Source organism: Lactuca serriola, chromosome 3 (assembly GCF_051521515.1).
Source record: "Lactuca serriola cultivar US96UC23 chromosome 3, Lser_US96UC23_V15, whole genome shotgun sequence".
NCBI classification, from domain to species: domain Eukaryota; kingdom Viridiplantae; phylum Streptophyta; class Magnoliopsida; order Asterales; family Asteraceae; genus Lactuca; species Lactuca serriola.
In genome coordinates, this window is record NC_136410.1 from 28,647,093 (window position 1) to 28,719,181 (window position 72,089).

At 36.7% G+C, this 72,089-nt stretch overlaps 1 protein-coding gene and 1 long non-coding RNA gene across 2 annotated transcripts; both read right to left on the reverse strand.

Annotated features, from left to right (window-relative positions):
- Positions 1–4,576: 4,576 nt before the first annotated feature.
- On the reverse strand, positions 4,577–4,900 carry LOC145094320 (uncharacterized). The gene is made up of 3 exons (XR_013703285.1): positions 4,812–4,900; positions 4,692–4,730; positions 4,577–4,627 (listed from the first exon to the last, which is right to left on the reverse strand). It is a non-coding gene; the product is annotated as an uncharacterized LOC145094320 (long non-coding RNA).
- A 14,922-nt stretch (positions 4,901–19,822) lies between these two features.
- On the reverse strand, positions 19,823–21,841 carry PRR1 (pinoresinol reductase 1). The gene is made up of 4 exons (XM_079029548.1): positions 21,448–21,841; positions 21,013–21,253; positions 20,744–20,947; positions 19,823–20,225 (listed from the first exon to the last, which is right to left on the reverse strand). Exons 1-4 carry the CDS (start codon positions 21,775–21,777, stop codon positions 20,062–20,064), a joined length of 939 nt encoding a protein of 312 aa, XP_078885674.1. The 5' UTR covers positions 21,778–21,841; the 3' UTR covers positions 19,823–20,061.
- Between the last annotated feature and the right edge of the window lie 50,248 nt (positions 21,842–72,089).

Consider the following 72,089-nt stretch of genomic DNA (forward strand, 5'->3'; position numbering starts at 1 on the left):
GTTATATCATCAAGAATGTAACATTTTGTAATGTAGACCATGTGATTTAGTAGTCATGTATGTGTGTGTTTCAGAAAGCAACACAACCCTTAATAAATAACCAAATATACTAAAAAATTGTAATCCAAAAACACAATAGAAGAAAGTTATACATAGTTCAAAGAGAATTTCCTTAGATATCCAAAAATTATTATTTATCAATTCATAAGTCAACACAAGAAAAATAAACCACACATGAAAAAATTCACCACAATATGTCTAACATAAATGTTGATCAACAATAAAAGCAACACACTCGCAAAAGTTGTCAAAACTTCAAAAAAAAAAAAAAACACCACCAAATGTCTCACACGGAATTAAAAATTCTTCTAGGCATATTTATGATGTTAAATACTTCCGGCATCCGCGGTTGGAACTCTCCGTTGCTTAGTTTGGTTTTATATCAAAATGTTCACTGAAAATAAGATAAAAACTATTAAAATGTATTGATTTAGTTATTTTAATATCACTACAAGTATTATGATTTTTTAGAAAAAACTTACTTGAATCCAAACGAACCAATTTCACCCGAGAAACAAATATTATATACTTTCTCTTTATTGCATAGATAGTCCTCACAATCTGATGGCGTGTTCAGTCGGTTATATGTAGTTTCATCTTTATTATACTCCCCCTATTTATAATGAAATATTTCCAAAGTCACCTAATTTTGCTTTAGTGTAATAATAATAATAATAAACACTTACGGACCATCTTGGAGATATAAAGTGAAAGAAGTTAACGTCAATAAACCAGAGTAACGGGAATAGTTTCGCTTGCATCTGATGATTTTTCCAAAAATATCTAAAAATAGCGATAATTAAAAGGACAACTTGTTATTATTTTAAAAACTTTAGAATGCTAAAAATATATATAATTTATTAAATTTATCGATCATCATTTTTCTTTCTGTCCGATCCTCTACTAAACTTTTTATTGAGGGAACCAATGGGAAAACCGGAAACCATGATATGATAGCATCGGCCAAACGATTAAACCGTGTGTTATTGCTGATCTTAATCATCAAATCGCCACGTAACAAACTGTATTCTTGATATCTCGGATACTCAGCATATGTTGGTTCGATTTGGAAATGGTTTAAAGAAAACACACCACCCAATAGATTCCCTCCATAAATAAAACGCATCATATGTTGTGGAACAACTGCTAACAATTTTTCTCTCTGATAAAAAATATAATATTTTTATAAACAAAATACTTATGATAAATTGTGAAAATGAAAATAAGATATAAATAGTTTTTTAAACATACATTTTGATTAATGAGAACCATGAAGAGTTTGTTTGCTATTGAGTCCCTCCAAATGAAATCAACACGAACGAGTGTCAAAACATACCACAAATGGTAGTTTAGTAGCAATGAAAATGCATCAACGTAAATATGACCACTCATGATTCTACAAAACGAAAGTCAGATGTGATTGATGTAGAATTGATTTACATCATTATTTATATTAAAAACTATGTCAATTTTATTACATGATTTATTTATTAAATATTACAGAAAACCTAAAGCATATATTAATAACAAATATTAATAAGATTTATTTGATCTGAATTGTAAGATTTAAAAAGTTTAATAACAAATATTTAAGTAAATAATGAATTCTGTTCGCAAATAAACCGAGAGAAAAAGGACCACTTATTTTTAATAAGGCCCAATATTGTTTATACTTTTGAGCCATGAGAATGTTATATGACTTATAAAGACATTAAAATAAAGCCCAATTCATAGTACACTTATTTTTAATAAGGCCCAATATGTTTAGAATCAAGACTGATATCATGTTTTTTGCTCTATCGCTCTAAAATCTAAATAAATATATAGCACACAAGTCAAATTAGTTTTAAAGCCATCTAAAAAGCAAGATACGCTAAGGTAAAATTAGATGTATATACAAGTTATGATAAGGAAATAACATATAATAATTTAAAGAATACGCTGTGAGGACATTGATGAATCAAATATATAAAAAAAACTTTTAGCCCACGACTGTTCATCTTCTTCAAAGCTGTTAAATTTTAAGAAAAAGACAACTCCTTTTGTCTCATTAAAAATGGAAGATTTCTATTTTAAGATATTTTTATAAAAACAACTTTTAATATTTTTTTTTGGACTGAAAACTTTCTACACCCACTTATAAAAAAATTACCTTATGGTTGAAACAGTATAATATTGTAACTATACGTGATTTGTTAATTATTTACTATCAAAAGAAAAAATTACTGATAAACTCGAATCAAGTCAAATTGACCAATTATTAAATCCTTATGAATATATTATATTACTATTAATTAATAACAAATTTTGTGTTACTTATACATTATAATGATAAAGTTTTTTGTTGTATAAAGATCTAACAAATACATTAAGATGATTATACTATTACATGAACATGAACAAAGCAAAATAGAGACAAAATTACATTAAGATGATTATACTATTACAGGAACAAAGCAACACAGAGACAAAAATACATTAAGATGATTATACTAATACATGAACAGGAACAAAGCAACACATGGACAAAAATACATTAAGATGATTATACTATTACAGGAACAGGAACAAAGCAACACAAGGACAAATGTGATACAAAGGAAAACTCAATTCAAATGGTTACACCAAATTCAATCTAGTAAAGTAGAAGAAGTAAAGAAGACAGAAGACAGAAGACAGAGGAAGATTCATCAAATAGATAGAAGAAATAAAGAAAACCTGAATTCGTGTCACGAACTGTAATCCAATGCAATTAAGTAATCTTCTAATTCCCGATTCCTTGTTGGTGAATTGTGTTGTGAAAGTAAAAAATAAGAACATAATATATTAGATTTATAGACAAAATAATGTATCATGTGATGTATTTTCGGATATTACTAATCACTCAAAAGTCATACCAAAAATATTTTAAATCATAACATAAATACTAAATGTCAAAAATCATACCAAAAATATTTTAAATCATACCATAAATAATAGCTATCAAAAGTCATACCAAAAATACTTTAAATCATACCATAAATACTAACTGTCAAAAATCATACCAAATTTAATCATATTATTATCATATTTTCATTAAAATAATATCATACTAAAAATAAAATATATATTAGAAGCTGAAATTATTGTAAATGTAAGTAACATTTAATTAATATCATGAAATATTAAAAAAATTTAAATAAAAAAGGGTTATATTACAATTTTCATTCCAATCCAGGACGGAATGAAAATTAACAAAATGGAAGGAATCATAATTCAAATGCCTTTGGGAATGCTCAATTCCATTCCATTCTTCTGATTCCATCATACCAAACAAAACAAAATAATTATTAATGTAAAAAATAACTCGATAATAAATGAAATAAAAAAAAGATATTACCAGGACTTCAAAACTAAGTTTATTAGATAAATAAATAAATAAACAAGAAGGGTATAAATGGCAAAGGAGAAAAGTAAGCTACCCTTCTTTTTGGCCAAAGCCTGAACCAGGGACAGTGGAAATGCCAGTGGCTTCCAAGAGCTTGAGGCAATAGAAAACATCAAGAACTTTTCCAGCACTTTTTGCAGCTTTAATTGCTTTTTGGGGTAGTTTGGGAATGAATACCTGGCATCTGATTTCAAATTTAAATAAATAAGAAAGAATTAATATCAAGAAATATGAGGTCAGAGAACAGTTTTATCGGAAAATGGCTAACCTTTTGTGAAATTACAAACAACACTTTTGCAACTGTTGAATCCATCTGTCATTATGTTTGCTCTCTTCCTTAGTGCTTCAAGGATACCCTTGCTACATTTGCTTACCAAGAGAATTGTCTAAAATACCCATCCATAATAACAATACTTTGAAAACAAGTAATTTTATCTTTAAACTACTCTAATCATCTAATTATGATACCCTTCAGTGATGACAAAATAAGTGAAATTTTACCTATCTCTAAGAAACAACTCATACGAGATATCACCTCCGAGTGTAAGTTCTTGAGCTGAAGTACTAACTTCCAACATCCAGGTAGCAGGGTTATATCCGTCTTTTATCTTACTTATGCCATCAACAGCCTGTTTTATCAAAACATTCACTAAGGTTAAATCTCAATATCTCATTTCATCTCTATATGACTAATAACCCAAAAGATTTCATTTGTGTTTTAGGATCATAGTAACATTTGCAACATTTACAAATAAAAATAATTCCTTCTAGTTATATTACAACTTTTGGTTTATAAGGTTTACCTCTAAGATAATTTGAGATTCTAAGAGACCTTTTGAGATGGAAAAGTCTGTTTGTGAGTGCCATGAAATGTTGAAACAATGTTCTCTGCAGGAATCACCTGAAAAAACATAAGTGATAACAAAATAAGTAAGGATAACTCTTAAGATCTTTAAGCTTCCATATAGACCAGTTATACTAATATATGTTCGTATAAAGTTAGGAAAGGGGCATCTTTGGTGGTGTCGATGGTAGTGTGTTTAGGGATTCCTTGTATTAGGGTGTAGTATATGATCTGTGTATCATTCCCTTCACACAACGATCTCCAAATCCACCAGGAACCAAAACACATGCCGCACTCTGAACATATTAACAATTACATTCCCTTTCACCAAATCATAACAAATATTCATCAAACTCTTACCCTCAATGTCTCCCAGGCCTTTGCATGTGCTTCTGGTGTCTGCACACAAACACATATGACATATGTAAATACTTCAATATGATATTATTATTAGTATCTAGGGTCCATAGCCATACATACCAGTCTGGCACTTTCATCTTCTAAATCAGAAGCTGCAATCCATTCAATGGAGGGTTTCAACGAACATGCAATGCATGCATGGAGAAGGGACTGCACTTGATTTCAAGTTCAAGTTCAAGTTTAGTAAAACTAAAACAAATATACTGTAATGTTATTGCAAAACTATAACTCTAATTGTACCTTAACAACAGACAAATAGGAGTCTGTTAGGCCAACATATTTCCCAACCATTGCAATCTTCACCTGCAACACGAAAATTAATCCTCTTTCAGACAGACAAGTAGGAACTGAACTGCAGTAATATGTAGTAAGGGAGGAAAATGATACTAACAGAATTGGTGAGGTTGTCAAAAGTTTCTGCCCTGTTCAAAAAGATAATACTGAAAGGTTCACCAAGTATTTTGTTTATTTATTATATTGATTATGAATCTACTTAAGGTAGGAACGACATAATGCCAGATCACAGTCAAATCATTATGATTCTTATATATATATATATATATATATATATATATATATATATATATATATATATATGGGCTTGCTTCAAAATTCTAGACAATTGTAATATGCCCACAATAGCCATTCTTAGGCACACATTAGAAGACAAAATGTTACATGCACCGATGCACTCACAAGGACAGTTAGGTAATTTACATGTATCTCAATAATCACTTCTCTGCTTATCCAATTTTGCTCTATCTTCATCCTAAATGATTAGAAATTCATATTCTTGAAGTGATTTTCTTCATCTTTGAGGTTCCAAGTCATAAAAAACCTTCTAGTTTTTGTGTAACCAACCTACTTGATATCTAATTAATTATATGTCAAATAATCAGTTGGATTATGATTAAAGGGCATTCCTTAGATAACCAAACTACTCTGAGCATTGTTTTCTACATCACCTTCGATTACATCTCTTCATTAGACAACTTTTTCAAAAGCACATCCAAACACCCCTTTACCAAAAAAACCCTAAACTGCAATCATGATATCATTGCGATACACATCCAAATACCCACTTAAATCTCTTATAGGAAATATCAATTTGTGATATAGACAGTATACTGGAAGAGCCTAACAGTTTACCATACGATTCGGTGGAAATATATAAAAATTAATGAATAATGGTAAGAATACCTTGGGAGATACTGATTCGAGATTTGAGACACGGGACTCCAAAGAATCAAACTGTTGCTTCAACTGCAATAGCACAAGATCAAAAATTAACAAAAAAAGACATAAAATGGAAAATTTATTGGAAAAAAAGTACCTGGAGAGAAAGAGAGTGACGATCGAGCAAGAGATCTTTGTAGACAAACTGAGACATTCAATTGCAATCGGACAAGATCAAAAATTAACAAAAAAAGACATAAAATGGAAAATTTATTCGAAAAAAGTACCTAGAGAGAAAGAGAGTGACGATCGAGCAATAGATATTTGTAGACAAACTGAGACATTAAATTGCAATCGGACAAGATCAAAAATTAAGAAAAAAAGACATAAAATGGAAAATTTATTGGAAAAAAGTACCTGGAGAGAAAGAGAGTGATGATCGAGCAATAGATCTTTGTAGACAAACTGAGACATGATATCAGTTGTTGAAGCGAAACCAAACGTAAACCATACCAACCTCGTTCTCAACATATTTGCTTCTTTGATTTACAGGAATTCAATAATGGAATAGGATTAGGGCTTTATTTTGTAAATTGTTCTCCTCTTGTTTAATTCTATTTTCGTTAGACCCGCAAACGTCTCTAGGGTTAGGGATTGCAGTTAATAGTGTCCGATGGTGGCAGCGAGATAGAGTTAGGGTTTCTAGGTAGAAGCGGGGTTGCAGACGACGAATGAAGGTAACGACAAGAATCGAATGGGGGCTTTTTCTTGTTTATGGTGTGCGATGTCCGGTGGCGATGGAGGGGACAACGTCGGCAGGGTGGCGATAGCGACGACTATAGGAGGGTGGTTGTAATGGAAGCCTATCGAAGATTGAAGAAAGTGAGGAGGTAGACGGAATAGATTTGGAAGAAGTTTTTGGAAGAAACGATGCTGATAGTGTCCAGAGGGTATTAGGGTTTTCACGAGAATACGTATACAATGATACGTGCGTGTATACGTATACATTGTAAGCTTAATAGATTGTACATGATGTTATAAAATGTATACCTCTTAATTTTCAAGACATGGGCAATATGTTCAATAATATAGTTAATATATATATATATATATATATATATATATATATATATATATATATATATATATATATATATATATATATTTCAATTTAACCCAAAAAATGGTAAATATTTGTAAAATAAAAATCATTGTTCCCGATTAATACTGGTTTTCAGAGGTTTTCTAAAAATTTTAAAGATTTTTCTGAAAATAAACAATAATAGATCTTTTTTTGTTAATAGGGTTAAAGTTTATTTTTTTTTTAAAAAAATTTTCTTTTTATATTTACTAAACTAATGAAAAAAACTCATATAGATAGTATCTTAATGAATGTAGTTATCATATAGTATAATTTAAAAGGACTTTACTGATTTGTCGTATGAAACGTGTTTTTAGACTATATGTTACCTTCATTGTTGCATATTCAGGTCTTGGTGTAAAAAATAAGTGACTTATGTGTAAAAATGATAATGAGAGGAGTTTCTATTTTTTTAGAATTAACCAAATTAAATTTACGTTGTTCTAAAACAAAAACCTTAAAAGCTAATATGGTTAAATAGTTGCAAAGAACGTTATAGAAACTATAAAGTTATAAAACACATGTTAACCATTCGCAGAACCAACATATTGGTAGGGGTAGCATGTGCTGCCCCTCATTTTCTTCTCATAAGTATTACAAATATTTGACTTTTATTCGTCCATGTGGTAAGCACAAAGGAAACTATTCTTTCGTCTTTTACTAAGAAAAATGGTTAAATAGTTACAAAGAATGTTATAGAAACAATAATAACTATAAAACACATATTAACTACTGGCTGAACCAACATGTTGGTAGGGGTAACGTAACCCTCATTTTCTTCCCATAAGTATTACAAATATTTGACTTTTAGCTGACCAGATGCCACACACAATTCAATAAGGTTTACGATTATAACTTTAAATTAAAAAATGTGCAAGTTACAATTAATTATATATCTACATAAAAAAAATTCTATTATTTTAAGACAAAAATTCACAAATGACAATGTTTTGAAAATAACATTTTCAAGACTTTTTTAAAAAAAAAACGTTACACTGGAAGTTCTTATGGTTTCACGGATAATATTTTTAGCTAACTCCATTAAAAATAAAGATCAAGTATATATAAATTACCTATTTGTCCCTCTTTATTTCTTTTGTCTTTTTTAACAAGGTCCCCACACATTCCCCCTCTCTTCTCTCTTCTCTTTCTTTTTCTCTACCGCATAATCATCCTACGCCACTCTCACAGTAGGGCATCCACAATTCATTCAACTTCATATAATTCAATGGATTGTCACGTCATATTTTTACAATCCATACAACTCTATCATTTTTTTCCTACAATGCATTGAACTCAAAAAAGTTCAATAAAATATTACAAAAGGTAATTTATAGTATATATTTAAGAACTAAAAACTTTCATTTTTTCCATTGAAGAGTTCAATGACCATTGAACTTCAAATCCATTGAATGCAAGTGTGACATCTCACAATGGTAAGTTTCATCCATTGAATGACACCTAGATTAAACACCTCATTCAACTCTCCCATTACATTAAACTCACCATTGTGGATGATCTTAAACCCATTTCTCTCTCTCTCTCTCTCTCGCTTTTTTTTCTCTCTCTCAAGAGAATACTTTTATCGCCGAAAAATACAACCACCATCACACCTTATGATTGGTTGAAGCTTTGATTCCCATTAGGCCATGAAACGGCCGAAAGAGAACATCCACATCCAAGACAAAAAAGGATTTCTTCTTCATCTAAGGATCTAGCAGATCTGTGGAGGATTCTGATCCCTAAAAGCTTTTACGTTACTAACCCCTTCCATCTTCTTTACCAAGCTTTCATATCACCACTTCCTCACTCTAACACGCCTTTGCTCTATCCTTGCTTCGTATTTTCTTGACTTCAATTTTAAATTTGGTCCTCGGTATATAATGGGCGTGTGATTTTTTATGTTTTATAAGTTATGGGTTTTTGGCGTAAGTTTTCCTTCCATTAATCTTTCAGATATGTGTTATACAAACATATGTAATTCACATATATATACGATGTGGTGTTAGGTTCGACGCATGCAATGATTCTTCTTATTTCTCTTCCACCATCATCATATTAGGCAAATAAATTGTAACATCCCAAAAATGAAGACCAAAAAGTTTCGTTTTTAAATTAAATAAAACTGTAATCCAAAACATCATCATAAAACCAAAGTGGGACAACGTGTATCAAATACATCATGAAGCATCAGAGTAATCATAAAATGCGGAACGAGGCGGTGTGTGCATTGCAATCATCCCGGGTTCTTCCATTTCGAACCAGAAGTACCTGAAACATAAAATAAAATCCGAAAGCACACAAAGCTTAGTGAGTTCCCTAAAATACCACACACCATACATAATAAATACATAATGGGCCCTACCCGACATTGGGCCCCGCTCGGTATACAAATCTGTCAGTCATCAGGCCCCACTTGGCATCGGGCCCCACCCAATATACATACAACATATAAACAAATAATCATACAAACACATGCGATAATGACAAAGATAAAAGCATAGAGGATAGTCATCGGGCCCCGCCCGGCATCGGGCCTTCTACATAAGTTAAATCTTCCGATTTTACCTCAGATAACTTATTATCCAGTTTTGGGCCCCGCCCGACATCAGGCATCGTTTACGATTTCTTCAGGCTCTTCTACATAAGTTAACTTATTATCCAGTTTTACCTCAGATAACAGAACTGCTTCATCATATATGCTTAAACATTTACGCATATAGCTCACATGAAACACATCATGAATACCTGCCAAATCTTCCGGCAATTCCAAGCGGTATGCTTGTTTACCAATTCTCTGGATGATTTTGAAAGGACCAACAAATCTAGGGCTTAGTTTTCCTTTCTTCCCAAATTGCATAATGCCTTTCCACGGGGATACTTTTAGCATTACGAAATCACCCACCTGGAATTCTATGGGTCGCCTCCTCTTTTCTGCATAGGACTTCTGTCGATCCTGGGTCGCTTTCATTCTTTCTCGTACAATTTGAATCTTGTCGGTGGTGTCTTGAATCATTTCAGGGCCTCCAAGTATCTTCTGTCCTACTTCACGCCAACATAACGGCGTATGACTTTTGCGACCATATAATGCTTCATATGGTGGCATTTTGATTGAAGCGTGGTATATGTTGTTATACGAAAATTCGACAAAAGGTAAGTATTTATCCCAGTTACCACCGAACTCCAATCACATGCACGAAGCATATCTTCTACTGTTTCGATTGTTCACTCCGTCTGACCATCTGTCTGGGGATGATAAGCTATGCTGAGAGCAACTCGAGATCCCAATTCACGTTGCATACTCGCCCAAAAGTGAGAAGTGAACCGAGTATCACGATCATAAATGATATTTAGTGGCACACCATGTCTTGCAACAATTTCATCCAAGTATACTTGTGCGTATTTCTCCATTGGAGCCGTTTCACGCATGGCAAGAAAATGTGCACTCTTAATCAGGCGGTCGACGATTACCCAAATGCTATCATGCTGTCTAACAATCTTTGACAATTTGATAATAAAATCCATGGACATTTCTTCCCATTTCCATACAGGAACACTAAGGTGTTGTTTGTTTTTCTGAGGCAAAATGTCTGCAGTCTGCGGACTACATCTATAGACCTCTGCAGCAGATGAGGTGGACCAAATGTCTACAGTCTGAAAAAAGAAGACTGTTTGTTTTTTTAACATCTGCAAGTTACTAAAATAAACTAAAATCTAAATAAACTGATTTTTTTTAAACTACAAAGTGATTTTTTAATATATTTATGAATTTGTTATAAATAATTAACAAATCTAAATCAACTTTTATGTATTATTGTATAAAAAGTGAAAATAAAAATAGTACAAACTAACGTATACATTTGAAAAAAAATCAACAATTTTGGTCGCAAAGTTATGTCTAAACATTGTAACTAGGAATTAAAGAATTTGATATATAAATGAATGGAAATAAACTTCAATTTTTTCAATTAAATCAATTAAAAACGTGTCATAAATATTTTTTCTAAGAAATTGACGATGCTTTATTAAATAATGTTTTATAAAATTTGGAACAAAAAATATAAAAATATATTATTTTAATTTTTATATATTTATATAAATAACTTTAACGACCATTATTGTAATAAACTTTGATTTATAAATTTGTCAAAAGTATAATGTTTGGGTCGGCAAACTTTTTTTTGAAATATTATAACTTTTTTTTTCAAATTGTTTATCACTAATAAAGTTGCAATAAATATAAATTCAAAAAAACTAAAAAAAATAAAGTATATGTGTTTTTTTTTATGCTAGAAGATGTTAGAAGACTCTGGTCCACATCTGCGCCAAGAAGAGGGGCTCAGACATTTTTAGGTCTGCAGTCTTCAAAAAAACAAACAGTCTGCAAAGGTTAATGTCTGCGCGTGGTCTGCACCGTGCAGACAGAAGAGGCCAGGAAGATCTGTGGACAAAAAACAAACACCACCTAAGACTTTATGAGGTTCCATAAGGCTTTTGGTGCTCTGCTTTGACTTGTAAGCATACTAAGCATTCCTGTACATATCTTCCAATGTCTCTCTTTAATCCAGGCCACCAATAATTAGCTCTTACATCATAGTACATTTTACTTGTACCAGGATGTATTGACAATTTAGATTTATGGGCTTCATCTAAAATCTTCTGTCTTAATCCACCAATCTTTGGAATCCATAGCCGATTCTTGAATACCTTTAATCCTCGTGGATCATCAAATAAAGCATCATTATAATGTATCATCCCTTCCTTCTTCATATTTTCTGGCTTTAAGGCCTCTTCTTGCCATTTCTCTAGTTCATCAAGAATAGTGAACTTTACTGTAGTGAGAGTAATAGTATAACACATACTATTATGATAAACCTTTCTGCTAAGTGCATCAGCAACTACATTGGCCTTTCCAGGATGCTACATGATTTCACAGTGATAATCTTTGATCAGCTCCATGGCTCGTTGTTGTCTTATATTCAAAGTTTGCTGACAGAATATGTACTTGAGACTTTTGTGGTCGGTAAACAATTGGCATTTTGTACCAAAAAGATAATGTCTCCAAAGTTTTAGGACAAATACCACTGCAGCTAGTTCGAGATCATGGGCGGGATAATTCTTTTCATAATCTTTCAGTTGTCTTGAGGCATATGCTATCACTTTACCACGTTGCATCAACACACAACCGAGTCCCAATCTTGAAGCATCGCTATATACGGAGAAATCATCATCACCTTCTTGGAGTGATAAGATTGGAGCATGAGTCAAAAGATCTTTTAGAGTTGAGAAAGCTTTTTCTTGGGCTTCACCCCATTTGAAATTTACTTCTTTCCGTGTAAGTCTCGTGAGAGGTACAACTATACGAGAAAAGTCTTTAATGAATCTCCAGTAATATCCCGCGAGACCCAAGAAACTGCGAATTTCAGAAGCATTACGGGGCATTTCCCAATTTTGAATGACTTCGATTTTGGTAGGATCTATAGATACACCGTCACCTGAAATAACATGGCCGAAATTGAACTTGGCGAAGCCAAAATTCACATTTCGAGAATTTAGCATATAGTTTCTCCTTTCGAAGAAGTTCTAATACCGCACGAAATAAATGACATGATCAACTTCAGACTTGGAATATATTAGAATATCGACAATGAATACGATGACAGATTTATCGAGCATTGGGCGGCATACTCAATTCATCATATCCATGAATACAGCAGGAGCATTTGTAAGACCGACGACATGACAAGGAATTCATAATATCCATATTGAGTACGAAAAGCAGTCTTTGGTACATCTTGCTCGTGAACTTTCAACTGATGATAGTCAGATCTCAAATTAATCTTTGAGAAATAGCTAACACCTTGAAGTTGATCAAATAAATCATCAATGCGAGGTAGTGGGTACTTGTTCTTGATAGTCACCTTATTCAGCTCACGATAATCAATGCACATCCGCATCGATCCGTCCTTCTTCTTGACAAACAATACCAGAGCACCCCAAGGAGAGGTACTCGGTCGAATAAAACCTTTGTCAAGTAATTCCTGCAGTTGGATCATCATTTCTTTCATCTCGGCTGGCGTAAGACGATAAGGAGTCTTTGCAATCGGAGTAACACCAGGCATAAGGTCAATTCGGAATTCTACTTGCCTGTCCAGAGGAAGTCCAGGCAAGTTATCTGGGAAAACATCAGGATATTCGTTAACAACGGGAACATCATTTACCGTTTGCTTCTCCTCTTTTGAGACATCAATTGTGTAGGCCATATAGATAGAACATCCCTTTGATATGAATTTACGAGCTTTGAGGAAAGAGATTATTTTTAAGATTCTTTGTTTACCATAAAAATAGATAGGATCTTCTCCTTTAATAGGAATGCATACTATCTTTTCATAGCACAAGAGTTCTGCGTGGTTCTTTGACAACCAATCCATGCCGAGAATAATATCAAAGTTGGGCAAGGAGATAGGGATCAGGTTAGCAAGAAAATTATAGCCTTCAATTTCTATAACACAATCCCTATAGACTTTATCAGCAAGTAATGATATACTTCTCGCAGTATCTCCGTGAAATGGTTGCACGAGTGCATAGCAAGGAATTTGAACAGAGTGCGCAAATTCATAAGACACAAAAGAATCTGAGGCACTAGAATCAAATAAGATGTGAGCAGGTCTAGAATTGACAAGAAATATACCCATCACAACATTCGGTTCCTCGCGTGCCTCCTCTGTGGTAATCTGGAATGCACGACCCTTAGCTTTTGGCACCACCTCCTTTTTAGTTGGAGTACCCTTTGATTGTTGAACAGGAGCTTAACTTCTCGCCGGTTGTTGAACAAAAGCTTGACTTCCCGTCATTTGACTACTAAGAGTAGGGCAAAAACGCTTCTTGTGGCAAGTAATACCACATGCATAACAGGTAACATCCTTTCTTGGGCAAGCTGGCTTTATAGGACCCGTTTCTTTACATCCATAACAGACAATAGATTCCTTGTCTATTTTGCATTGGCCCGAATGATTCCTTCCACAAATACGACATGAAGGCGATTGAATAGAAAAAGATTGTGATCTACCACGACCACGAAAAGCACTCTGAGATTGCACTTGCTTGTTAGAATCAGATCGAACGGATTGAGCTGGTGGAATAGAGGGAACAGGAACAGTTCTTTCAGTACATGGATGCTTCGGAACAGTAAAATTGGCACCGTGTATTTCTAAGTCATGTTCATGCCTTCGAGCATACTTAATGGCTTTATTGAATGACAAAACTTCCCGATTGGCAACGAAATCTTGGATTTCGTGTCGTAGTCCCTCCATGAATAACTAAATTTTCTCGTCTTCAGTTGGAATATACTTTGTAGCAAACCTTGCTCTTTGATTAAACTGAGTTTCATACTCGTTCACAGCCATTCCTCCCTGTTTAAGTTCGAGGAATTCCTTCTCCAATCTCCTCCTCATGTCTAGAGGACAATACTTCTCTAGCAAACGAGTTTTAAACATCTCTCCCAGGATAAATTCTCCTGGTCATATCCGTTGAGAGCTTCATATGTTGCTTCCCACCAGACCAAGGCTTCTCCGATGAGCATTGTAGAAGCATAATTAGCCTTGTCTTCATTATCCACATGAGAAATACGAAACACTTTCTCTGTGTTCCGGATCCAGGTAAGAACAACAATGGGATTAAGAACACTAGAAAACTCTGTTGCACCACTACTCTTGAAATCTTTGAACGAGGGACGCTTCACCTCTCATTTTGAAGATTCTCCAGTGGCTTTCTCTTTTCCTTTATCACCATTCTTTTTGTGTTCTTCGAGTGTCTGTCGAATAACACCGATAAGTTTACCCAAAAGTTGCTCCTCACGAGGAGATTCTGGAGTCTTTACTTCCTCAGGTTGAGGACCTCCACCCACCTCAGGGGTATGGCTACTAACATGTTCAGCCATTGATCTGCAATATGGAGTAACATTGTATTTTAGAATATTAGGGTTTATCATTACCTAATACTTTTACTTACATATTTCCTATGGGTTGTATCCATATACTTACAATGAATCCGTTCATATATTGAACTTCCAACAGTTTAAGTCTAAAGTTGAATTTAGTTCACTTAAACTACTGCTCTGATACCATAATTGAAAGACCCACACTTTCATATTTTTGAAAACCCCAAACTTTCATACTTGACAATTGTTACTCCAAAACATGCTACATGAATATTCATAAAAACAATATTTTATATTGATAAAGTGATTACAAACTACTGGATACAAACCGAATATTACAAAGTGTTATATATATTACATAACTTCCCAGGATTCTATAGTTTTATACATAAGGGAGTACAAAATACAATAGTTTCAAACTATTCAAAATCTTCTAACAGTATATAACTATATTGGATGCTTATCTCCTGTAATTGTTAAACATTGAGAGGGTAAGCGGTGACGGTTAGTGAGTTCAATAATAGATACAATATAACGTTATGCCATATATATATACTTTAATATGGCAGAACCAAAGAGGAACAAGGAACAACAAAGGCATACATGAATCATGTGACAAGCTTTCCATATCAATCAATGATTTGATTCAAAGATATACAATCAATGAGACATAACAATTTCCATACTTGATATACATCAATAAAGCTTTGGCCTAAATGGCACAAAAGACATAACTTCTGATTAACATTTTGGTAGATTTCAGGCTTATACCCTATCTAACCTTTTGCCAATGCCATAGAATAGAAGTCATTCTCTTACGGAGACATGCTCTACATGGCCAGAGCCTACATACCAGTACCAATGTGAATCTAAGTCCTTTCACTGATCACATGGTCAAAGGTATTTCTTTGCTATTAAAATAGCGAATAAAAATAACACGAGAAAATAACCCGGAATAATAACACTGAAAAGCACATAACACATATAACACATAACATATAATTGTTCCTATACATTGAACTCACCGTGAAATAACCGGGGGTTAAAATAGTAATTTGTGCAGCACTTCGTTACTATAATTGACTTTCTTCAATGAAAACCGAGAGTTTTCTTGAAAATCAAGCGTTGCGAGGGTTGGGTTTCAAACCGAAAAGATAAATTTCTCTGGCTTCTCGTGAAATTCGGAACGTATTTCGGGCGTTGAAAATAATATTGGGGCTTCGGGTGAAGTGGAAATAGCTAAAATATGGAATTAGGGGTGAAAAAGTGTCAATTTCCTAACATTAGCCAGGAGGTCTCGCACCCTTTATATAGGTGCGAGCCTCTGATCCGAAGCGAGAGGAAAGGAGGGAAAGTGGCGCGAGGCTCGGACACGCAACAGCAGGAGCGAGGCTCGGATGCGGGAAGGGTACGTGTTGGACCGGAAGCAGCATACGCGTCGGATGGTCTTCGGCTGAGTCATCGACGTCGGACACGAGGCGCCACGCGACATGCTTCGGTTGGGACTCCCTTCGGTCGTATCACAATCCGACACAGGGCACGCATGAGAGAATCCGGGTGACGTGTTCGGGTACTGTTCATGCGATTTTTCTCGGTTTTCGCAATTATTCTCGATTTTTGTACCAAAAACTTCTAAAATCCATAACTTTCGCATACGAGCTCCGTTTTTGACGTTCTTTATATGCACGCATAGGGAAAATTATGCTCTACAAATTTCGTTTAGACTTCGTCGGCTAATTTTGAATTTATTTTTAATATTATTATTTTGAACAGATCAGGACAGGAAAATCTGTTAAAAATTCATAACTTCTTCATCCGATGTCCGTTTTTGCCTGTCTTTTTACTATTGTACTACTATTGACGATACCTTCGATTCTTGTTTAGGTTGTGTCGGCTAAATATCGCTCGATCTTTATTTCGAGTTTTTAGCTGTCTACTGCTATTCCGAAACTTAGAAAAAGCATAAATTCCTCATACGAAGCCAGATTTTGGCGTTCTTTTTATCAAAATTCTCGGTTTAACAAATACTACGACTTTCATTTAGATCACCAAGGCTAAAAAGTAGTTTATCAAAAACTCACTTTTTACGTCATTCGACGCCATGCCGGTTTTGTCACGGATCTTCGATTGGTCTTAATTTGTTCGTTATAACTCGAATTTCGATTAGGTTTTTGCCTAAATGTTTCTAACGAGATTCTTTACAACTTTCAGTAATAAAATTTTTACTTATTTCAAATTTTATATTTTCGTTACATTTCACTATTTGACATTTGATTGGAATCCCATAAGACTTCTAATATTTTTCCGAGTGATTCTAAACATAGTTTTACTTCATTTATAGTAAAAGCCATCTGTTAGAACTCAACATTCAATTTCACATAATATTTCATAATATTATTCACTTTTATAATTTACAATACACGATAACTGAACGTGTATGTTACACAGACACCATCCCAATACCGATACTTTACTTTGCAATCTTTAACTATTTCCAACCTAAAATGTCTATAAAATCATTGCTTTAAAGGTTGATCTCTAGTCCGTATGTAAATCCAAAAATGAGCTTTATCACCACACCAGAACTTATATTTTAACATCGCCTTCAAAATAATATTTCTATCATGTATGTAATTTATAAAATCAATAGATTTTTCCCACACTCTCCGAGTCTTACAACCATTATTGTCGAATCCAACCTCATCACCATGAATAAATCTAACCAATTTCACCCGTAATACATCTTCATTGTTTACCCACCACCATCTTTATTTTTGTAATAAATCTTGATTAAAAGACTTTAAACTTTTGATATCTATAACCCACCCTTGTTTATCGATGCCAACACATGATATCCCACTTTATCCAAGCCATCTTCTTTTCTCTACATCTCCACCCCCAAAAAATTATCTCGCCACCTTTCAAGAAGTTTTAGCATTGTTATGGAACTTTAAAAATGGATATAAAATAAATGTCAAGGCTTCCTACAATTGATTTTAGAAATTAGAAGTGTTAATCGACCTCACATTTAAAGTAATTTGACCTTCCAATGCGAGAGCTTATCTCTAATCCGTTCCATCACTATATTCCAGTTACTTTTAATTACCATACTAGAACCAATTGAAAGGCCTAAATATCTAAAAGGAAGTGATCTTGGAGCACAACATGTCGACCCTGCCACCATCTTAGTTTCTGTTAGATTGACTCCAACACCATATACATTAGACTTGTTTATGTTAATCCTTAAGCTCGACTCCATGTAAAACAATTAACCACATGACAAAACAAACTTTATTATCCACATCTTGTTTGTCTCTACTATGACACCACCACCATGTTGTCCTTATGAAATAAATGTGCCATTTTTATTCTCGAGTCAACAACCGACATCCCTTTCAACAACGTCATTGGAAATTGTGTACTACTTCCATTACTAGAAAGAACAAAAACGAAGATAAACTATGTTAAATGCGTTGTTTTTTAGCTCTCAAAAGCATTAGAAACAATTCTTATTTGATAATATTGTTGTGTATTCTTACAATTTGTTTACTTTTAGAACGTTAAGGCTAGGAAGAATTAGAATACATGGATGCAACATCCAATCCTACTATCCGAAAAAAAAAATAAAGGTTTAAAATTTCATAAAATCATATTCTAAAAGCTCACAAATTACTTGAAGTAGTTTTTGGACTATGAACTTTTTATTTGAAATTATTTAAATCATGAGAAATTAGGTAATCTAACCATTATAAATGGTTTTTTCAAAGAAAATAACCAATTTTTCGGTTTTTAAAAAATAACTACTTTATCTGGAATGCCTTTATTCCGGAGTATTGTTTACATTTCAGATTTTTATTTTTTTTGAAAGAAATCTTTTTTTTGGATTCCGAAAATTTCATTTCGGATTTAATCTTCGAATTTAGTAGTTATTTTTTGATTTTTTTCCAATTTTTTGAAAGAAAATTTCCATACTTATGTCAAAAGTCTATATTTCAAAGTGTTTAATGTCACTGGTTTTTAATAAAATATTTGATTTTATATACTAATATTGTATATATTTCATATTATTATGTTTGTAACATTTTGTTAGATTTAAGTTAAAAATCTTCAAATCCTAGAATTGTTCATCGAATTTCAAAATTATCTTGAAATCTCAAAAAAATTTCTTTTCAAAATTCGAAATTTATGTCTGTAATCTATAATGTTTGTACAAAATCCGGAATTTTGCTCCGGAATTCAGTTCAATATGTATTTTTTTTTGTCAGAAAAAATGTTTTTTTCATTTGGTCCGGCTATTCCGGACCAAATGATTATTTTTGCTAAAAAAAATTTATTGGTTATTTAAAAAAAAAACACATTAAATTGTAGTTAAATCACTTAATTTCCCTTAAATAAAAACTCAGTAGTACAATTTTTTTCTTTACAAAGAACAAAGATAAAAAAAAATCTAAAAACTCTAAAAAAATTTGTTCTGTACCCGACCCATTGATAGCCTATATATGCTTCGAAGGTAGTTCGTTTGTGTGGTATGATTGTTCGAAACTATCCCATCGAGTGTGTCCATTTGGCAACTTGATGTAATTCTTTGTACCTCCTTTTTGGACCACCACGTGTCATTCAGTTGTAGTGGGGCAATCTCATCAAAATTAACAAAATTTTATGTTGATTTTTCTAGATTGGCACATGGCTTGTCTCGATGAAGCCTATTACCAAAGCGTTGTAAACGGTATCAAAGTGTAGGAAAAATATCTCTTCTCAGTGTTCAAGCTCTTAATTCATGAACAAATATATAAAATTAGGAGTAGTCAGCTCTAGTTTTAGAATGTGTGTATTTTCCGTTCAGAAAAGGGTAAAAAGGTACAAAGTCTATTACTAAGTCTATTGTATGAAATGGTTACAGTTGCATACTATGCTATTGTGTAATAGATATATGCTTATGTAGTAATTGCAGAGTAACTCATTCATAATTAAAATAAACCATAATAAATACATAACAAACACCATGCAAAAATGTTTGAGTGCACACATGGTAAATTCTTAATTTTAGTTGTCAACTAGAGATATCGTTGCAGATATTCATCCATACGAGTGTATCTGACCTCCGGATAAAGATTAGAAGCTTCTTCTCCTCCTTCTCCAATTTCGAAGTTCATCAAACAACCATCATAGAAAATTTGATAGATACGTGCAAATCCTGCTTGATAAGCATGGTCCAAATCTACGAAGTGAAAATATATTTACTTAGGTACAACAAGCAACATCATTTCAGTTCACTTTTCAATTTAATTTGTCAAGATGTAAACATCATAGCTTCAAATGTAAACATAACAACATAACCGAATGTATTTTGGTTGATAATAAACATTTTAATATACTTTAGTTTGATTTTGGTTAAGTTTCTCACATGCTTTAATTTGAAATGTATTATGAATGAAAGTTTTTGCACATTGTCATTTCGAGTTCCAGTTTTATGTTCGAGGTAAACTTATAGCATAATTGTTTTTATATATAAGATTCTATATTTTTGATGAGACATGGGTGTGTCATAATTTTATTTTGAAGATCAAATCTAGTCTTAAACTACTCTTTAATTTTACGATCAATAAGGGAAGACAACGTTATACTGATAGGCTACAACCCCTTTGTTGATGTGGCATTATTGATTTACACGATATACTACTTTGTTGGTAATTGTGTTATTGAAGAACATCACTTAATTAATTATAGCGTACACACCTCTCATGGAAGCGAGGAAGTCTTCGGCTGAAATGTAAACTTTTTGGAGTGTTTTGTTGGTAAGTTTCTCCCATTTCTCAACCAAATCATTGTGTGTAAGGATGTTTTCATTTGGCCGGAGATACAACGTCTTGTTCAACGTACGAGGATCATCTACTGTCTTAATTGTGTATGTTGCAACATCGTCTTCATCCATGAAAACAGCTGCATTTTATAGAAGTTATAACACGAGAAAAGAAAGCCATATTATCACCATACACGTATCATACCTTTACAATTTCCATCACCATAAATAGACACTCTATCCTTGGGTGGGAAGAGGGTGTTTGGTTGGGAGAGGTTGCCAACAAAGTAACCCCCGAAACAGTTTGCAGAAATGTATGTATATGGAATTTTAGCATCTTCAATGGCTTTTCGTACGACCATCTTGTCGCCAAACGTCTCCTTTCCATATTCAAGCCCATGTTCCATTCGTGAAGGGTCCATCCCAAACTCCGAAGGCAAGAATCGCTGTGTTTTGAAAACATTTACGTGTATATTTTGAAACTATAAATTCTAAAAGTCAAGTGAGACAAACATTGTCGTTGAAGACACTCAATAATCTTTATGCTGTTTAAGCAAGTTTTAATCGGTTAAATTAACAAGGTATATATAATAAATATTACCATTTACCGGCCGGTGTTGCACTTGCACATATGACATACCTTGATGTTTCCAGCTTCTTTAATGGCATCAACAAGCTTAAGTTGCAGGAGAATATTATGTGATCGGAATTGCACCCCAGACATGGTGCATATCACGACATCAACTTTTTTGACGGCATCCACGAGAGACTGGTGATCGGAAAAAGAACCTTCAATCAATCGAGCTCCTTGTTTCTTAAATGATAGAAGTTTCTGAAGCTTTTCAACTTCGTATCCGATCTCTCGACGCATAAGGACAAATGTCGGGTGGCCTTGAGCCAAACTAGCTTTCACAATCCTCTTCCCGACATACCCTGTGCCACCCACAACCAGCATTTTACTCTTTGACATTTCAAGTTTTTTTGGGAGAAGTTAATGAAATGTCTAATGTCGTTTGTTTTTTTGAATGGTAAAAGAGGCAACATCGCAAGTTTATATAGAGGAGAGGATGACCTATAGATCGTAGATGGTGGTTTGGTGCTGAATGTGCTGATGTCATATTCAAATATACTGTAGCTAGTACTCATTTAATTTGTGTAGCTTGAAGCAATAATAATGGAAAAATATCATGATACCAAAATAAGTACATCTTCTGTCCATATACACGTTTCTTATATGTTATTTTTAAATTATTTATTATAATCTTTTGCAGAAGGCCCCATTTCGATTCTATAATTTCTTCCCAGTTCATATCTAATTGAAAAATATCGCGAAACCAAAATAAGTACATCTTCTTCCACATACACGTTTCTTATATGTTATTTTTAAATTATATTATAATCTTTTCCATAAGGCCCCATTTCGATTCTATAATTCCTTCCTAGTTCATATATATATATATATATATATATATATATATATATATATATATATATATATATAGAGAGAGAGAGAGAGAGAGAGAGAGAGAGGTTCAAATGTTTTTAGCAAAACTCTTGAATCAACTTTGTTTCAATTGTATTATAAATTGTTTGCAGGACCATGGAAGTATCAAATCTGTTATTTTTTTTTTATTCATTTGATAGTTAATAAATTGAGAGGATAAAAATCTGTTAATTTTTTTATTCATGTCTTCCGATTATGATTTTGGTTAATTATTTATATGCTGATAATAAATTCTGCTAGAATTTTACTGTTTTATTTTGATAAAATTTTAATATTTATATGTTGATAATGTATTATAATAGAATTTTACTGTTGCATTCTAACAGAATTTGTGATAGAAATGGCTTGAAGAATGACTTGAAGAACTGATGAGAAAGGTTTGAAGAATGAATTAAAGAATGACCACACTCAGTGTTTAAGAATGTTGTTATTTTTTAAGAATCACACTTGTTATTCTTTCATAATGTTGTTATTATTCAAAGAATCACAATTATTTATTTGATATATTATTAGTTCAAGAATCTATTTTGTGTATTCTTTTCAGAATGTATTTAGTAGTTTATGATTGACATTATGTTATTCTGACAAAATATGTTAGAATGTAGTTATTTTTCAATCTCGGATTCCAGAACTTTGTTATTATTCAATAATATTCTAATAGAATAAAATTCTGAAAGAGCATCATTCTAAATAAAAAAATATTCTGACAGAATAAATCGCTTATTTTTACAAATTATGTTAGAATTAAAATTGAATTAATTAAAAAAAAATCATATTTTTAAAATTGGGAGAATTAATTATCCATAAATATCCGAAAATTTCCTTTTATAATTGTAGTTAATTGTCCAAAATACCCTTTTGCTAAAATTTGTGTGATTATATGGTACTTGCGATCCCATTGTAATATCATACACTCTCAAATCATGTCCATTGATGAATTCCATCCGGTTGTCTAGATTTGTGCATTTTGGCATAGAATAGTTAGTAAAAACAAAATAACCTAAGCCTATATATATATATATATATATATATATATATATATATATATATATGTATATATACACACACACACACACACACACACACACGTAAAAGATCAAATGAGAACCTTTAAAGGTTAAGAACCACTTAAGATGTAACACTGGATTCCTGGTACGATTTTTTTAGGTATATTTTTCTTAATTTTTTTTTGCCATGAACTCGGCGAGTCTGCGTCTCGACTCGCCGAGTAGTAGCGAGGTGGACACGGGATTTAAACGGGGAACTCGACGAGTCGATATATGGACTCGGCGAGTTCACATGTCTGGATGAAACTCTATTTTAAGACATTGCACCCTATTTTGCTCATTCTAAAACACCCATTTCGTCCCATTTGCTCCCAGAGAGCAGTAGGGAGCAACCCAAGCCCCCCTTTAGTGTTCTTGAGTGATTTTTATCTTCCAAAGAAGGGTTTGGAGCTTAAGGAAAAAGGAAGAAGTTGGAGTGTTCCAGAAGTGAAGGTAGATCCGAAATCTACTCTGTGGAAAGCATCAAATCAGGTAATAAAACCCCCCACTTTGCTCTTTAGCTTCTTAGGTTCCTTTTTGTCCCCAATGGGTGGTCTTCAAGCCTTAAAACCCCCAAATTTCATGTGTATTTGTGATAACCAGACCCTAGGAACTGAGACCCATGAGTTGGATCTGTTGCATGTCTCAGTTTTGGCCTGTGCAGGAAGAAGGTTTGAAGGAACTCGGCGAGTTGGTCGAACAACTCGACGAGTTCCATGAAGATGGCCTCAGACTCGGTGAGTTGGATGAACAACTCAGCGAGTCCCTTGAATATAGCCTTGAACTCGACGAGTTGTTCTTCCAACTCGGTGAGTCGTATGAACTTTCCCCGCATTCAGTAGGGTTTAAGTGTAGGAGGTCCAACCCTTCGTAGACACACGCGAAATTAGCAATTTAATGCGTAGCTATAGTCCCAGAATCTCCAAATCTCCAAGGTTGATGTTCTAATGGAAGATTGGAGCGATTTGTGAGATCTGTTCGTCGGACTCGGTGAGTCTCCCTTGGACTCGAGTTTAGCGAGTCACGTTGACTTAGTGAGTGGGAACAGGGACCTGATGAGTCAGAGTCGGACTAGACGTAGAAGGACTCGACGAGTCGCTTTATGGACTCGGCGAGTCTAGTCAATCAGGGAGTTGACTTTGACCATTTATTTGACCTAAGGGGTATTTATGAGTATCTATTCCATGTTTACGGATTTATAGCCGGAGGGATTACCGGTGCGGCAGCCAGGCGTAGGTTGAGCATGTTTTCAGCAGCTACTCTCGAGGTGAGTTACCTTCCAGTAGAAGTGGGTCTAAGGCCACAATGTCGGCCCACTAGTAGGAGTCGTATGATAGATGATTGTCTGTGTGATAATCATCTAGGTTTACTACTACCTGATATGCTTTATGTGTTAGCAAAATTTGATGTATGGGTTATGTGATATGTTATTATGTGGTAGTAGTAGTAGGGGGTGAAACAGTCCCTGATCCGGTCGACAGGACCGAAGGGGTAGGCCAGCACCCAGATATCCTAGGCAGTATCTGGTCGACAGGACCGAAGGGGAAGGTCGGGCACCCAGAAATGCCCGACAGACATGTATGCTATGTGATTGTATGGTATGAGGTTCGTTGGGGGAACTCACTAAGCTTCGTGCTTACATTTTATAGTTTTGTTTCAGGTACCTCTTCAGCTAGGGGAAAGGAGCCGACACGGTAGCAGCATATCACACACACTCTTGTTTCCGCACCATGGATTTTCTGAGATGCACTCTAAAATATTACTATGATATTACCGGTTTTCAGACATGAAGTATTATTATGAATGTTTTAAAACGATGTTTTTATGTATTAACCTAATTTAAAATTGAAATTTTTAGCCAGTATTTTTGGGATGTTACAAGTTGGTGTCAGAGCCCTGGTTTGAGGGATTCAGACACACCCTCGGGAGTGTCTGGACTCAAATCATGGGAATAAAAGAATTTTCTAAGAAAATGGTTTTCGAAACAATGAACTAAAAGAGTTTTATAAGCGAATCGAAGTGTGTGATATGCGTGACCGGCCAAGCTCAAGTAAGTATTCCCCAAAATACCCATACAAGTTATGTTATGTTTTTACAATAGAACAACATGCTAGGATAGGGCTAAGGATCTAGGAATGATGCCTTATGTGCCTGTTATATGTGATTGAGCTTTGTGAACTGCATGCTAGTACAGATTACTAATAGGAAATAGAACAGTTTGATTGAATTATGTGGTTAGTCTTTCCCTTGTCTGAATGCTGCTTGCTTTGTGCTTAATGGGACCCTTGGAATGTGAGTTAACTATTAAGTGAATATGCTAAGTCACATGTGGCACAGACTGGATAAACTCAAAGGGATAGGCTTGACCCTATTGTGCAGCTCTTGTTTGAGTCCAACCGTTCTAGGGATGAGTCTTTCACTCGAATGATTATCTGATCTCTGTTGCATGTGGCAATATTCATCAGAGAGCTAGTTGACATTTCTGGGAAATCCTGTAGCAGCTGAGGACGGAGTGTGTAGGAGGATACCCTAGGGCAAGCCTAGGATGAGATTTGTGCCGAGAATAGTATTAGTAGAAAGGACTTGGTTGAGTTGAGGCAATTCTTGAGGAAAGTACGAATAGACGTGGAATGTAGTATGGGCCCGTACTACTGAAAGCGGAGGATCCGTACTCGATTCAAAAAGGGCCGAGACGAGACGGGGGACTTGTGGTATGTATGTGAGCCTCGTTAGTGGAATATATTTTGATGGTGGTTATGTTATGTTTTTCAGTATGGTGACCACACGACATGGAGCGGGAGACTCAGGATCAGGATCAAGTTCGGGTTCAGGGTCCGAACCGGTTGATGAGGGTCTACGCGAGTTCATCGCGTCAGAGATTACCAGGGGCATCCTTGAGTCGACTCCCATCATCTTCGGGTCAATCAAGGAGGGTATTGTTGAGTTGATGGAGGATCGCCTCAGGGCGGTCAGGAGTGATACGACGACTAGCCATACAGGACCACGCACACTGTACTTTAAGGACTTCAGGGGCAGTGGTGCACCAGATTTCCATGGGGCGAAGGACCCCATTGCTGCCAGACGATGGATTGCAGACATCGAGTCTGCACAGCTGATCAGCTTCTATCCCGAGGGGTCGAAGGTACGATTTGCAGCAGGGTGTCTACGTGACAGAGCTAGAGATTGGTGGGAGTCGGTTTGTGACTCTTCGGGAGCCGCAACCATTGAGGCTATGACATGGCCGGACTTTGTGACACAATTCAGGACAGAGTTCGCGCCTGCGATGGAGCTCCAATAGTTGGCACGAGAGTTCTTGGATATGAGACAGACGACAGAGACAGTGGCGGAGATCATTGCCAAGTTCTGGGAGAAGGCATTACTGGTACCACAGTACGCGGGTGATGAGGACATGAGGAGGACCCGCTACCACGACATGCTCCGAGCCGACATCTGGGAGCATGTCAGTTTTTCAGCTTGCCCTACCCTGGAGTCCATGATTGTCAGGGAAAGGGAGAGGGAGATTGATCTGGGTCACATCCTAAAGAGGAAGGATGAGGAGGGACAAATGACTGGGGCTTCGGGGAAGAAGGCCAAGGGATCGGATCCGGGCCCAAGAGGCCCACCGAGTCGTAGCCGCTGCAGGAAATACGGCAAGTCACATGAGGGACCATGCAGGTTAGGATCGTCAGGCTGCTATAAGTGCAGCAAGACGGGGCACTTTAGCAGGGATTGTACCGGTCCTACTCCGGTATTTCAGACGTCCGAGTTGTTGTGTTTCCACTGCAACCAGAAGGGCCACAAGAGGGCCAATTGCCCTCAGTTGACAACAGCAGTAGCGCCGGTGATATAAAACAGATAAGGCAAGTATCCATGAGTAAAACAGCAAGAAATCCCGAAAATAGCTCCATCTTATGCACGAACTCGCCGATTACCACACTGGACTCGTCGAGTTGAGGCCTACTCGCCGAGTACATTATGGTACTCGCCGAGTTCATCAGGCAGGGAGCTCAAAACTCGATTTTGCAACTTGAACAAACATACAAGGCATCAATACAATAGAAACCAATCAAGGCTCTGATACCACTGATGGGTTTTAGCCATAAGAACATCCTATGTGCTCATACAAACCCTAATGCTTGGATCTAGGTTTCTCTATTAAACATGAAATTCATCCAAGACTATAAACCCTAGTTTTAGCATACAAGTAATCATATTAACATAAGAATGGGTTTAAGATATTACCTTGATTGTTATGTAGCAATAACAATCTCAAATCCTTCTTTTATTGACTTTAGAAAGCTTAGAGTCACAAATGTCACTCCTCTAATGGTTCACAAACACCAAGAGCAAGAGGATGAAGAGGTGTAACGACCGAAAAACACAAGCAATTTTAAATTTTTCAAAAACATCTCAATTCCAATAATTCTTTACAAAAAGGTTTTCAATACAAAATATTTATCGTATTCCCAGAATCATAACACCATAAAATTATGAGGAGCGGTACGATCACGCCTTCGCCTTGCCACGATCTCCTGAAGAACCTGAAAAACATGAAACCACAACTGTAAGCCCGAAAGCTTAGTGAGATACCCTCAAAATACCAACCACAAATACCATACACGCATAACATGCCATAACATATCCGATCATAGAACAGCCAAGCTCTCCGGGTCTACTGTGTGACTGGTCCGCCGCACCGGCCAACAGTCCACATGGTCCACCCTATGGTCCACCCGTTCCCGGGCCTTCAATCCACATGGTCCACTCTCTGAGTCTACAGTATGACTGGTCCGCCCGCATCGGGCCTTCAGTCTGCCTGGTCCACTCTCCGAGCCTTCGGCACGTCTGGTCCGCCCCTACCGGGACCTACAGCCTATCCGGACCGCTCGCCGGGCCTACGGGACAACCGGTCCGCCCTGGGTATCTTGGCCTACTGCACACAGCAGGACCCGTCTCAACCCAACTCCAGTCCATACATCCATGTGCACATATACATACAATCATCTAACAATTCACAGATAACAAGCAGATCAACAGATCACATAACATGCCACTATCCTAACTAGGATACCGACCTAACAGGTCACTAACATAGCATCTCCCTATCTCTCTAGATACCGATCTCAATCAGGTCTCTAGCATATACCATCCTAACTCACAGGATGCAAACATGATAAAGCAGTAACATAAAACCAACTACCCGGATCTCAATCCGATAAGGGCCGGCCTTGGTGCCTTAGACCCCGTTGATATAGTGAGGATAACTCACCTCGAAGCTGCCGACTGAACAGATAATCCAAGCTACTCCGATCACTGATACGATCTCCACCACTGGTCAACCACCAATGCGCTGAACTCAAAACAACAAACAATAATTACCAAAATGCCCCTGGACACCATTGGTCAACCCTTGGACAAAGACAAGGTCAAAGTCAACTCCTGACTGACCCTACTCGCCGAGTCAACCCTATGACTCGCCGAGTTCCCATACTCAGACTTCACTCCATCCGCGACCTAACTCGCCGAGTCACCCCGAGACTCGCCGAGTTCAACAACTCAGAGTCCACTCGCACACAACTCACCGAGTCATCCCTTGACTCACCGCTTCTCGACTCAACCAGAGAATATCGGAACTCTTCGACAAGACTCGCCGAGTCCAAGAACAGACTCGCCGAGTCCAAGGCTATCATCAACGTACTCGCCGAGTTGTTCATACAACTCGTCGAGTTCAAGGCTATCTTCATCCGACTCGCCGAGTTGTTCTTCCAACTCGTCGAGTCCCAGCTCATCTTCAAGCAACTCGCCGAGTTCACCCATGTGACTCGCTGAGTACCACCGATCTGAATCCTTTCAGAAGCATTATAGGCTATGCAAATGATCCAAAACATAGATCTAGCCTTATACAACTCATCCATCACGTAAAGTGGCAAACTTTATGTGAATCCCAAGAGATCTAGGCCTTATCCACTTATAACTAGGGTTTGGGACTTGCAAGCTTCACTAAACGCTCCAACACAGGGACTTTCATGCTCTCTGATTCTCCTCCCTTCCAGATCTGAGGTAGCAACCTCAGATCTACCCTCTAGACTTCCATTTACACCCTTAGACAAGATCCCACAAACCCCAAATTGAAGAAACAATATACAATCAGACCAAGAACGAGATATTACCACCAATGGACGCCCCCAACTGCAATGAAGTTGATTCCAAGCAAAGCCCCTTGCCCGAAGCCTTCAATTCCCACCAAATTCCTTCAATAAACTTCTCCAATGCTCCAATCCACTCAACAATGGAGCTCCTCTGCGATTTAGGGTTTCTGAAACTCAATAGGGAAGTAAAGAGGCTAGGGAAGGAACATAATGTTCCTTATATAGGGCTCAGCCCCGAGAATTAGGGTTTTCTCCACCCAGCGCCTACTCGCCGAGTCCATCTCATCGACTCGCCGAGTCGGCTACTTAACACGCGACCAAATTCGCGACTGTACTCGCCGAGTCCATCCATGGACTCGCCGAGTCACTCTTCCTCAAATAACACTTTTAGCCCTTCCACTCTACTCTTGCTATTTCGGGATGTTACAATTCTCCCCCACTTATATTAGGCTTCGCCCTCGAAGCCTATAGCAGCTCAACTCTAAGATACTCCCGCAACGCGCCACCTGGCCCCAACCAGACCAGGTCCCACAAGGCATACCCAAACGAAACTCGAACACACTTTCCTTTCCTCACGGTGTCCTGACCACAGTCTCAAATAGGGCACCGGATTCACCCTCTAATAACTTCACTTAACCCCTGAGAATTACCCATAATGCAACACTGCTCCAAATCACAACCATCACTCGACTCTTAAAGGCTAGAAAACCATGAACCATCGGATCCCCGATCCGAATCCCACTCTGTCCATTCCGTGACAACGGAAACCCATTCTCTATCTCAGAGCACTCCCACGAGTCCTCCTCTTACAAACACATACACATGCTGAACTAGCTCCAATATCCTCAGGTTTGGAAAACCCGACACACTGATGACACCCTCAAACATCCCCCAGGATAAACCACTAATACATAACCAATACCCTGAACAGAATCATACTGAGAGTCAAGGACTCTCCCCCTGCATCCTTTCCAAGCCTCTGGGCTCTACACCTGCGGAATTCCTTCCGCAACCTCAGCAGACATCCTAAACCGGATGAGCTCTTACTTCACTGCCGTGAACACGATGCTCAAAACCATACTCAAAATACTCTAATCATAACTCTGCTCTGCAGCTTTCACTTTCGCGAACTTGCACTCCCCTTCGGAGTTACACAACTTTCTCTCTTCCTCTTCCAAGGAATCCACTTGGCCACATTGCCACTCCAACACGTGCCACGGTGCTCGCCCAATGCGACACCACCCTTTTTGCGTAACTGCGATTCACATACTCTGGCTCTCATTGCAGGGGCTCTCAAGCCCATACATTCTCTCAACTCCTCAAAATCACTACCCGGGGCCAGACCTTCCAATGCAATCACACTGCAACATACACAATCCGCAATCTCAAACTGATCCAACAATACCCGCAGAGTCTTCAGCATGACTGGACCGCCCCATCAGGCCTTCAGTCCATCTGGACCACTCTCTCAGAACCTTCAGCCAATCTGGACCGCTCTCAGAGCCTTCAGTTTGGCTGGACCATTCTCCGAGCCTTCGGTCTGACTGGTACGCCTTCCGGCCTTCAGTCTATCCGGACCGCTCACTATCAACCAACATTCCATGTTATCCCCCCTTAGGATTCCTCTCATGCATACCGTTCTAGCCCTCTAGGGGTTCTGAACTCTAACTCCATCGACACACTCGATCCCGACCTGCTTCCAGGCCTCCATAACCAATGCCCCAGGTCTGTATCCCGCCCCGCATGCCCGACACTCGCTCCTATCAGCCTATACTCTAGGCTGACAGAACACTGCTGAAACCCAACAGCTAAGCACCCTCAAATACTCATCGATCTCCCGGAGAATTCTCCAATTCTCCCCCACTATAGCACTGACTAACACCCGTCAGCCGCCATCAACGACCTTCCAAAACAACCCTGCACCAAAAGACCACTTACACACGAGCCGCTTCCACAAGCATAAACAACCCTTAGCAAAACACATCTCCTCACTGATCAATCCGCTCAAGAAGAATCTGATCTCCAATTATCCCTTCCATGAACGAAGATGCTGCCTGACGTATAACCCAATGCCGCATCACCACTAACAACCCTTACGAACGATAGCCAACGAAAGCACCAAAACAATAACCATAATCATATCAAACCCTCAGGGAGCAACGGATACCAAGACGAAAACCCGAAACACAAATCCATGACCAAAACCACAACCCGCAAAACGAAGAATATCACGACGAAAACCAAACAATTACCGGCTCATGAACATTACACCACAATAATCACAAGATAACAAGACATCAAGAAAGAAACATACCCGCAGTTGTCTCTGGCACTGCCCTGACCTCCTCTGCAACAAGCTGAAAAACACGACCCTAAGCCCTTGGGGGCTCCGCTCCACCCTGACCTCCACCTGTGATCCTCAAAGTGGCCGGTGCTGGAGCCTGCACTGACCCAACAACAAACTGTGGATAGTTGGCCCTCAAATGTCCAACCTGATGACAATGATAGCAGATCCTCAAATCCCGAACTGACGCTGACTGCCGACAATCCCTCGCATAGTGCCCATCCCTTCCGCACTTGCGGCATGCACCACCGGTCGTACAAACCCCGGTGTGACCCTTCCCACACTTCCCACAAGTGTGGCTGCTCGAATCCCCCATTCTAACATCAACGGTCTTGGACCGTTTCGGCGCCGGCTGCGACTGCACCGGAGCCTGCCTCAACTCATGCATCTGCAACTCAATCTCTAACTCACGCCGCCTAGCGGCCTCCTGCAACTCCAACAAGGTCTCGCACCTCTGCGCAGACACAAACTGCCTGATGTCCCTCTTGAGCATGCTCAGATATCGAGACATCTGAGCCTGCTCTGAAGCGAACTCTGGGCAAAACATCGCCCTCTCAGTGAACGTCCTGGTGATCTCAGTCACCGACTCCGAATCCTGCTTCAGCTCAAGGAACCCCTGAGCCAATCTCTCCCTCTCAACCTGCGGAACATAACGAGTACTGAACATTTCTCTGAACTGATCCCATGAAACCGCAGCCCTTTGCGCCTCCGAAAATGACCCCGTGGTCAATCTCCACCAATCCTTCGCCCCGAGCCTCAACAGGTTCAGAGCACACCTCACCCTATGATCAGCAGGGCATGAACACGTGAAGAAACATCCCTCCACGTCTGACAACCACCTCATAGCAACAATCGGGTCCTGAACTCCGTCGAATGTGGGAGGCTTCGTCCTATCGAAGTCCCGATACTGAAAACCCCGACTAGCTCCTCCCCCTGCCGCTGCTACAGCTGCTGTAGCCGCCGCGGTAGCCGTCTCGGTGAGAGCCGCATAACGCTCATCAAAATACTCAACCATGGCGGTCTTAATCGACCCAAACAGCTCTGGCAACTCAGCCCGGAACAACTCCGCAATCTCCTCACGCAGGATCTCACGAATCCTCGCGTCCTACTCGCTCGTGCTCATCTGACCGACAATCTCGGGCGGCACCGATTCGCCCGGAACCCTCTCTCCAGCTCCCGATCCTGACCCGGATCCACTCTCATCATGCCTCGGAATCTCCATACTGAAAGGAAACACCACACAAAATCTCAGACTCTTCCCACACCCTGGGATCCAACTCTCTCTCAACCCACCCTAGAGATCATGGTTTCCCTGATACGCGTATGGGTCCTGTGCTTTCAGTAGTACGGGCCCATACTACCTTCCACACCTACCCACATTTGTATGAAGTACTACCACAATACCCTAGAGAACAAGCATAATAATAATCAACCCTCACCACTAGAGAAACACTAAGAATCTCCCATAAGGGACCCTAGGCTACAGGCATCACAAATCAGGCAACATATCATGAAATCCTGAAGATCCCTAGCCTAACACTAGCATGCTGTTCTATTAAGCTCAATAAGACAATTATCATGTATGGTATCTTGGGGTTACTTACTGGCTCCGGCTGATCGTACCTCCGCGTCCTCCTTTTACTTAATTTTGAAAACCATTTTAATTTTCTCTTTTTAAAATCCTCCTCGATTTGAGACTGGAGTCACACGAATGTTCCCCCAATTCACTCAAACCAAGGCTCTGATACCAACTTGTAACGACCGAAAAACACAAGCAATTTTAAATTTTTCAAAAACATCTCAATTCCAATAATTCTTTACAAAAAGGTTTTCAATACAAAATATTTATCGTATTCCCAGAATCATAACACCATAAAATTATGAGGAGCGGTACGATCACGCCTTCGCCTTGCCACGATCTCCTGAAGAACCTGAAAAACATGAAACCACAACTGTAAGCCCGAAAGCTTAGTGAGATACCCTCAAAATACCAACCACAAATACCATACACGCATAACATGCCATAACATATCCGATCATAGAACAGCCAAGCTCTCCGGGTCTACTGTGTGACTGGTCCGCCGCACCGGCCAACAGTCCACATGGTCCACCCTATGAGTCCATCCACATCCATCGAGTCTGCAGTGTGATTGGTCCGCCCGTTCCCGGGCCTTCAATCCACATGGTCCACTCTCTGAGTCTACAGTATGACTGGTCCGCCCGCATCGGGCCTTCAGTCTGCCTGGTCCACTCTCCGAGCCTTCGGCACGTCTGGTCCGCCCCTACCGGGACCTACAGCCTATCCGGACCGCTCGCTGGGCCTACGGGACAACCGGTCCGCCCTGGGTATCTTGGCCTACTGCACACAGCAGGACCCGTCTCAACCCAACTCCAGTCCATACATCCATGTGCACATATACATACAATCATCTAACAATTCACAGATAACAAGCAGATCAACAGATCACATAACATGCCACTATCCTAACTAGGATACCGACCTAACAGGTCACTAACATAGCATCTCCCTATCTCTCTAGATACCGATCTCAATCAGGTCTCTAGCATATACCATCCTAACTCACAGGATGCAAACATGATAAAGCAGTAACATAGAAACAACTACCCGGATCTCAATCCGATAAGGGCCGGCCTTGGTGCCTTAGACCCCGTTGATATAGTGAGGATAACTCACCTCGAAGCTGCCGACTGAACAGATAATCCAAGCTACTCCGATCACTGATACGATCTCCACCACTGGTCAACCACCAATGCGCTGAACTCAAAACAACAAACAATAATTACCAAAATGCCCCTGGACACCATTGGTCAACCCTTGGACAAAGACAAGGTCAAAGTCAACTCCTGACTGACCTTACTCGCCGAGTCAACCCTATGACTCGCCGAGTTCCCATACTCAGACTTCACTCCATCCGCGACCTAACTCGCCGAGTCACCCCGAGACTCGCCGAGTTCAACAACTCAGAGTCCACTCGCACACAACTCACCGAGTCATCCCTTGACTCACCGATTCTCGACTCAACCAGAGAATATCGAAACTCTTCGACAAGACTCGCCGAGTCCAAGAACAGACTCGCCGAGTCCAAGGCTATCATCAACGTACTCGCCGAGTTGTTCATACAACTCGCCGAGTTCAAGGCTATCTTCATCCGACTCGCCGAGTTGTTCTTCCAACTTGTCGAGTCCCAGCTCATCTTCAAGCAACTCGCCGAGTTCACCCATGTGACTCGCCGAGTACCACCGATCTGAATCCTTTCAGAAGCATTATAGGCCATGCAAATGATCCAAAACATAGATCTAGCCTTATACAACTCATCCATCACGTAAAGTGGCAAACTTTACGTGAATCCCAAGAGATCTAGGCCTTATCCACTTATAACTAGGGTTTGGGACTTGCAAGCTTCACTAAACGCTCCAACACAGGAACTTTCATGCTCTCTGATTCTCCTCCCTTCCAGATCTGAGGTAGCAACCTCAGATCTACCCTCTAGACTTCCATTTACACCCTTAGACAAGATCCCACAAACCCCAAATTGAAGAAACAATATACAATCAGACCAAGAACGAGATATTACCACCAATGGACGCCCCCAACTGCAATGAAGTTGATTCCAAGCAATGCCCCTTGCCCCAAGCCTTCAATTCCCACCAAATTCCTTCAATAAACTTCTCCAATGATCCAATCCACTCAACAATGGAGCTCCTCTGCGATTTAGGGTTTCTGAAACTCAAGAGGGAAGTAAAGAGGCTGGGGAAGGAACATAATGTTCCTTATATAGGGCTCAGCCCCGAGAATTAGGGTTTTCTCCACCCAGCGCCTACTCGCCGAGTCCATCTCATCGACTCGCCGAGTCGGCTACTTAACACACGACCAAATTCGCGACTGTACTCGCCGAGTCCATCCATGGACTCGCCGAGTCACTCTTCCTCAAATAAGACTTTTAGCCCTTCTACTCTACTCTTGCTATTTCGGGATGTTACAAGAGGAGAAGAGAAGGAGGCTGCCCAAAACATGTGGAAACCCTAGACAACAAGTTCACCACGTTTTTGGGGCTTAAGGGCACTTTAAATAGAGAGGCTATTGTCACACCCCAAAACCGGAACGGCGGAAACGTTCTGGGGTGGATGACGTCATGTCAAGTATCACAACACATGCATTATAGTAATCGAAGTACAACAAAACATTGCATTAATAGTAATAGTTTTACATGGTTTACTTTACAATACAACAAAGTAATACAGGTAAATATAATAAGTACAACATGGTACTATGCTATCTTCATCAGAAGCTCCGGGGATGTACCTGTCTAATGCTGACCTGAGAATACAAGTTATTTGAAAAACGAGTATCAGCATTTTTACAAATGCTGGTGAGTTCATAAGCATTTAGTGGCATTTTATTCAAATAACTTTAATAAAAGTGGTAGTTTTCAAGTATACAGTGAAATAGAGTCCTTTCCAAAAAATCCTATATTTTCTATTTAAAAAAGCAGTCTTCTACCAAGACTGGCCAGAGTTAGGTAGTAAAAAGGTAGCTTTCCCTTAGTCGCTATCATTATCAAAATACATAATTTGATTGTTGAAGAAAGCATGAGAAATCAGGGAAATAACATATGCCTCAGCAGTGAGGACTGCTGACTAAGGCAAAGGAATCATAGACTCCAGGAGAGTATCGAATGAATGACACGCCTGACTCAGTCTAAAAGGAGACAGAGACCCTAGACGGTACCAAATGAAAGATACAGCTAGTAGGGTCTAAAACAAAGAATACAGACCGCAGACAGTATCAAATGAAGGATACAACTTGCAAGGTCTAAAACAGAGAATACAGACCGCAGACAGTATCAAATGAAAGATACAATTTACAAGGTCTAAAACAGAGAATACAGACCACAGACAGTATCAAATGAAAGATAAACCTTGCAAGGTCTAAAACAGAGAATACAGACCGCAGACAATATCAAACGAAAGATACAGCTTGCAAGGTCTAAAACAGAGAATACAGACCGCAGATAGTATCAAATGAAAGATACAACTAGCAAGGTCTAGAAACAGTGTGACTCTGAGAATGGGTTTCCAGCATATAGTGTAAGTTGCTGGTGAAATACCGTTACCTTAAGGCCATGAATTATAAGGCAACCTGGGATACTCGTAACCATACTAACCGACACTAGAGTACCAGACGCCCTACAAGCGTCTATAAAATATGACATTTGTCACCCCTTGGCTTGGTGGGCCGTGGACTGTAGCTAGCAGTCAGGGTGCGGGGGTATCAATCCCGTATAGATCTATACACACAATGTCCGCTCTCCCTATAGGAGACTCTGGTTACCAACTAGACGACGGAGAAGGCCGCGTCCCGAAGATGCATCCCAAAGAGTGGGTAGTGGGTTTCATATGTAAGTGTTGAACTAGAGGTAGAGACTCATAACTGAACTGACTAGAGCAAACCTATATCTCTATGCTCGTATACATAACATATAACTAATGAATCAAACGACCTTCGGACGGCCACCCGATCCCACTAGACCACATCTCAACGAAGAAAAGGAAATAGGGCGGACAAGCCTTCCTAAGTCCTTCAATCATTACTTATATGCATCTAAACAAGCACAGACATACATCTAACTACGCTTGAGTGTGTAACAAGTGGATTCATATCGGGAAGTATAAGTGTACAGTGTGGAATAACCGAATCGTGAAGTATAAGCGTGCCAAATGTAAGTGTATCACGAAGTAGAAGCGACAACAAGTGAAGTAGAAGCATATCGAGTATAAGTGAAGTAGGGGCGATACCAAGTATAAGTGAAGTAGAAACGATATCAAGTATAAGTGAAGTAGAAACGTATCACTAAGTAAGTGTGTGAACAAGTATAAGCGTCCAGCAGGTATAAGTGTATCACGAAGTGGAAACGTTATCGAGTATAAGTGCATCACGAAGTGGAGGCGTTCTCAAGTATAAGTGTATCACGAAGTGGAAGTATTAACTTAACAGAAATAACACAGTGGTATCTTAACCAAGTAGAAGTATAAAAACATAGACGTAAACTTTGGAAAACCTTTATATGTTAAGAAAATCACGACTTGGTATTCCTTTATAAAATAAGTTTGAAAATCTTTAAAAATCCTTTGAAAACCTTTCATAAACAAGTTTAAAATGGAACATTGATTAAACATCATAAGTAAAAGTTGAACAAATAACTATGTTTTTAGAAAACCATTTACAGTGTCATTCTCGGTAAAACAATTAACAGTGTGGTAAATCCTTGTGCATGCGGGTTATCAATCACATGTGATTGATATGATAACTGGAATGTTTAACTTGTATTCCCCTCCTATAAAACATGTAAAAACATTTAAAAGGTTCATTCAGGGGTATGAACTCACATGGTGTAAGTGGATCCGACAAAGGCGCCGGTTGGCTGCTCGGTGTCAAGTAAAGACTTGGACACACTTAGTGACCTATTTAACATATGATAACATATGTTCACATACAATTAGTACATTTGATACTAATTAAATAAGTATACGCACCCTAAAGAGCGGAAAACACTTTGGTTAAGTGTTTGGGGTGTCCCGAGTAACATTTAAGGGCTCAAATGGCTTAGGAATGGAGTTTACTCTTCAAGAGTAAACTCAACTTATGGTGTTTATGGCCCAGGGACAACTCCCCATGAGTTTACAGCCGTAAACTCACGGTGAGGGGTTATAAGGTGTTTTAAGGGCTCTATCTTGTTCGTGGAATTTTGCTAGGTCCAAATCCGGAAGGTATGAATAGGTTTAGGGCTTTTAAAGGGACCATAGGGGAGTTTACGGCCCATGAACCACCCCTATGGGAGTTCACAGCCGTAAACTCCTACACCTTGATTTTATTGAAGTTTTAACTCCCTATTCCAACCCTAGTAATTTATAATGAGGTATGAGGCCATTCGGGGGAATTAAAACCATCATTTGGCTTGATTTGGAGGTGTTTATGGCCTTGGCATATGTCTGGGCTATAAACTCCTTTTAATCCCTCAATTCCTTGTGTTTGAATGCTCTAAACCCGAAATAGCAAGCCCCTAATTTATGCATTAAGCCTAAGGGTGGTTTGGGAGTGTGTTTGGGGCATTTTTGCAAGGTTTAGAGGTGTTTACGGCCTAAGCATGTGCTTGGGCCATAAACTCTCTTTTATGCCCTAAAATCTTGTGTTTTGATGATTAAACACTCCTAGACAAATTCCTTAATTGGTTCCTAGGCTCAATGGGACAAGTTCGGGTCATTTTGGCCACATTTAAGGGGTTTACGGCCTAAGGAGGATCTTAGGCCGTAAACTCCTCTTCCACAGCTTCTAAGTCCGATTTTTGGGGTATAATCACAAGCCAAGATGTTTAGAACTAGCTAGGGTAAGGAGACTCACGATTTGGAAGCGTTTGGTTGCGGATTCGAGTCGAAAATGAGCTTAGAGAGAGAGTATAAAGAGAGAGGGTGAAAAAGGTTCAAATGGGGTTTACTCCCCCCTATATATGGGTTGGGGTTGGAGCTCAGTGGGAATCTACCCGATACTGTCGTTAAATGGGGCTTTTGGTCGCACCCGATTTAGTGGTCGTGATAATAAAAACTAACTTTTTCCAATTAAATGGAAATGTTTAACACGTGTTTTTATTTATCTTACCATGACGTTAACGACATGTAATATAAGTAAATAAAACATTTATTTATTTGACGACCTCTTATTAACGGAACTTTTATACAGTGGAATATTCCGTTAACGGTAACGGGGTAATGTAAAGGAATAACTTTGGGTTGTCACAACTATTAGGGTTAACTAACAGGGAAACCCTAATTTGGATGCTTAAGCCCTAAGCAACCCATGGACTCCTTCCTTAAAGGCCTAGGACGATTTCTAATGGGTTTCCCCATAGAATTCGTCCACTCCTTTAATATGGAGTCCATTAGCTCAATATTCAACTATCATAAAATTGACAGTTCCAGTCCCTTAAGTTTAATTAATGTCTTTTAGCCACAAACTTAATGCTTATTAATTCTTGACTAATATTAATTAAACAATATGATTTCTCCTTTAATATATTATTCCCTTAATATATTAATAAATCATATTTAATCCTTTCTCTCCATAATTCATCCTATCAAGTTGCTTTGGTGAAGGCAATCCAAAAGGACCATGCACCATCGGGTCAAGTACATACCAAAATAGTTATGGACTTAGACACTAATCCAACAGTCTCCCACTTGGATAAGTCTAACCAATATTTTGCGTATGAATTCAGATCCTGATCTGCAATCATAGCTTTCTAAAGCCGCTGTCAACTCTGATCTTATCAGATACGCGTGTCCTTTAGATAAGGGATCATATATTCCTCCATTCTAGATATCGTATAGATATGAGACATGAACTTAATCATTCTCTCTATACTATTTCCCGATTTCCGATTTATGATGACTGACAACAGACTACAATTGAACACATCAATTTAATCCCGACTTGGCCAAGCGCTTAGGTGTCATCACTAAATCATCGAGGGGCCCAAAGATATCGCTTTTATCCTACTTTGGATAAAAGGAACGGATAAACTTTGACTCAATGCTCGCTTGCACTCACTTACCGAATGACACACAAAAATATGTTTTATAACACCAAGTTACTGGTGCGTTTACATATTATCAATGTGCAACCAACTCGCAAGATACAACTCACACATCTCGGTTTCAAGAATATAAGATGTTATCATCTCACCAATCACTTGTGATACAATTCATGAAGTGATCCAAGTGAGAATGGGTTTAATCCAATGCTCAAATGATATTAATAAGCACTCATGAACGTTGCAGCAAACATTTGCTTATGTCTAACACACTTTAGACAATCCACACACCAATTCACGACAGTCTTCATTCATACCTACTTCCAACATATGAACGACAGTGGTCCGTTTGAATAATTTGATTGTTCTGAACCAATTTAATTATTCAGGAAGTCAAAACATGCAAAGTGAAACACAAGAATAATACTAATCACATATGGTCTCAAACCTTTGAGTATAAATAAACCACCTTTTATTTATCACCATATTGATTACTCATTATTTGTTGTTTCGGGTAATCAACTTCTTACTTGAATTATTATAACGCTTGTCCCATGCTCTTAGCATGCACACAATGTTTACCTATGGTTCTTACCTTTTGAAATAGATCAAATGAACACATTTCCAATCATACTCATTTCACAACTCCCAATCCTTTTCACAAGTGAAAGAATACCAAATTCTTGCCACTTATGGAATATGTTAGATTCTAACATTTTATGCAATGATCCTTTCGTAATGTCATAGCACAGAAGTCACAATGACTATTGCCAATGAAATTACAAGGTTCTCTATTTGTGATTGTTACAATACAATTCCATAGACGTGATGTCTCTCACTCAAAGTACATTCCTTTGAACATCCTTTTGCATAAAATTTCTAATCTACACATAGACTCTCAATATCCAATTCCCAATATGGAAACGTTTCCATATTTTCCATATGACAACTCATTCTTAATAGAATCTTTTCTATTCATAATAATGTCGATATGGTCCATCCAATACTATACTTCCAACTACTCACAAGCGACTAATCCACGGCGAACTTTGGATTGTCCTTTGATAGTTGTTTAATTATCTTAGTCAAAACCGATTCTTGTCCTTTTCCCTCTAAATGTGCTAGACATTTGGAAAATTTTAGAATGGTCAAATATTATAACATTTGCAATCAATCCTTTACCCGAAGCGTACGGGACACGATGCATAATGTCTTACATAAAGATTTGATACTTTATCAATCTTCTGCCATAATATTTTATGTGCTACGTTCTCACAATTCGAACTATGAAGAGGAATGTCGTAATCATAATCGAAATTTAAGAACACGCTATGTATCCTTGACTAAATTTATTAACATTCCACAACCTAAGCCTTTAGATTTGAAATTAAGCATAATATTCTCTCCCTTAATTATAGAAAAACAAGTATTCCATCTTTACAACTTTGCAAAGTATGACTCTTGTTTTCTATAATTAATATTGCTAACTTGCAATACTTGCCTTAATAATCATACAAGCACAACATTTATGCTCCCACTATCATGATGATTATTATCATATAAGCATAACACTTATGCTCCTACTAGCTTTGACACGTATTCAGAAACAGCTTAACTTTCAGAAAAACAATGCCTATTGAATTTCTTTAAGTTCATATTTCTAATACCCAATGCTTTGATAATATTTTATCAAGGCTTCTTAAACTTACACACCTTTGCCTTAGATAGCTCATATGTGTATCTTAAACAATTCAGACTAATTGCCAAATCTCACAATTCGAATCATGGAAAGGGATACCGTAACCATAATCGAATTCGAGAATACAATTTCACAATCACTATCTTCTTAAAATCTCTTTTAGTGAAAGCATTTCCTCACAATCATTTTTGTGAAGGAGGGAATCTTATGACACTTAGATTTTAATGGTGTATTTGTTCCTATCCATGTGAATTTGTCAAAACCAAAGTTTGCGACAAATCCAAATCATATTGACCGAAATTTCTCAATCTTGATTTCTTGCCTTATGGTAACACGGCTGCCCACCATGTCTTCCAAGTAGTTAAGCATCTCACCCTTTCCTATCAATGTACTTTCCATTGATCAAGGTGTTTGCCTTTTATGCGTTCAAATGAGAACTCATAGGACTCACATGCATAATTAACTCGATTGGAACGACACAGAAACAGGCTAATGTCAACACGATATGTTGTAAACCTCTACTCGTGTGCTAGTGATGATCGATAAGATTTATTCTTGATTTGTTCTTGAAACCTTTCAAGACCATTAAGACTCCCACTGACTCCTTGACATATAATATTCTCTTGTCAATAAACATTTCTTGACAACCAAATATTCAAGAGTTAGTGCAGCTTTTATCTAGACAAAACACTTCATAAAATTGGTCCTAGTTGGTCTTTGTCTTATTCAAGACATCACAACTTACCAATTTCAAATGTGTGAGAATAAGAAAACCCTTTTCCACATTCTACATTTGATGAATGTTATAAACCTTCTTAAGACTTGTCACTCAATGTCACAATATTAACTCTAAGGCTTGTTTTTGGAACGAAGCATGATTGACTTCTTGATTTAACCATTTCTTCAATTCTTAATTCCTCTTCTCAGACATACAATTGTACTAAGATTTTCTTAGAGGATCAATTGACATATGGTTCTTAATCATTAAGACATATCATAAAAAATAAAAGGTACTCTCCCTTCTTCTTAGAATAGAGAAACTTTTATCTTTCTACCTACTTGATTCTTCTTATTCATTCTTCTATTGATTTAAACTCTTTGAATCAATTCAGAATTACACTTAATCTTATAAGTATAATCATATTTACTAAAAAACAATGCTTATTGAATTTCTTTAAGTTCATATTTCTAATACCCAATGCTTTGATAATCTTTTATCAAGGCTTCTTAAACTTATACACCTTTGCCTTAAATAGCTCATATGTGTGTCTTAAACGATTCAGACTAATTGCCAAATCTCACAATTCGAATCATGGAAAGGAATACCGTAACCATAATCGAATTCGAGAATACAATTTCACAATCACTATCTTCTTAAAATCTTCCTTAGTGAAAGCATTTCCTCACAGTCATTTTAATGAAGGAGGAAATCTTATGACACCTCGATTTTAATGGTGTATATGTTCCTATCCATGTGAATTTGTTAAAACCAAAGTTTATGACAAATTCAAACTCATATGGACCGAGCCTTCTCAATCTTGATTTCTTGCCTTATGGTAACACGGTTGCCTACCATGTCTTCCAAGCAGCTCACCCTTACATATCAATGTACTTTTCATTGATCAAGGTGTTTGCCTTTTATGCGTTCAAATGAGAACTCATAGAACTCACATGCATAATTAACTCAATTGGAATGGCACAGAAACAAGATAATGTCAACACGATAGGTTGTAAACCTCAACTCGTGTGCTAGTGATGATCGATAAGGTTTATTCTTGATTTGTTCTTGAAACCCTTCAAGACCATTAAGGCTCTCACTGACTCCTTGACATATAATATTCTCTTGTCAATAAACATTTCTTGACAACCAAATATTCAAGAGTTAGTGCAGCTTTTATCTAGACAAAACACTTCATAAAATTGGTCCTAGTTGGTCTTTGTCTTATTCAAGACATCACAACTTACCAATTTCAAATGTGTGAGAATAAGAAAACCTTTTTCCACATTCTACATTTGATGAATGTTATAAACCTTCTTAAGACTTGTCACTCAATGTCACAATCTTAACTCTAAGACTTGTTTTGGAATGAAGTATGATTGACCTTTTGATTTAACCATTTCTTCAATTCTAGATTCCTCTTCTCAGACATACAATTGTACTAAGATTTACTTAGAGGATCAATTGAGATATGGTTCTTAATCATTAAGACATATCATAAAGCATAAAAGTTACTCTCCCTTCTTCTTAGAATAGAGAAACTTTTATCTTTCTGTCCTACTTGATTCTTCTTATTCGTTCTGCTATTGATTTAAACTTTTTCAATCAATTCAGAATTACACTTAATCTTATAAGTATAATCATATTTACTAAGCCTTTAGTAAATCATGACAAATATGTTTGTTACTCTTGTGGTGGATTTTATCAACACACAACTTTTTGTACTCGATCTCTTAGTCTTTCACTTGACACTTTGTCAATGAATCAGTCTAATTTCCAAATATGAAATTTCTCATTCATCGTGCAACCAAGTTGCATGATTCCAAGTTTCTGTCCAATTGAAACTTGGGTGATGAGAAACTCTCCCTATTTGGTAAATTCTCGACATTTCCACAAACAACATAGTTAAGAATCACATCCACTTGTTGTAGAATTTATACGAACATCAATTTTTCATAATGATTTCATTGCATGGAAATAGGTAAATAAATAAATGAGTCAAACCAAAATTTATTTTATTCATAAAAAACAGCGGAAAACATTTGTCCTTACAATGCAAAATCAACTGAAAACTATGTAGTCAAAAGAAAAATTCCTAGCAACTCTATCATAACTTTCTAAGCTCAAAATCTAATCTTCAAATCCATGCGATCGAGATGCATTTCTTCGTGATTAGACTTATCTTGCTTTTCCATCAAGCTTCCTCTCTTTTCACTGATCCTGTAAAACATTCAAATGCAATCTTATCACATCATGTATTAAGAATCAAAGAATAGGAACTTAATGGAGTTAGATAGTGGATTTTTCCTGAAGCACAACCATACTCTTTGACTCTCCCATCTTCTGGACTCTTCAGGCTCTTAGGGCAGACTTGTATCCAACGCCCTTTCTGTAAGTCCCTAATCTGCCCGTGTATCAATCAGATCCGTTTGATGGTGCGGAATCCCAATCAAACGGTTGATGTCTGATCAAATAGAAGAGAAGAAGAAGAAGAAGAATATGAATCTCTGTATGAATTGATTAGAATTAAAGTTCCAGATACAAAAGATTCACACACACAAAACTTCTCTCTGGCTGTAAACTCCCTTCTGTTCATCAATCTCTACTCCTCACCCTAACACCTCTATTTATACTTGGAATATGGTCCGGATAACACATGGGCCGTAAATGAGTTTACGGCCGTAAGGTGTTTACGGCCGTAAACTCAGTCGTAAACTAGACCATAAATTCATAAATATTACAGAAAAATACAATTGCCCAAAAAAGTAAAGTATAAACCATATTTTGACCCAACAATCTCCCCCTTGGTTTATAGCTTTCTTTTCTTAATTGACCCAACAAGCTCTCCCTAAAAAGTAGCTGACCCTTCTTGTCAATCTTCAATGAGAGCTTGGCTTCAGCTTTAACCTTCGATTTCTTCACAGCATCAGGATGAACATATGAATATTCAATGAATGACTTCATATTGAGCACTTGAGGTTTTCTTTAGAATTTGGCATTGAACGCACATTGGGTAAGGAGGCTTTACGTACTGATTCTTGAAAGATAGTGCTTTCAGCTTGAGAATCTTTAGAGAGAACATCAGAGAGAACAAATCTTCTGGATCACTTTAGCAGGTACAACGATAGCAGCAGACTGATTGAGGAGGCTCCAATGCAATCCGTCATATAATCTTCAATTTCTGCTTCACCTTGCTTCTGGGGTTGAAAGATTGAATTTGAAAGAATAATCTTCATTTCTTGCTCCTTCGAATGAGAATTCTTTGATGCTCACGGACGAGGCTTTGGCTCAGAAATCTTTAACACAAACTCCATGAGTTTCATCTTTACCTTAAATTACTTTTCAAGACAAAACAAAACTAAAAGAAAAACTTAGCACACAAATTAAAACAGAAACACAAATATTTTTGGATTTTTGATTTTTCTAAACAAGAAATAAAACAGAAATAACACTATTTTTGGATTTTTAATTTTTCTGATTTTTCTTTGATTTTTGATTTTTTTTTAATTCTCCCATAATATTTAAATTAGAAGAAACTGTGACAATTTTAACAAAAATAAAATGATATCTAACTTTAAGAATGATTTGGGATCAAAGTTTTTAGACAACCTTTGTCCACTTGTCGGTACCTTCTATATTCACATCTTTGTCTGGTCGATCGTCAGTATTGTGGTCCACTTAAACACGAAAAATTATGACAGATTTAGGACATACTATTTGTTACAAGACAGGGTGAACTTAAAATCCAAAAATTTATATTTGATCCTAATTCCTTAAATACTATATCTTAAGGACCATTCATCTGACGACGACCAGGGATATTGTTGTCCACCTGAATTGAGCTGCGAGATTGTTGACTATTTGAGATATTGAAACTGATATGGCATATTTGGTTATTTAGGGAAGCCTTTTTAGGGTTAATCATTTTATGATTCCCTGCAGTGCCTTTACAGTAGAAGTTCTTAATCGAGCTCTGCTAAGGCATTGGTTTTATATTAGGCATTTATTTTCTATTTATGGTAGATATTTATTGTTCCCTATAAATAATCATTAGGTTTACTTTTGGTGTAAGCTTTTTACCAGATTAGGATTTTTCTCTGTACGTTCATGAGATAATAAATATACAAAAACCCTTTATCAGATTACTTGCATATTATGGTGATTGATTCTTGATTGTTCATGATATTCCGCATTCGTCATCTCGGATTTATTCCCAACAAGTGGTATCAGAGCAGGTTCTTGTAGATCTCAGTGATTATTGCAAGAATCGATCTTGTTTTTGGCGAAATTTTATCTTGAATCTCACCTTGTTCTTCAAGTTTTGTAAGTTTTCTGAAAAGAAAAAGTCTAATATCTCGTTTTATTGCAAAATCTTGTTCAGATCTGTTATCTTCTACCCATTCTATCATATGATTTGTTCTTGAATAGTGTTCTGGAAGAGAGTTAGAAGAAAATTTTGTGTTTGTTTGAATTTTCGTGTTCAGATCTACTTTATCTCTCTAAATTCCATCTCAGATCTGTTTTCTCTCACTAAAAACCCTTTCAGATCCGTTTTTCTCTCTCTAGAATTCTCATCAGATCTACTTTCTCTCTCTTCAAGTTTTCTTTCTTGTTGAAGATTAAATGGCGGATTATAAGGTGTTAAAAGAAATTAAGAGACTAGGATTAAAAGTTACAGATCCAAAGTTTCGTCTTAAAGAAGGATATTTGTTTTGGGATGTTCCTGAACAATCTATGTTAAAGAATGCCATTGAGATGTATAATCTCTATGTTGATGAGAAGATTGGTGATTTTACACAGATCTCTAGTGGTGGATTTAAAAGTAATTGTGTAGAGCAAGATAAGGATTTGTTAAAACAATTTATCATAATCAAAGAATACTTACTTTTGAAGCATATAAAACAGAAGTCAGAGAAAGAAAGAAAAGAAAAAGAAGATGTTATTGATGTTCTTGAAGAAGTTCATGATGTTCTTCAAGTTTCTGAAGAAAAAGCGACTCCAGATGTTCTTGTTGAGGGGGAGTCAAGTGTTTCAAGTTTTTCAGTAGCTTCACAGTCCGAATCTAATTGTTCTGAAGAAGAATCTCAAAGTCAATCTTCTGAAATCGTCAAAGTGAAGGAGTTTTGTTCTATTGGAACAACTACAGATGATCAGATTCAGAAAGATGAAAAGGTTGTTCAGATCAGAAATTTGTTTCTGAAGCCTAGAAATCAGAAAAGAAGAAAGAAGAAGAGAAAGAACAAGAGTAAAATGAATAAAGTTTGGATGCCCAAGGTACAAGTGCCCATTGCTTGTGAAAGAATTGAGAAAGTTGAAGTCAAGCATGTTCAAAGAATCTCTGATTCTCATCTTTCTTCAGTTAAAAATGTTAGAAGTTGGAAGGAAAAGAAAAGAGAATTTTGTTGGTTTAATGAAATTTATGGAAATTTTTGTTTTCCAACTAAGAAGCGGGTATTATTTTCAGAGGGTGATATATTGTCTTCAAATAAGTGGGTGTGCAAGAAACCAACTTCAAAGTTGAACCATAAATGGGTACCAAAAGTCCCATAAAAGTTTTGTCCTCTATTTGTTAAAAAAAAAAAAAAAAAAAAAAAAAAACAAGAAAAAAATGGGGACAAAATCTTGATGAAATCTGGTGAATATTTGGTCAAAGATATGAAATCTTGTTGAGGAAATCAAATTTCTTGTTTTTTTGTGTGTTGGAATCAAAAAGCTGGAAAAGTTGAAAAATGGGTGAAAAATGATATTTTCTGATAAAAGTAGTCTGCCACCTGACACATTTCTGCTTAAAGGGTACAAAATATCAGTTCTCTGTAATCAGGAGGGTCAGATTCGGTTTTATTGGAAAATTGGGGTTAGATTCGGAGTTATTCACAAAATGATTGCCACTTTCGGTCTTTGGGTACAAACTGCAAGTTCATTAAAACGAAAAGGGTCCGTAATGGAACTTTGGTCAAATTGCTCACACTTGGTTCCTGTAAATCGTCGTCGACAATCACATTCGCAGGTTATTGTTTAAGAACAATCAAAGGCGAACTTGGGTTAGTGTCCAAAAATTGGAACCGAACGATTTAGTTGGATTCGCTTTTTGGGTGTGTAATCAACGGAACGAACCTTACTCTGAGAAACGAACTCACAAGAACCGAACTCATAGAAGCGAAACTCAGATTAAGAACCGAACCTCACAGTTAAAGAACCGAACTCTCAATTAACAACCGAACCCACAAGAACCGAACCCGAAACTACTGTTCACAGCCGAACGTTCGGTTGATTTCGCTTTCGGTCCTTAATTAGCTTTCGGTCCCTAATCTGGTCTCGGTCCTTGATTAGCTTTCGGTTCATGAACAACTGATTGGGAGCGAATCTGCAATTCACTTTCGGCCCATATACATTTGAAATTGGAGCGAGAGTCAAGGTGTCGACACTTTTCTGTATCGACGTTCGCTTGCCAGTACATCACGCTCGTGTTTGAAATTGGTTCGCTTTTGGTGTCGGAACTTTTGTGTATTAGCATCATCTGTAAAAGAAGATTTGCAAACGAACTCGTAGCAATCGGAATTCATCAAGATCGCAAAGTCATTCAGTTCTTTGCTGTTAAAATTGGATCTTGCAGCTTTAAAATCGAAATCGAAAAATCGACTCTTTCATACTTAACAGGTCTCGTAATTAATAATCTTGATCGACCTATCTGGTATCACGATTTTTCTTCCATCGCAACTGACATTGGAGATTTGTGATAAGCAACGGGAATTCAAAGGTAAATCAAAATCAGGATAGACAGTCGGAACGGAAATAGAGAGATTGTGTTTCGGAAATCCAAAATCAGATCTTATGGTTCGCTGTCTTCTGAAATCGTTGCACTGGAAGTTTATTTTCTTCGATTTTGACTTTTGAAAGTCATAGAAGCGTCGTTCTCTAATTGAACGAAGAAGATGACTAAAAGTATCAATTCTGGTCCCACACTATTTACAAACTTTATAGTTTCTACCCCTCTTGGAAGATGCCACTTATTTCAGCGTTAAATTGAAGATATGGGATATATTTTCATTCTTAGCCCCCCTGACTTTCAGAAGTTCACAGATTTAATCGCCTAGCCATAACTCTTTTCAAATTTTTTGGATTTTTATCACCTTTTACCCCTTCTTACCAAAATACTTTCATTTCCAATCTTTTTCTTTGGTCTTATTTTTTTTAAACCCTTCTAAAATAATTGCTTCTTATTCTATTCTTTTGTCTAAATATCGGAAAATACAAAATTAATTTTTGTTATTTTTTCCGGTTTTAATTTTTGAGAAATGGGTTTATTCTAAAGAGATTTATTTCATCAAATCTGACGGGTTTTGAAGATTGTTGGTGATTCTTCTTAACTTTCCGGATTCTCTCCATGGTATTTGTTGATTATTCAAGGGGGAGTTTGTATTTGGAAGATTATTCTTATTTCTCTCGCTTCGAAGACCCCATGTACTGATGATTCTCACAATTTAGGGGGAGAAATGCTAAGAAGATCGGAAATCGTGATCTTCATCAGTTTCAACATCTAGGGGGAGATTGTTGAGTATTTGAGATATTGAAACTGATATGGCATATTTGGTTATTTAGGGAAGCCTTTTTAGGGTTAATCATTTTATGATTCCCTGCAGTGCCTTTACAGTAGAAGTTCTTAATCGAGCTCTGCTAAGGCATTGGTTTTATATTAGGCATTTATTTTCTATTTATGGTAGATATTTATTGTTCCCTATAAATAATCATTAGGTTTACTTTTGGTGTAAGCTTTTTACCAGATTAGGGTTTTTCTCTGTACGTTCATGAGATAATAAATATACAAAAACCCTTTATCAGATTACTTGCATATTATGGTGATTGATTCTTGATTGTTCATGATATTCCGCATTCGTCATCTCGGATTTATTCCCAACAGAGATCTATAGACAATCTGTATGAGTTCAATTTTAAGTGTACTGGAACATGTTTCTCGCTTCCTGATATGCCCCAGCCATCAAGAACTTCCAGAGTACTCCTTACACCGGGTGAGCAGACAACCATTCAGAGAAAGGAGAGATTCAGAATTCTATTGCTAACTACTTCAGAGGGGTTGAGAAGAAGAAGGTTGCATATGCTGTGTACCAGGTCGGATTAGAAGTCGCGCAAAGGAGATAGCATATGGCTAACAGATAAGAAGTATTTCACATATATATATAGCCTGCAGAGAAATAGAGTTGCATATGTTGTGTACCAGGTCGGATTAGAAGTCGCGCAAAGGAGACAACATATGGCTAACAGACGGAAAGAAAGAAAATGATATTCTGCAGACCTAATTTATCAGAATTTACCAGTCGCCCCATCCAATCGGACTTAAGGACAGAATCCTCAGATCGAGGAAAAGTTAAACCACGGTTCCAAGTACGGGTTCATTTAATGTGACGAGTAGATTCCCATGTATATCTCCCTGCTCAACCTATCCGAGCGTCGTATTGTCAGGCTGAATGGACCTAACTAGGTCAAGATTTGTCAAGTCTATAAATTTCCTAAGTTCAATTATGCCTAGTCATGTCCATTTAAGAATTTTCGTGCCTACCGACGCATCAAACCAGAGCATAGACCCTTCAACTTTGGGTACGTTACGCAGACTCAGGTTGCCTGTTATCACTTGATAATATCACTTCCCAAAACCTCTCCCTCAAGCACACTTCATAACTAACATATTTTTTTTTTGATTTTTTGATTTTCTAATGTTTTTGGATTTTTTTTAAATTTTCTAATTTTGTTTCCTTTTTATTTCCCCCCCAAATTTGTGCATAGGAGAGAAACGAAAGTAAATGTGCAAATTTAAACTATCCTAAAACAAAAATTAGTCTTTAAAGCGAAACAACTTAAGAAAAACTCAGGAGTATAAAGAAGAAAACTCAAACTGTAAGTCACCGATTGAATTTGCATCCAGAAGGTCTGAGAACAGCACGCATAAACTCAGAACAGATCCGAAAATTCTTCATGTCATTAAGCACAAACCCCATGTGATCTCTTCCTTTTTTTTTCTTCCTGCAAAAGGACACATACTTTCAAGCAAAGGTCAAAATGTTGCACAGTTGAGAGATGTCCCCTATTATATGCCTGGAGCAGCCACTACCAACAAACTGAAGTCTGATGATATGCCTCCATAGGTGCTCCGACGCAGAGCGGGATTAATTGGTCTTTGGAACCAAGTCCATTTTGAAACTGGGTCGACCTTTGTCATCAACGCAAGGTACTTTCTCCCATGACATGTCCTGTTTATCACAAACAGAAGACGATGAAATATTAGAGTCATTAGAAGATTTGGGATTTTTCACCTTTGGTACCCATCTATATTCGGGTTTAACTCATTTCTTTTTCGATCCGATGGGTGGCTCAGTACTTGCTGTTGATTTTGATGTCGGCCGTTGAGATGACTTTGACCTAACTGGTCTTTTTTTTAGTGGAGCATCTCTTGGATTGGGCTTCTTGGCTGACATTCCCTTCTTGACTTTGGGATTTTGATTCTTATCCTTTGGAATTTGATTCTTGGCCTTGGGAGTTGAATTCTTGGCCTTCTTGGCATTCCAGTCGTCAATGTCTGATCGTGATCTCGAGGGGCATCTTTTAGAGTATCTCCCTCTTGGCGCGTTCTGCCAGCCTTGTGCATAGTAAGGTGTTGGATAAGGTGTCTAAGTCCATAACTTATTTGGTACATACTTGACCCGACCCGGCATGGTCCATTTGGGTTGCACTTCACCCAAACGATTTATGGATAATTTTATGAGAATTGTATACTTACGATTTATTAATATATTATAAGTTATAATATATTAATATGAAGTCATGTTATTTAATTAGTTTTAGTCTTAAATTAATTATCAATTAATTTAGAGATTAAAAAGAAGACTGATTAAATTATGGGCTATTATATTTTATATAGTGTGGGCTAATACTCATTTGTTAATGGGCTAAGCTAATATGAAAGTCCATGGATGATCCATGGAGCTTTTAACCCATGGATCCTTGGAAAGGAAAAGACATGGGTTATTAGGGTTTCACCCTAACCATGTACACTATATAAAGAAGCATATGATGAAAGAAATGTGACACTAGTTGTGTGAGACTTAGTGGTGGCCGATTCCACAAGAAAGTATACTACTCTCTCAAAGTTTTCCAAGTGTTTGTGGTGATTTGTGATTCCATTTGAGGCATTCACACTATTGGTGCTTGGCTCTCAAACTCCAAACAATCAACCATCATCAAAAGGTATGTATTTCTACTAGTAGTTTTATGATTCATAATCCTTATGCTATGCTAGTTAGGAAGAAACCTTGGAAATTATTATTTGCATGTATTTTAGAAGAAAACATAGATCCAAGGTTTATTAGGGTTGCATGCACACTTAGGAAGTGTTAGATTTCTCAAAACCCAACAGTGGTATCAGAGCCTAGGCTTGCTTGTTTGATACTTGATGCAAAATAATAATAAAAAAAAACAGAATTTCGACTTTTGCTGCTGGAAATGGACTAGAAATATTACCCTAAACTGTTTTGGTGTTTTAAAACTTGTTTTAGTTGGTGTAATGGTTGTTCTAATCCATTTACAATAGCATATATCAAAATTCCATGATTTTTATGTGTTCATATAATTCTTGAAATTTTGATGATCATGTTCATGTTCTTATGAATTTAGAAGATGATAGGAATTATTTGCTGAATTGTTTGGAATTAATTCTTGATCATTTATGTGTTTTAATGGAGTCCATAATTTGTCCTCAAGTTATGGATATCCAAAGGTCACTTTTCTTTAACACACATTTAAACACATAAGTTACATGAAAATGAAGAGTCTTCATTTTTATGAACCTTTAATTCATAAGTTATGAAATGAAAAGTTTTTGGATAGTTACAAAACTTGCCCTCAAGTTTTGGAATTTGTAAAGTTTCACACACTTTAATAAACTTTAATTCCAACCCTTAGAGTTTTAATAGTTAAAATTCAACACTTATACTATTTATAACATTAATGGTTAATTATTATATATATGTATAATAACAAGTCGTTTTACCGTTAGTAGGCCTCATTCACAAAGCCGGTCTATAAGGTGTGTATAAGGTTGTTGCCTATAAAATGGCAACTTAATGGGTGTCCACTCTCACCCACCGCTTGCTTGATCAGTGGAGGCTCGTTAGCCGAACGGGTAGGACAATGACTTTAAATTCTCATTAAAAGTATAATGATTATTATAAAGTAACTAAATGTTTTATTTAATTCCCAATCTTAGTTACTTTAGGAAAAATGTGAATTTGGTGCTAGCCCATGGAATTCACACTTTGTACCTTACCAAGTCGTTGGTGGAGCGTGTGTGGTTAACCGACACACTAACTTGGACTAGTAAGGATCACGAAGGGTGACTTAATGTTTGTCATAGATCAATGGAGTGTGTGTGGTTAACCGGCACATTGATTAGGTGATAATATTAAGGGTACGAAGTGAATTGGTATGGTTATTCACACCTTGTTTTGTGATCATCGGCATCCCAGTCATAAAATTTGAGAGGGCACACTTGAGATTGAAACATGTCATTGAAAAGTTCAATGAATCTCAAAAGATCTAGGAATTTCAAATCCAATTAAAACCTAATAAATTATTTCGTTTTTCATGGTGGAAATTGGTGAATCGTCATTCGCCTACCTTCAAATATTTTATAGCTTGGATTACGGCATCCCTCTTCCAAATTATAAAATATTGTGTTGGGTCCTAGCCTTAATATTTCATATTGGGTGTTATATTAAGGATTTTGAATCAACTAACTTGATTTTCTCCCATTATAGATTTCTGGTTCAAACAACTATGATCTTCCCAAATCTCTTGAAGATGGTGTCCCTCAACATCATGCTTCACTTCCTCCACCTCCTCCAATTATTCTCCCTCACCCACAAGTTCTTGAAAAGTTTAAAGTCACTCAATCCCTATTGGCAAGCATAGTCTATGTGTGCTCACATCTTGGAGATAAAGTCACATATTGACAAGCCGGGAGAGTTGGGTGTCAAAGTCTCGTGAAAGTTGGATGTTCAATCACTTTCTTAGTAACATAGTGAGTCTCTTTGGGACTACTATGAGACAGACTATGACATGACCCTTAATGATGTTATCTATTTGCTTGGTGTTGTGGAATCAGCAATGATTCGGAACACCAGTAAAGCAAATTTGATTAAAAGAACAACTTCCCAAGTCTTAAATGGACATTGACAATGGTAGCATTCTAGAAAAAAGATTTCTCTTCCCAACGGAAAGGGATCGGCCATAGTCAACTCGGTTGACCAAATGGTAAAGAGAAAGGCTAAGTCTGAGGTAGTCTCATGTGCCATTACCAAAGGGTCCATGTGTTTTGTTGCCAAAGGAAAGGGCATTGGTTGCGAAGCTGCCCTATTCGCCTGAAAGGTCATAAGGTTGATCAAGTCAAGAGGTTTGACTCTACTTCGGGTAAAGTCCACTGTGTAACTCTATTAAGTTCCTATTTGGAGATTCTTATTACATAATGTGAATGGGTCACATGTTGATGTTTTTAAGAATCAAAGAAAAGATAGGAAGCTTAAAGTAAGTATATGTTGATTCTGATTGCAAAGGTGGGTTTCGATCGCATGGCTCGACAATCAGAATTTTGAGCTGTTGCTTAAGAGTTATAATATATTGCTTATGAATAGATAACGACAAGGTTTTCATGTGGATTGTAAGGATAAGTTTTTCCGCAAAGTTTTAAAATAAAAGAAAAAAAAGGGTTTTAATTTTATTTATTTTAAAAATATCCTTACAATGACATCTGTGGAAAATTGTTGCTTATATGTTTCCAGTAATAGCAATCTTGGAAAGTGGATTTGATTCCTTCATTTGTGGTAGTGTCTGAATTTACCAAATGAAGAAAGTTTTTCATCACTCAACTTTCAATTGGACAGAAACTTGGAATCATACAAGTTGTATTGTATGATGAATGAGAATTTTCATCTTTGAAAATTAAGACTAATTCTTTGATCACATGTATATGTGAGTCAATTGAAGGACTAAGGAATTAGGTACACTGGGTGTGCGCTGGTCAAGGTCCACCACAAAGATTGATTTGTCATGATTTACTAAAGATTAGTAAATATGATTATACTTATGAGGTTAAGTATAATTCTGTAACATTGGAAAGGTTACAATGTATGACAAAACAAATGAGAATAATCAAATTAGGCAGAAAGATAAAAGTTTCTCAAATTTGAAAGGATGGGAGAGTACTTTAGTATCGTATTTCATGATCATCTTAATGATTATGAAACCATATCACAAATTCATACTCTAAGGACGTCTTAGTGCATTGTTATGGCTAAGAAGAGAGGTCATGAATTGTTGGATTGGTTAAGATCGAGAAGATGAGTCATACTTCGTTCCAAAACAATTCTTAGAGTTATACTCCAAGATTGTAACATTGAGTGACATAAAGTAAGGTTTAAAACACTTATCAAATGTAGCGTAGAATGTTTCTACCCTTGTACATTTGAGATTGGTAAGTTGTGATGTCTTGGATGAGACAAAGACCAACAAAGACCAATTGTGTGAAGTGTTAGTCTTGATAAGAATCCGCACTATCCCTTAAATATTTGTTTTGTCAAGGAATGGTTCTTGACTGGGGAAACTTATATGTCAAGGGGACAGTGGGAGCCTTAAAGATCCTGAAAGAGTTTCAAGATTTAATCAAGAGTAAAACCTATAATTTATCACTAGCACACGACTTAAGGTTTGCAACCTATCGTGTTGACATAATTCTTATTTTTGTACCTACTTCAAATAAGTTGAATTTGCATGCGAGTTATCAGAGTTCAACTTGGAAGCATTGGTGGGCCTTGTGCTACCAAGGTGACAAGAAACTAAGATTGAACAAGTTTAATCCATGTAAGGCTGAATTTGTCACTAACATTATCTTCTGATTATGGTTTTGACAAATTCACATGGATAGGAACTCATACACTATAAAATCTAAGTGTCATAAGGTTTCTCTCCGATTCATGAGAATGATGGTGAGGAAACGCTTTCACTAAGTAGATTTTAAGTAGATAGAAATTGTGTTATTTGCATTTTCAAAAGTCGTTAGTGGAGCATGTGTGGTTAACCGGCACACTAACGTGGACTTGTGAGAAATGGCAAAGGTCTAAGAAATTGAGACTATGATTACGGCATCCCTTTTCATAGTTCTTGAAATTGCTTAGACACGCATGTGAGCTATCTAAGAAAGGGTGTATGAATCTAAATTTCAGAAGTCCAGCAGATTTCTGGAAATATGTCAGAGCTAGTGGGAGCGTAAGTGTTTTGCTAATAATCATCATGTTAGTGGGAGCATGATAATTATGATTAGTATTGCAAGCTAGCAATGTTAATTATAGAAAAACAAAAGTTTCAATCCATGAAGTTGCAGGGGTTGAAAAAGTCGTTTTTGCTATAATTAAGGGAGAGGAAATTATACTTCATTTCAATTCTAGAAGCTTAGATTGAGATTTTAATCATCTTTAGTCAAGGACATATATATGAATTTTATGTCTGAATGGTTCGACTTAAGGAAATTCTATATATATTGCGTTCTCAAAATTCAATTATGACTACGGCATCCTTCTTCATAGTTAAATTTTGAAAACATGGCAAATAAAAAATATTGTAGCAAAAGACTGGTCTAGTATCATGTCTTTATGTCAAACATCATGAATCGTGTCCCATATGCTTCGGATATAGGATCGATTGCATGTGCTATAATATTCATCTTTTCTAAATTTTCCAAATGCTTAAGGCATTGAGAAGGGAAAAGTCTAGAACTGGATATGACTAAAGTGATTAAGCAATTGTCGAGGACAAATCTGAGGTTCGCCAAAGATTGGTTGCTCAGGGACAGTTGGAAGTATGATGTAAGTTGTCGGAAAGGACCATATTGACATATTTTGAAAAGAAGTAACTCTTGTTCGGAAGTGATAGTCAAAATGGGACTATGGAAATGTCTCCATAGGTGGAAGTTATTCAATCTATGTAAGATTAGAAAACCTTAATGCAAGAAGGATGTTCAAAGCAATGTACTTTGAATATGAGACTTCCGTTCCATAGAAGTTGAACTTCTTTGGAATACTCTGTAATGACTGGTGACAAGGTTTTGGTGACTTTGCGCATAATCATTACAAGAGGAACATTGCATAAAAGCTTAAAATCTAACAGAATTTTTGGTAAATGATAGGAATCGGGGATTCTCACATTTACAATAAGGATTTGGGATTGTGAAATGAGTATATGGAATCATGTTCAATCGATCTATATCACAATGTAAACATCATAGACAAACATAGTGTGCATACTTGGAGTATGGCATAACTATTGTTTAGAAAAACAAAGTGTACATGCTAGGAGCATGGGACGACTGTTGTTTTTTATTCAAGTCTTAACTTGATTGTTTGAAACATTATACAATGAATAATGTGTAATCATTATGGTGATAAATAAAAGGTGGTTCTATTTATATTCAAAAGGGTTCCGAGACCATATTGGATTCGATTATTATTGTGTTTCACTTTGCATGTTTTGACTTCCAAAATAGCTAGGTTATTCTTTCCGAATGACTAAGTTATTTAAACACTCCACATTCGTTCATAACTTGGAAGTAGGTATGAATCAAGACTGTCATGAATCGAGTTTGTAGATGGCTAAATGGGTTTAGTCATAGCAATGGTTGCTACACATTCATGAGTGCTCATAAGTTATGAGTATTAGATTAAACCCACGCTCACTTGTATTACTTCATGGAATTTATCTCGAGTGATCGTGAGACGGTAATATCATATAAATCTTCAAACCTAGAGATATGAGTTGTTACCTATGAGTTGGTTGTGCATTGATTGCACGTAAACGCATCAGTAACTTGATGTTATAAAACGTGCCTTTGTGTACAATTCAACAAGTAGTAGAACAAGCATATGAGTCATAGTTTATCTGTTCCTTCTAGAAATAGAAGCGATATATGGGCCCCTCGATGATTTTGTTGTGACCTATGTACCGGCCGGTCAGAACTAAATTGATGTGTTCGATTAAGTTCTTTGTCAAACAAATCGGAAATCGGGAAACAAACTGCTGGACAATAAGTACAACGTTGTTCCATGTATTTGTCCGGCTGATATCATGAGAACAGAGGATTATATGATCACTTATCTAAAATGGCGCTTCATAGTTCAACAGAGTTTTCGAGAGCTACGATTGCTGGTTGGTTCCTGAAGTAACATACGCAAATATAGTTATTAGACTTATCCAAGTGGGAGTCTGTTGGACAAGGTGTCTAAGTCCATAACTTATTTGGTACATACTTGACCCGGCCCGGCATGGTCCATTTGGGTTGCACTTCACCCAAACGATTTATGGATAATTTTATGAGAATTGTATACTTACGATTTATTAATATATTATAAGTTATAATATATTAATATGAAGTCATGTTATTTAATTAGTTTTAGTCTTAAATTAATTATCAATTAATTTAGAGATTAAAAAGAAGACTGATTAAATTATGGGCTATTATATTTTATATAGTGTGGGCTAATACTCATTTGTTAATGGGCTAAGCTAATATGAAAGTCCATGGATGATCCATGGAGCTTTTAACCCATGGATCCATGGCTAATACTCATTTGCATGTATTTTAGAAGAAAACATAGATCCAAGGTTTATTAGGGTTGCATGCACACTTAGGAAGTGTTAGATTGCTCAAAACCCAACATAAGGAACGTATGCACGATTTGGACAATTTCTGGCAATGTGTCCAGGTGTTCCACAGTGAAAACAAGTCTTTTTCTTCACTGTGAAGTTGTTTCTTCCTGCCCCTGGTGGCGTGTCTTTGCCTTGTTTCTTATTGTTCCCACAAGCACAATTGCAGGAGGCACTCTGTTTCGCTGGAATTGGTGGCCTGTATTTACCAACGACATGTTGATTAGAAACAACAGATTTAGAGTTCAAGGGATCGTTTTTTTGTTCAGAAGAACTCTCCTTGTTCTCATCATCTGCTACTTTACCTGCACATGTAACATAAACATCAGTATTTTCAACATTAGTAACTCCTCCTGACACAAATCCAGCTCGTTTTCCATATCGAAGATGTGGCTCCCTGTCAGTTTCGTCCTGTGTTATAGGGATGGATGTGTAGTTATGATTATAAGGAGGAGGTACGCTATCATATCCTAGACCCTTGTTTTGATTTTCTTTGAATTTTAACTGGGTTTCATATAAGGACTCAAATGTCTGACTTGACGCAGTATAATTTTTGAAACTGACATCAGTTTTTCCACACTTAATTTTTATAGCGTCAAGTTCTTCAGTTACAGCAGCAAGTTGTCTCTTAATATAATCAGAATTTTCACACTTGCTGCTATACTCTTCCTGAAGTTTCCTAAAGTCGTTGGTTTTAGCTTCTAATTCAGCCTTCAGGGGTTTCTGTCCTTTCCTGAGTTGATATCCTTCATATCTCAGGTCCTCAACTTCTCTTTTAAATACATCAATTTGTTCCCGAAGAAATTTAATCGTGGCTTCACAAGTTGGAGTACATGTAACTTCAGTGACCGGAATGTTTTTAGAACTCATTGTTTCTCTACACTTCAAAGCATCAAGTTCTTGAATTATATCAGCAAGACTAAGATGATTGAGATCTTTTGTCTTCTTGATGATGGCCACGTTCATATCCCACGATTTCGGAAGTGAATTTAGCAGCTTTTTGTTGATCTCGGACTTAGTCAAGAAGATCCCGGCTATATTTATCTCAGTAGTGAGTGTAGTAAATCGCTGCAACTGAGTTTCAAGGGTTTCTCCAGGGATAAAATCGAAAAAATTGAAACTTTGACTTAACATATCCTGACGACTCTCTTTCATGTTTCAACTCCCTCGTAGACCTTAAAATCAATTAAAAGGCACAACTAAGACCCAAAATCAAACTTAAAAGTCAAACCCTTTGATTATAGACCTCAAAAATCAACCTTAAAAGTCAAATTTAAAAAGTTAAACTCAAAAGACAACCTTAAAAGTCAAACCAAAAAACTAAATTTGAAAATTTAAAAGTTAAACCAAAAAGTCAAAGTTTAAAATCCAAGGTCAAACTTGGAAGTCAAAGTCAAAATTTAAATAAAAAGTCAAAAAATAAAAGTCAAAAATTAAAATATAATTTATTTATTAATTTTAATTTCATTTATTTATTATTATTATTTTTAATTTTATTATTATTTTGGATGAAAAAGAAATTTAAAATTAAAAGGAATTGAGTTTTGGGTTAAAAATGTAAAAATTGTGAAATTGGAACCGAAAATGACGGGTTATATTTTAAACTTCGGAGGAAAGGAACAAGGAATCAGCTAGTTGAGTTGGATAAGGCGCAGGCTTGTTGATCTGGAGGTCTCGGGTTAGAAACCCGGCACCTGCACCTTCGCTTCCTTATTTTTTTTAATAAAGCGCGCTGCTGAATGAGATCCTGTTGAGCCGAGCCGAGCCATATACTCCCAACCTGGCCGCAAACTCCAGCCGTGAACTCAGAAACCCTAGCCGCCGGCCGCAAACTCCGACCAAAAACATCGATTTTTCGACTTTGAAGCTCCAAAACTCGATCAAAAACCCTTTTTTATGAAAAACACGAAGAACAAACCCCCCTTATTTTTCAGAGATCTATCCAAAAATGCAAGAATATTTCGAAAATAAGATCAAATAATGCTCAAAATCTGACAAAATTGACTGATACAACTTGGCTCTGATACCAATTGTAAGTCTCTAATATGCCCATGTATCAATCAGATCCGTTTGATGGTGCGGAATCCCAATCAAACGGATGATGTCAGATCAAATAGAAGAGGAGAAGAAGAAGAAGAATATGAATCTCTGTATGAATTGATTAGAATTAAAGTTCCATATACAAAAGATTCACACACACAGAACTTCTCTCTGGCCATAAACTCTCTTTTGTTCATCAATCTCTACTCCTCACCTTAACACCTCTATTTATACTTGGAATATGGGTCGGATAACACATGGGCCGTAAATGAGTTTACGGCCGTAAGGTGTTTACAGCCGTAAACTAGACCATAAATTCATAAATATTACAGAAAAATACAATTGCCCAGAAAAGTAAAGTATAAACCATATTTTGACCCAACATTTTCTCTTGGCAGGAAACGCAGGTCGATTCTCCTAGAACATCCTTGGAAGCATGGTTGGTTGACTTTCCCAACAAATATGCTCCATTGCTTTGCCAAATTATTTCTGATTCAGCACCAATGAGCATGTAAGTTAGGTCAATGAGGTTTTCGTCATGATCCATCATATAATACTTTCTTTTGAACTCATTATATGATTCAGGGAGTGACTGCAGAACCCAGTTCACAGCCAACTTATTAGGGAATGACGCACCCAACATTATCAACCTATCGATGTGTGATTTCATTCCTAGAACGTGGGCACACACAGGTTTACCATCTTCATGTTTCATTTCCAATAGGGCTTTAGTGACATTGAACCTTTCAATTCTTCGATCTTGTGGGTTAGGGAGAACAATTGGAGGAGGTGGAGGAAGTGAAGCATGATTTCTTGTTCCTCGATTGAATCGTGGAATATCATCTTCATGTGGAATGCTTGTTCCACCATATTTGGGAAGACCATAGTTGTCGTATTTTGACATCTATAAAACGGGAGAAAACAAATTCAAGTTAGTTGATTGATTGAGTCCTTAATAAATCACCCAAATGAGATACTAAGGCTAGGACCCAACACAATATTCTACAACTTGGGAGAGGGATGCCGTAACCCAAATTGCAGAACATTTGAAGGTAAGTGAATGACGATTCACTAATTTTCCGCCATGAAAAACGAAAAATCGATTAAGTTTTAAATGCTTTGAAAACTCCTAGATCTTTTGAGATTCATTCAACATTTCAATGGCATGTTAAAATCTCGATATGCCCCTCTAGTTTGTGACTGGGATACCGAGGATCACAAAGCGGGTGTGAATAACCATGCAAACTTACATGGTGCCCCCACATGTTACAGTCACCTATTCGATGTGCCGGTTAACCACACACGCTCCACCGAACTATGAAAAACATTGAGTCACCCTTTGCTACCTTTGCTTAGAACCATTTAGTGTGCCGGTTAACCACACACGCTCCACTAACGTCTTCGCAAGGGCACAAAGTGTAATTTCATGGAATTGCATCAATTCACTTTTGCCTAAAGTAACTAAGATTGGGAATTTGTAAAACATTTAGTTACTTTTGTACTTCATTATACTTATAATGGAAGGTTCTGTTCTATCCTACCCGTTCGGCTAACGACCCCCCACTAGTCAAGAGTGCGGTGGGTAAGAGTGGATACCCATTCAATCGCCATTTTATAGGCAATTTCCTTAAACACCCCTTATAGACCAGCTTCGTGAATGAGGCCTAGTAACGGTAAGACTGACTTTTACTCATACATATATATAATGTTAGACTTTTAATGTTATATATAGTATAGGGTGTATTTTACACTTTTATAATACTAGGTGGTCAAATTTAATAATTATACTTTTAATTCAATTAAATTGTAAACCAAAACTTTTATGGATTTATTAAAACTCTTTTAATTATACATATTAATTAATTAATAAAACCATAAGGGTGTGACTTCAACTTTTCAAAACAATACTAGGGTTTTAGAATTTAACATTCCTAAATTAAATTTTTAATCAACTTTTAAATTCCAAAACTTGAGGGCAAGTTTTGAAACTTTTCAAAACACAAGGATCAAATAGCAAATAACTTAAATTAAACAATTAATCTAATTATTATCTAATTTGACCTAAAATTAATTTCTTGCAAGATAAGTTACCCAATTAATACAAATAATCAAACTTTAATCAAATAAGGAAGTTATTATCTAATTAATTGGTAATTATCTTTTGTTGGATCAAGGATACACTCAAAATATGATTAAAATTCGAATTTTAATGACTCATAACAGTTAAGGCAAGTATCTTTGAGTAAAACAACAAGAAATCCCGAAATCCCCTCTTTCTGACGCTCGAACTTGCTGAGTACCCCTATGGACTCGCCGAGTAAGGGCCTACTCGCCGAGTCCACAATGGGACTCGCCGAGTTCATCAGGCAGATGGGCTAAAAATCGATTTTGCAACTTGAACAAACATACAAGGCATCAATACAATAGAAACCAATCAAGGCTCTGATACCACTGATGGGTTTTAGCCATAAGAACATCCTATGTGCTCATACGAACCCTAATGCTTGGATCTAGGTTTCTCTATTGAACATGCAATTCATCCAAGACTATAAACCCTAGTTCTAGCATACAAATAATCATATTAACATAAGAATGGGTTTAAGATATTACCTTGATTGTTATGTAGCAATAACAATCTCAAATCCTTCTTGTATTGACTTTAGAAAGCTTAGAGTCACAAATGTCACTCCTCTAATGGTTCACAAACACCAAGATCAAGAGGATGAAGAGGAGAAGAGAAGGAGGCTGCCCAAAACGTGTGGAAACCCTAGACAACAAGTTCACCACGTTTTTGGGGCTTAAGGGCACTTTAAATAGAGAGGCTATTAGGGTTAACTAACAAGGAAACCCTAATTTGGATGCTTAAGCCCTAAGCAACCCATGGACTCCTTAAAGGCCTAGGACGATTTCTAATGGGTTTCCCCATAGAATTCAGCCACTCCTTTAATATGGAGTCCATTAGCTCAATATTCAACTATCATACAATTGACAGTTCCAGTCCCTTAAGTTTAATTAATGTCTTTTAGCCACAAACTTAATTCTTATTAATTCTTGACTAATATTAATTAAACAATATGATTTCTCCTTTAATATATTATTCCCTTAATATATTAATAAATCATATTTAATCCTTTCTCTCCATAATTCATCCTATCAAGTTGCTTTGGTGAAGGCAACCCAAAAGGACCATGCACCATCGGGTCAAGTACATACCAAAATAGTTATGGACTTAGACACTAATCCAACAGTCTCCCACTTAGATAAGTCTAATAACTATTCCGCGTACGACTTCAGATCCTGATCAGCAATCGTAGCTTTCCAAAGCCGCTGTCAACTCTGATCTTATTAGATACGCGTGTCCTTTAGATAAGGGATCATATATTCCTCCATTCTAGATATCGTATAGACTGAGACATGGATCTAAATCATTCTGTCTGTCTATGTGCTGTTTCCCAAATTCAGATTTATGACGACTGACAACAGACTATAATTTGAACACATCAAATTAGTCCCGGCTTGGCCAAGCACTTAGGTGCCATCACTAAATCATCGAGGGGCCCACATATATCGCTTTTATCCTACTTTGAATAAAAGGAACGGATAAACTTTGACTCAATTCTCGCTTGCACTCACTCACCGAATCACACACAACAATATATTTTATAACACCAAGTTACTGGTGCATTTACATATTATCAATGTGCAACCGACTCGCAAGATACAACTCACACATCTCGGTTTCAAGAATATAAGATGTTATCATCTCACCAATCACTCATGATAAAATCCATGAAGTGATCCAAGTGAGCGTGGGTTTAATCCAATGCTCAAATCATATTCATAAGCACTCATGAACGTTGCAGCAAACATTTGCTTATGTTTAATACTCTTTAGACAATCCACACACCAATTCATGACAGTCTTCATTCATATTTACTTCCAACATATGAACAACTATGGCCCGTTCGAATAATTTGACTGTTCTCAACCAATCAAATTATTCAGGAAGTCAAAACATGCAAAGTGAAACACAAGAATAATACTAATCCCATATGGCCTCAAACCTTTGAGTATAAATAAAACACCTTTTATTTATCACCATATCTATTACTCATTATTTGTTGTTTCGGGTAATCAACTTCTTACTTGAATTATTACAACACTTGTCCCATGCTCTTAGCATGCACACAATGTTTACCTATGGTTCTTACTTTGTGAAATAGATCAAATGAACACATTTCCAATCATACTCATTTCACAACTCCTAATCTTTTCCACAAGTGAAAGAATATCAAATTCTAACCACTTATAGAATATGCTAGATTCTAACATTTTATGCAATGATCCTTTCGTAATGTCATAGCACAGAAGTCACAATGACTATTGGCAATGAAATTACAAGGTCCTCTATTGGAGATTGTTACAAGACAATTCCTTAGATGTGATGTCTCTCACTCAAAGTACATTCCTTTGAACATCCTTTTGCATAAAAGTTTCTAATCTAGACATTGATTCTCAATTTCCAACTCCCAATATGGAAACATTTCAATATTTTCCATATGAAAACTCATTCTTAATAGAATCTTATCTATTCATAATAACGTCGATATGGTCCATCCAATACTATACTTCCAACTACTCACAAGAGACCAATCCTCGGCGAACTTTGGATTGTCCTTTGATAGTTGTTTAATTATCTTAGTCAAAACCGATTCTTGTCCTTTTTCCCTCTAAATGCGCTAGACATTTGGAAAATTTTAGAATGGTCAAATATTATAGCATTTGCAATCGATCCTATACCCGAAACGTATGGTACACGATGCATAATGTCTTACATGAAGAATTGATACTTTATCAATCTTATGCCATAATATTTTATGTGCTACGTTCTCACAATTTGAACTATGAAGAGGAATGCCGTAATCATGATCGAAATTTAAGAACACACTATGTATCCTTGACTAAAAATATTAATATTCCAAAACCTAAGCCTTTATATTTGAAATGAAGCATAATATTCTCTCCTTTAATTATAGCAAAACAACTTTACAACCCTTATGACTTTGCAAGGTATAACTCTTGTTTTTCTATAATTAATATTGCTAACTTGCAATACTTGCCTTAATAATCATACAGTCATAACATTTATGCTCTCACTATCATGATGATTATTATAAACATAACACTTATGCTCCCACTAGCTTTGACATGTATTCAGAAACAGCTTAAATTTTAGAAAAACAATGCCTATTGGATTTCTTTAAGTTCATATTTCTAATACCCAATGCTTTGATAATCTTTTATCAAGGCTTCTTTATACACCTTTGCCTTAGATAGCTCATATGTGTGTCTAAACAATTCAGACTAATTTCCAAATCTCACAATTCGAATCATGGAAAGGGATATCGTAACCATAATCGAATTCGAGAATACAATTTCACAATCACTATCTTCTTAAAATCTCTTTTAGTGAAAGCATTTCCTCACAGTCATTTTCATGAAGGAGGGAATCTTATGACACTTAGATTTTAATGGTGTATTTGTTCCTATCCATGTGAATTTGTCAAAACCAAAGTTTGCGACAAATCCAAACTCATATGGACCGAACTTTCTCAATCTTGATTTCTTGCCTTATGGTAACACGGCTGCCCACCATGTCTTCCAAGTAGTTAAGCAGCTCACCCTTTCCTATCAATGTACTTTCCATTGATCAATGTGTTTGCCTTTTATGCGTTCAAATGAGAACTCATAGAACTCACATGCATAATTAACTCAATTGGAATGGCACAGAAACAAGATAATGTCAACACGATAGGTTGTAAACCTCAACTCGTGTGCTAGTGATGATCGATAAGGTTTATTCTTGATTTGTTCTTGAAACCCTTCAAAACCATTAAGGCTCCCACTGACTCCTTGACATATAATATTCTCTTGTCAATAAACATTTCTTGACAACCAAATATTCAAGAGTTAGTGCAGCTTTTATCTAGACAAAACACTTCATAAAATTGGTCCTAGTTGGTCTTTGTCTTATTCAAGACATCACAACTTACCAATTTCAAATGTGTGAGAATAAGAAAACCTTTTTCCACATTCTACATTTGATGAATGTTATAAACCTTCTTAAGCCTTGTCGCTCAATGTCACAATCTTAACTCTAAGACTTGTTTTTGGAACGAAGCATGATTGACTTCTTGATTTAACCATTTCTCCAATTCTTAATTCCTCTTCTCAAACATACAATTATACTAAGATTTTCTTAGAGGATCAATTGAGATATGGTTCCTAATCATTAAGACATATCATAAAACATAAAAGGTACTATCCCTTCTTCTTAGAATAGAGAAACTTTTATCTTTCTACCTACTTGATTCTTCTTATTCGTTCTGCTATTGATTTAAACTCTTTGAATCAATTTAGAATTACACTTAATCTTATAAGTATAATCATATTTACTAAACCTTTAGTAAACCATGACGAATGTCTTTGTTACTCTTGTGGTGGACTTGATCAACACACAACTTTGTGTATTCGATCTCCTAGTCCTTCAGTTGACACTTTGTCAACGAATTAGTCTAATTTCCAAATATGAAATTTCTCATTCATCATGCAACCAAGTTGCATGATTCCAAGTTGAAACTTGGGCGATGAAAAACTTTCCCTATTTGGTAAATTCTTGACATTTCCACTATTAACACAATTAAGAATCACATCCATTCGTTGTAGAAATATGCCAACATCAATTTTTCATAACGATTTCATTGCAAGGAAATAAATAAATGAGTCAAACCAGAATTTATTTTATTCATAAAAGCTGCGGAAAACATTTGTCCTTACAATGTAAAATCAACTGAAAAACTATGTAGTCAAATATTCCTAACAATTCTATCATAACTTTCTAAGCTCAAAATCTAATCTTCAAGTCCATGCGATCGAGATCCATTTCTTTGTGATTAGACTCATCTTGCTTTTCCATCAAGCTTCCTTTCTTTTCACTGATCCTGCAAAACATTCAAATGTAATCTCATCTCATTATGTATTAAGAATCAACGAATAGGAACTTAATGGAGTTAGATAGTGGACTTTACCTGAAGCACATCCATACTCTTTGACTCTCCCATCTTCTGGACTCTTCAGGCTCTTAGGGCAGACTTGTATCCAACGCCCTTTCTCTTGGCAGCAAACGCAGGTCGATTCTCCTAGAACGTCCTCGGAAGCATGGTTGGTTGACTTTCCCAACAAATATGCTCAATTACTTTGCCAAATCATTTCTGATTCAGTAGCAATGAGCATGTAAGTTAGTTCAATGAGGTTATCGTCATGATCCATCATATAATACTTTCATTTGAACTCATTATATGATTCAGGAAGTGACTGCAGAACCCAGTTCACAGCCAACTTATTAGGGAATGACGCACCCAACATTATCAACCTATCGACGTGTGATTTCATTCCTAGAACGTGGGCACACACGGGTTTACCATCTTCATGTTTCATTTCCAATAAGGCTTTAGTGACATTGAACCTTTCAACTCTTTGATCTTGTGGGTTAGGGAGAACAATTGGAGGAGGTGGAGGAAGTGAAGCATGATTTCTTGTTCCCTCGATTGAATCGTGGAATATCATCTTCATGTGGAATGCTTGTTCCACGGGATTTGGGAAGACCATAGTTGTCGTACTTTGACATCTACAAAACGGGAGAAAACAAATTCACGTTAGTTGATTGATTGAGTCCTTAATAAATCACCCAAATGAGATATTAAGGCTAGGACCCAACACAATACGCTACAACCTAGAAAAGGGATGCCGTAATCTAGTTGCAGAATATTTGAAAGTAAGTGAATGACAATTCACTAATTTCCACCATTAAAACTAAAAAGAAATTTAAGTTTTAAATCTATGAAAACTCCTAGATCCTTTGAGATTCATTGAACATTTCAATGGCATGTTTAAATCTCGATATGCCCCTCTAGTTTGTGACTGGGATACCGAGGATCACAAAGCGGGTGTGAATAACCATGCAAATTTACATGGTGCCCCCCACATGTTACAGTCACCTATTCGATGTGCCGGCAAACCACACACGCTCCACCGAACTATGACAAAAATTGAGTCACCCTTTGCTACCTTTTCTTAGAACCATTTAGTGTGTCGGTAAACCACACACGCTCCACTAACGTCTTCGCAAGGGCACAAAGTGTAATTTCATGGAATTGCATCAATACACTTTTGCCTAAAGTAACTAAGATTGGGAATTTGTAAAACATTTAGTTACTTTTGTACTTCATTATACTTATAATGGAAGGTTCTATCCTATCCTACCCGTTCGGCTAACGACCCCCCACTAGTCAAGAGTGCGGTGGGTAAGAGTGGGTACCCATTCAATCTCCATTTTATAGGCAATTTCCTTAAACACCCCTTATAGACCAGCTTCGTGAATGAGGCCTAGTAACGGTAAGACTGACTTTTACTCATACATATATATAATGTTAGACTTTTAATGTTATATATAGTATAGGGTGTATTTTACACTTTTAAAATACTAGGTGGTCAAACTTAATAATTATACTTTTAATTCAATTAAATTGCAAACCAAAACTTTTATGGATTTATTAAACCTCTTTTAATTATACACCTTAATTAATTAATAAAAACATAAGGGTTTGATTTGAACTTTTCAAAACATCACTAGGGTTTTAGAATTTAACATTCCTAAATTAAACTTTTAATCAACTTTTAAATTCCAAAACTTGAGGGCAAGTTTTGAAACATTTCAAAACATTAGGGTTTAGAATTTAAATATACATCAAAATTAAACTTTTAATCAAAATTTAAATTCCAAAACTTGAGGGAAAGCTTTGAAACCTTTTCAAAACATTAGGGTTTCAACTATTTAAATTTCAAAACAAAAAACTTTTGAGTTCAAATTTAAACTATAAAATCTAAAGGGGAAAATTGAAACTTTTCATAACACAAGGATCAAATAACAAATAATATAAATTAAACAATTAATTTTATCATTATCTATATTTGACCTAATTTTAATTTCTTGCAAAATAAGTTACCCAATTAATACAAATAATCAGCTTTAATCATATAAGGAAGTTATTATCTAATCAATTGGTAATTATCTTTTGTTTAATCAAGGATATACTCATAAATATGTATAAAATCGGATTTTAATGATCTAAAACAGATAAGGAAAGTATCCATGAGTAAAACAGCAAGAAATCTCGAAAATAGCTCCATCTGACGCTCGAACTCGCCGAGTACCAAATTGGACTCGCCGAGTTGAGGCCTACTCGCCGAGTACATTGTGGTACTCGCCGAGTTCATCAGGCAGGGAGCTCAAAACTCGATTTTGCAACTTGAACAAACATACAAGGCATCAATACAATAGAAACCAATCAAGGCTCTGATACCACTGATGGGTTTTAGCCATAAGAACATCCTATGTGCTCATACAAACCCTAATGTTTGGATCTAGGTTTCTCTATTGAACATGCAATTCATCCAAGACTATAAACCCTAGTTCTAGCATACAAGTAATCATATTAACATAAGAATGGGTTTAAGATATTACCTTGATTGTTATGTAGCAATAACAATCTCAAATCCTTCTTGTATTGACTTTAGAAAGCTTAGAGTCACAAATGTCACTCCTCTAATGGTTCACAAACACCAAGAGCAAGAGGATGAAGAAGAGAAGAGAAGGAGGCTGCGCTAATGGTTCACAAAACGTGTGGAAACCCTAATCACAAATGTCACTCCTCTAATGGTTCACAAAACGTGTGGAAACCCTAATCAACAAGTTCACCACGTTTTTGAGCCATAAGGGTCCTTTAAATAGAGAGGCTATTAGGGTTAACTAACAAGGAAACCCTAATTTGGATGCTTAAGCCCTAAGCAACCCATGGACTCCTTAAAGGCCTAGGACGATTTCTAATGGGTTTCCCCATAGAATTCGTCCACTCCTTTAATATGGAGTCCATTAGCTCAATATTCAACTATCATACAATTGACAGTTCCAGTCCCTTAAGTTTAATTAATGTCTTTTAGCCACAAACTTAATTCTTATTAATTCTTGACTAATATCAATTAAACAATGTGATTTATCCTTTAATATATTATTCTCATAATATATTAATAAATCATATATAATCCTTTTTCTCCATAATTCATCCTATCAAGTTGCTTTGGTGAAGGCAATCCAAAAGGACCATGCACCATCGGGTCAAGTACATACCAAAATAGTTATGGACTTAGACACTAATCCAACAATAAGAACATCCTATGTGCTCATGCAAACCCTAATGCTTGGATCTAGGTTTCTCTATTGTACATGCAATTCATCCAAGACTTTAAACTCTAGATCTAGCATATGATAATCAATATTAACATAAGAATGGTTTTAAGAT

Excerpts from the sequence above, each read along its gene's own strand:
- PRR1 (XM_079029548.1), bottom strand. The coding sequence starts at position 21,777 with ATGTCAAAGAGTAAAATGCTGGTTGTGGGTGGCACAGGGTATGTCGGG. Across the intron at positions 20,948-21,012 it reads TGGTGATGGAAATTGTAAAG|CTGTTTTCATGGATGAAGAC; the intron begins GTATGATACGTG and ends TATAAAATGCAG. Across the intron at positions 20,226-20,743 it reads CTTCCTCGCTTCCATGAGAG|ATTTGGACCATGCTTATCAA; the intron begins GTGTGTACGCTA and ends TTCACTTCGTAG.